At 41.2% G+C, this 68,961-nt stretch overlaps 9 protein-coding genes across 9 annotated transcripts in view; 5 read left to right on the forward strand and 4 right to left on the reverse strand.

The window, feature by feature from the left end:
* The window catches only part of LOC104443135, a 1,992-nt gene extending 1,859 nt beyond the window's left edge, over positions 1-133 (reverse strand). The window contains exon 1 of the mRNA XM_039310885.1: positions 1-133. This exon is cut by the window's left edge and continues 366 nt beyond it. Within this exon, the coding sequence (XP_039166819.1) occupies positions 1-133 (133 nt within the window).
* Positions 134-18,475: 18,342 nt separating this feature from the next.
* LOC104441791 (E3 ubiquitin-protein ligase At1g12760) lies at positions 18,476-23,015 on the reverse strand. The gene is made up of 5 exons (XM_010055022.3): positions 22,203-23,015; positions 21,463-21,585; positions 21,246-21,378; positions 19,248-19,415; positions 18,476-19,042 (listed from the first exon to the last, which is right to left on the reverse strand). Exons 1-5 carry the CDS (start codon positions 22,592-22,594, stop codon positions 18,869-18,871), a joined length of 990 nt encoding a protein of 329 aa, XP_010053324.2. The 5' UTR covers positions 22,595-23,015; the 3' UTR covers positions 18,476-18,868.
* A 779-nt stretch (positions 23,016-23,794) lies between these two features.
* Positions 23,795-28,223, forward strand: LOC104441792 (replication factor C subunit 2). The gene is made up of 7 exons (XM_010055023.3): positions 23,795-24,021; positions 24,567-24,673; positions 24,768-24,869; positions 25,109-25,304; positions 27,309-27,437; positions 27,526-27,720; positions 27,798-28,223. The coding sequence occupies exons 1-7, from the start codon at positions 23,854-23,856 to the stop codon at positions 27,906-27,908; spliced, it is 1,008 nt and encodes a 335-aa protein (XP_010053325.1). The 5' UTR covers positions 23,795-23,853; the 3' UTR covers positions 27,909-28,223.
* Positions 28,224-29,722: 1,499 nt separating this feature from the next.
* On the forward strand, positions 29,723-31,623 carry LOC104441793 (60S ribosomal protein L24). The gene is made up of 5 exons (XM_010055024.3): positions 29,723-29,875; positions 30,607-30,682; positions 30,768-30,869; positions 30,999-31,147; positions 31,242-31,623. The coding sequence occupies exons 1-5, from the start codon at positions 29,865-29,867 to the stop codon at positions 31,396-31,398; spliced, it is 495 nt and encodes a 164-aa protein (XP_010053326.1). The 5' UTR covers positions 29,723-29,864; the 3' UTR covers positions 31,399-31,623.
* A 6,425-nt stretch (positions 31,624-38,048) lies between these two features.
* Positions 38,049-40,718, forward strand: LOC104441794 (RHOMBOID-like protein 2). Its single transcript, XM_010055025.3, has 5 exons — positions 38,049-38,599; positions 39,415-39,578; positions 39,731-39,894; positions 39,987-40,240; positions 40,393-40,718. Exons 1-5 carry the CDS (start codon positions 38,298-38,300, stop codon positions 40,502-40,504), a joined length of 996 nt encoding a protein of 331 aa, XP_010053327.1. The 5' UTR covers positions 38,049-38,297; the 3' UTR covers positions 40,505-40,718.
* A 1,408-nt stretch (positions 40,719-42,126) lies between these two features.
* LOC104441796 (protein HAPLESS 2) lies at positions 42,127-51,288 on the forward strand. Its single transcript, XM_010055028.3, has 18 exons — positions 42,127-42,496; positions 42,775-42,918; positions 43,357-43,445; positions 43,821-43,860; positions 44,336-44,393; positions 44,480-44,540; positions 45,154-45,232; positions 45,657-45,791; positions 46,611-46,805; positions 47,192-47,272; positions 47,343-47,443; positions 47,922-48,039; positions 48,852-48,884; positions 48,961-49,054; positions 49,151-49,239; positions 49,415-49,530; positions 50,200-50,300; positions 50,387-51,288. The coding sequence occupies exons 1-18, from the start codon at positions 42,293-42,295 to the stop codon at positions 50,899-50,901; spliced, it is 2,253 nt and encodes a 750-aa protein (XP_010053330.2). The 5' UTR covers positions 42,127-42,292; the 3' UTR covers positions 50,902-51,288.
* LOC104441795 (cytochrome P450 87A3) lies at positions 51,274-53,916 on the reverse strand. The gene is made up of 9 exons (XM_010055027.3): positions 53,534-53,916; positions 53,102-53,423; positions 52,863-53,012; positions 52,453-52,704; positions 52,266-52,355; positions 52,100-52,178; positions 51,905-52,011; positions 51,633-51,760; positions 51,274-51,552 (listed from the first exon to the last, which is right to left on the reverse strand). Exons 1-9 carry the CDS (start codon positions 53,848-53,850, stop codon positions 51,441-51,443), a joined length of 1,557 nt encoding a protein of 518 aa, XP_010053329.2. The 5' UTR covers positions 53,851-53,916; the 3' UTR covers positions 51,274-51,440.
* Positions 53,917-63,536: 9,620 nt separating this feature from the next.
* Positions 63,537-66,998, forward strand: LOC104441797 (scarecrow-like protein 28). The gene has a single exon (XM_010055029.3). It carries the CDS (start codon positions 64,599-64,601, stop codon positions 66,615-66,617), a length of 2,019 nt encoding a protein of 672 aa, XP_010053331.1. The 5' UTR covers positions 63,537-64,598; the 3' UTR covers positions 66,618-66,998.
* Positions 66,999-67,108: 110 nt separating this feature from the next.
* Positions 67,109-68,961, reverse strand: part of LOC104441798 (probable (S)-N-methylcoclaurine 3'-hydroxylase isozyme 2) — a 2,439-nt gene continuing 586 nt past the window's right edge. Inside the window, exons 1-2 of the mRNA XM_010055030.3 lie at positions 68,498-68,961; positions 67,109-67,884 (exon numbers count right to left, since the gene is read on the reverse strand). The exon at positions 68,498-68,961 is cut by the window's right edge and continues 586 nt beyond it. Coding sequence (XP_010053332.2) covers positions 67,279-67,884; positions 68,498-68,961 — 1,070 coding nt within the window. The 3' untranslated portion in view covers positions 67,109-67,278. The remainder of the gene's footprint in view (positions 67,885-68,497) is intronic.

Raw genomic sequence — 68,961 nt, forward strand, 5'->3', positions numbered from 1 at the left:
ATCCCGTTTCGTCATATTTTCTTGTGAACTTAGGTTCTTGGAAGTTTTCAGGGAAGTTCGTCTTGGTGTATGGAGACAACCTATCAGCTCCTTTCAGCTCGTAACCTTGCAAGGCACACAGTCGCTCTTCCATCTTTGCCAAGCGTTTTTCACTCTCCACTTAGACGGGGCGTTGGGTTTTCCTTCGGAGGGGGATCCAAATTGACAATGATTGGCGTGACAGAAGGAGCCTCCCCAACAATTTCTTTCCCAGGGGGATCAGCAACGTGTATGCCTTCCGTCGACACCAGAGTGGATGTCCCAATGACAGCCACAGTGGGGGGCTCCTTGAGCTTTTGGCTTATTTCAAGCATCATTGTAGTGAGTTGGACCAACTGGTCCTCCATCTTGGCCATGCGTACGTTGGTGTTCTCGTTCTCCATTCTGACTTTTGCACGAGTGCGAATTGGGGATCTTCGCTTGGCCGTGTCGACGATTGGTAAAAGATAATCAATCGGCTAGTACCTGAATAAGGATAGATAAGCATGTGTAAGCATGGAGTAATGATTAGGCGGTCGGTCCATGACAAAGATCTAATCGCTCCAATTTGCCCGTTTCATTGAAAACAAGGTTGCTACATAACACAGGAAAAGACATGAGGGAGAGCCCTTAAACAACGAAGCTAATCATGACTCTTATCTCCCGATAACGCGACTCGAGACAAATTCTTTAACATTGTAACATATGTGAGCATTGACCCATTACATATCGCACTTGACTCAATCTAACTAATGAGGACAGCTCCCGCTTGTGACCGCTCCATTAACTCAAGTCAACTTCGAGGCACGCTTCTCGGTTTCTTCTAGCTTCCTTTTGAGGCACTTGATTTCGGCTCGGTGGGTGGTCTTTAATGGCACGTCGGGAATCTTCGGGCGTAGGCTCTCTGGGATTTTATGCTTAAGGATGTATTCCATTGAGGCATAGTAGGTCTTCTATTGTCCTTCCAACTCCTCTTCGGGCCATATCAGCTTCCGGGGATGGCACATATCCATCAGGGAAGTCTATCCTGAGCGGGTCTTCTTGAATCGTCGGTGGAAGTTGTTGAACTTCTTGGAACTGGCGAGCGACTCGGGTTGGGTAATACTCAGTGACTCCGGTAATTCCCAACAAATGAACAGGTCCAGTAAGCCCACACACGAACCGCGCTTCTCGAACTCGGAGCCATGTGGCGTGCCATTGGAAATCTTCGGGTCCAGGGTTGGTCATGAAAGCTAACCACTCGAAATAATGATAATCGGAGGCAAACGTCTTCCTATCTTTAAACTTCAGGATAGGGTGGCTAGAGTCAGAGATGTCGTTCACAGTCATTAAGCTACCAAACCCTTTAACGTGAGAGAAAAACCAAATTTGCAAGAGTTCAGGAGGAGCATGGAAAATTTTGTTTTTGTTTTCTTTGAAACGAGTAAGGGAAAGAAAAGTTTCAGTCAGGATGGCATTAACAAAACCCTTTCCCATACATGCCTCACAAACTACCCATGCCACGGAAGGGTTAATAGCGTTCCTACAATGTGGGAATAACACAAACCCAAAGAAGACTAGCAGGAAGATCCTATTCTTTTGAAAAGATTGGGCATTTTGAAAAAGCTCATTTAGGAATGAAAACGGGCAGGTCTTGCGATTAGCTTTCAAAACTTTCCTCACATCATCCTCCTTAACTCTAAGGAAATCAGATAAGGTCGATGCATGCTCAGTCCCTACAGGTGGGCCAATTAACTCCGACACCAAAGGCTTTCCCATGGCAACACTGTATTCTTCCAAGGTTGGAGTGAGCTCGTGGTCACTGAACATGAATGTGCAAGTCTCGGGACACCAGACATGCGCCAACGCTCGTACAACACCATAATGAATTTCTATTTCTAAAAGGGGAAGTAATCGTCCGACGTAGGATCGAACCCAATCATGGCCAGTCGGGTCTAGTCTATCCCACCATGTGCGAAGCTCGGCTTTCGGGGTAGCAATGATGTGAAGCTCGGGTATCCCCATCGTATACTAGTCACAGTTACGATCAACCTAATTTGACATGAACCGACCAAAAAAGGAAAGCGAATAAGTAAATTACGAATGAGAAAATTCGAAAATCTTACCTTACTCATTGAGTAGCAAAGCCAATGACATAGACATACGCATGGACGGTGGTTCAATTTCTACTCTAAATGGCTCAAAATGGAGCCATGGGATCACCGGACTGAACCAGCAAGGTCGCGGCTAGGTTGGGTTACCCATGACTCCGGCTTCGTCAAAGAACCGACCCATGTCGCGCGGTTGCAGACTGGGGTGGGTACCTTCGACGTGAAGAAAGAAATTTCGAGGTTAAGGCGGGCGACTCGTACTACGCGATTGTAGTCGGAGTGGTATCCATCTTAACACCATCCTATGTGATCCTATGCGGCCCAGGTCCAGCGGCAGGTTGTGTGTGCTATGGTGTAGTGCAATGCAAGAAACTCATGCATGACAATTTAAAAACAATCATCACTTCAAACATAAATAAACCATTCACTCTTACACCCCCTACAAAACAAAGGTTAGAAATCACCGCCCCTTATAACTCCCATAAGCATTCAACATTCAACATGTTATGGATGCATATGATATCCTCGCTGCCAAACAAAAATATTTTCGAACAAGATTAATTTTGGCCTAAGTCCTCTAAGGTTTAAAACCAAGTCCCCAGTGGAGTCGCCAAGCTGTCGCGACCTACTCTCGGGGGGAGGGAACAGGTTTAGGGATATTGCCTAAAGGACGGGCCTAAGGCCCATGATTAGGCGTGAGCTCTCCTAAGCCCATACCCCGCGTGACATTTGGATATTTCCTATGAATTTTGCGCAAAAGGAGTCGCCACTAGCCTATTGGGGTTGGCTAGAGACCAAGTGAGGCATGGGAGTGTATCTCACTTCCTACGCTACCAGAGAATCTAGGGTCGGGGACTTGATTACACTAATTGGTCAATTAATGCTCTTCCGGTACCTAATCTTGTTCATTTTAACAAAATGATTTTTTATCAAGCAGTTTGAATTGATTTTACTCATCCACAAATATATTAAAGTGATCATACGAGTGTAATCTAAACATGTACTATTAAACATACCATATGACTACACACATACCATTAAACACATCCACCAATAATCATAGCTAACAATGTTCTAATCACCATAAGTCTACACACATACCATTGAACATAACAAGATATACAATCTAAACATGCGATGTAATCAAAATAAATGCATAATTACACTTAAAACGACAACACCTAACATTTCCTAACCAAACTCTATCATTTTTGAATTTTTGAAATTTTTGAAATTTTGAATTTTTTTGAATTTAAATTTTTTTAATTCTCTCAAAAAAATTTCGATTTTTTTTAAAAATTTTTTAAAATTTTTTAATTTTTTTTTTAAATGGGCTAACCGGGTCGGGTCCGTCTTCAACCGGACCCGAGTTCGGCCCACTAAAAACCACATGAATCTAAAAAAAAAAAAAAAAAAAGCAGAAATGAAGGCAATTTTCGGCCCAAAGCCCATCTCGAATTTTTACTTCAGCCCACCTAAGGGTCCATTTTTAATATCTATTTTCAGCCCAATCTATTCAGCCCATGAAACGAAAACCAGCCCAAAGAGAAGCTCATTTCCTATTTTTTAGTTTCAGCCATTTTGTGTTTTCTTTTCTCTCTTTTTATTTTTTTTTTTTTTTTCTTCTGCCCCCTTTTCCTTAGGGCATCTTCTTCGGGCCTTCTTCTTCCCCAGCTGCAGCTCGCCGAAGCTTCTGCAGCTCCTCCGCCGGTCCGACGCCGACAACGCCGCGAGAGTTGACTGCCCTATATGAAGTCGCCGGGCCACCGCCTAGCGTCTGTGGTTCTGTTCGACCCACGCCGAGCACCGCCGGCCGCTAGTCAGCCAGCGTTCCGAGAGGCGTTGGGTAGACCTCGGCAAGGCGCGCGCTCCATCTCAACCAAATAGTGCGAAAGAATCTACCGAAAAGCTAGGAAAATGACAGGAGCGATTCGTGACGACAATATAACCCGGAGCAACGCAAAAATAAACCAAAAACCGAACCGGTCGAGGGCTAGATTCGACACTTTCAGTGAGGCATTTTGTCGAACAGCTACTGGGCGCTACCAAATTCGAAGGATTTCAGCTCAACCGAGCGTCTAATACGCTTTAAGAGTTCGAAAATAATGTATAAAGAAGACAGGGGCAAAGCGCAAAAGCGACATGGACCGGAGCTCACGCAAATCGGTCGGCCGCGAGCTCCGGTCCGGCGTTTTCCAAAAACGAGACCAAGGGGGCTTGGGAGACCTACCTTTTCTGGTGGCGGGCTACGGCGGACGACGGCGGGTGGATGGACCTCCTGCAACAACAAGCTACTCCCTCAAGCTCTCTGGTTCGGTCTATCCTCTTTGAACTCCCTTTTCGCCTCTCTGTGTGTTGCGGTCTACTGAGCTCCGGTGGGGTTAGAGGCGAGGGGCGACTTCGGCAACGATCAATGGCAGTGGTCGATCGTTCAGAGGATCCTCTCTTCCTCACACCAGTCCTCTTCTCCGGTTTCTTCCTGTGTTTTTCTCTTGGTGTTTTTTGTTTTGCCTTTCTTGTTCCGGATCCTCCCTCCATGTCGATTTTGTTCTCCGGTTTTTATGCCCGGCCAGCAAGCGCGCATGGCTCCTGCAACTGCCAGCTTGCCGGCCGGACTGCACCCCCCGACCCGCGGTTCACGCCGCTCGCCTGCCACCGATCCTCTGCCGCCCCTGTTTTTGCTACCCTCCCACTGCTCTGTCTCCTGCAAGTCTTCGAGCGAAGACCAACAGAAGAAAAGAAAAAAAGGGTTGGGCCGGTCAGAAGAGCAAGGGGATTAGGCCAGGCCCAGCGCGCAAGGGAAGAAAAGAGAGAGAGAGGCGGGTCGGGCCATGGTCGAATCCGCCCAACCCGACCATTTTTTATATTTTGTTTCAAATTTTTTTAAACTCTTTTTTTTATTAATAATAACCCTTTTTGTGACTAATTCCTAACCTTTAACACTACTCTAAATTAATTAATTTGGGTAAAAAAATTAGGTGTCAACAGAATTCACCAAGTACTTGATTTCCCATTTCTTCCTATGTTTCCTTTGATCAATTATCTTCGGAACATGGAGGTTGCATCACTTGCATATTGAAGAGCAAGAACCATCCAACTATAATGAGGCATGCACTAATCTGTGATGGCAGAAAGCTATGGAAGCAAAACTCCAAGCTTTAGTGGATAACCAGACATGGGAAATTGTTTCATTACCACCTCATCGCAAGGCAATTGGCTGCAAATGGGTATACAAGATTAAGTATCGAGCAGATGGATCAATTGAAAGATGCAAAGCCCGATTAATGGCCAAGGGTTTCACACAGCAGGAAGGCTTTGACTATCACGAAACCTTCTCCCATGTGGCCAAAGATGTTACAGCTCGTTCATTTCTTTCAATAGCGGCATTTCAGGACCGGCCCTTGCATCAGATGGATGTTCACAATGCCTTTTTGCATGGAGATTTAGATGAAGAAATTTATATGGACATACCACCGGGTTAACGAAGATAGGGGGAGAATAGGGTATGTCATCTTCGCAAATCTCTATATGGCCTTAAACAAGCCTCCAAACAGTGGTATGCCAAGTTTGCAAACTCTCTGATAGCTGCCGGATTTCATCGGTCTAGATATGACTATGCTATTTTTACTTGGACCAAAGGTACGTCGTCTATCTACTTGATGATACATGTAGACGATATACTTATTATGGGCAATGATGATGTAGCTATCAAAAGCTTCAAGGAATAATTGCACTCTACCTTTCATATAAAGGATTTGGGTCCACCCAAGTATTTTCTTGGAATTGAGATTGGATGATTAGACCAAGGGATCTCTCTCAGCCAAAGAAAATTTGCTGTGGAAATCATATCAGAAGCGGGTTTATCCAAATGTAAATTAGCTGCTATTCCAATTAGCAAAATGTCAAATTAACTATAGTAGATTATGATGCTGGAGTATCTCAAGAAGATGATCCCATACTCAGAGATCCGTTAGATTATTAGAAGCTCGTTGGGAAGCTCATATATCTGACTATGACTAGACCAGATATAAGTTATGTAATACAGACGCTCAGTCAATTCATGCATAAGCCAAAGCAGTCTCATATGAATGCAGCATTGAAAATAGTGAAATATTTGAAGAAGTGTCATGGACTTGGGATTCTCCTTTCCACGAAATGTGACATGAGTATGACCGCATATTGTGATGCAGATTATGCGACCTGTCCGATGAGCAAAAGGTCCATTACCAGTTTCTATATTAAATTGGGGGATTCTTTACTTTCATGGAATACAAAGAAGCAACCAACCATCTCATTGTCTTCAACAGAAGCAGAATATCGAGCCATGGCAAAGACCACATGTGAAATAGTATGGTTGTGAGGCTTACTTCAAGACATTGGGGTACAAATTAGAGGACTTACCAAATTATTCAACGACAATGATGCAGCTCTAAAACTTGCATCAAACCCTATTGTTCATGAAAGAACAAAGCATATATAAGTGGATTGTCATTTCACTTGAGAGAAAATCCAGCAATGAGTGATTAAGATACAAGGAATTGAGACAGAAGAACAACTAGCGGATATCTTCACCAAACCCTTATGTTAGAGACAGCATGCGTATCTTTTGAGCAAGCTAAGTGTCTTGGATATCTACAAGCCACCAGCTTGATGGGGAGTGTTGGAAGATACACAATATCTTCTAGATATTATTCAGGATCAATTAATATCAAATATGATTCATAGATTATTTAGTTGCCTTTTCTTGTACATGTTTTGTCCTATAATATCATCCTTGTACATTGGGACAAATATACAATGAAATACACAAAATAATCCACACTCTTCTCTGTGTTCTCTCCTTGCCTTCGTCTTCTTTCATTAGTGAATAGTATCAAATGACTTATTTAACTTTGTTATTAAAAGTTGAGAGGTTAGATTGGACAAATTGAAATTTTAAGAATTACATTGAACACTCGAACGAACTAATATCAAATGATAACATTACATATTAAGTCAAACTTTAGGGGTTATAAGTGACAACTTTTTAGATTTCAGAGATAGTGTCGTGTAAGTTACCAAGCACGCGTGCAGTGACACGTCAAATCCCCGATCAAATTATTGGGATTCAAGTTAAAATTAATGTTTTCCTACGAGATAAAGAAGAGTTGGACCAAAATCAGGACGCAGGCTAAAGTCCAAATCGAATGGTTGGACTAGAGGTAGACGGGTCATCGCATCCTCGGGAAGACCATAGCTATTTCAAAATTATGTAATTAAAACATACTGAGTAAGTTCTCTGTAATTAAAACATACTGATTGGAGATACACACACATATCACGCGAAGTGGACATTTGATTATTCATTTACTTTCCGTCGGGTGTCCTCCAGTCCAAAGTTACACGTCACACCACCGCCAGACGCTACTCCCCAAAACCCCCAGCCCCGACCCCCACCCCATCTGCCCTCCCTCCCATCTACCTTTCAAGAAATCATTATCCCCCACCCACCGCAGACACCGCTCCAGTTGGAACCTTGAATGCTCCGGCCTCCAACTTTTCTAATAATAATGTTGGCAAGCTAAAGCTCTGAAAATGATTTCGCATTAAATGAACCAAGTCCTGATTCAAGTGGTTTTCTGGTAGCAGCTGACTTGAATTCATTGCTACCAAGAGGCTGCACTTCGCCCATTTTTAATTTTCTAGAAGAAGTTTCAAACTTAATTTTGTTATTTTTGCCCCTATTTGTTTTACCAGCGTCAATCTTAGGATCGAGGCTTGCAAGAGTAAAGGTCCTTGGTTACTTTCAACATGACGGAGCAATTGTCCACTCCCATGAAAGCAAGCAGCCCTAGAAAGAGAGGAAAGCTTTTGGCAGGGCGAGGACAGTAGCAGCAGCCGTGTCGATGATAACATCGGCATCTTCAACAAAACCATCCCTCTGATAATTATATGAACTTTGGAAAACCAACCTCAAGAAGCGTGTAAAACTCAATCCCTGCTTAACTTCCCTCAAGCACTAGAGGCTGACATGGGAACACCTTAATCTTTAAAGATGAAAAAGGAGATACAGAACCAATACATCTTTGAATCCTCGGGACAATTATTGTTGACGAACTTTTAGGACAAACTAACTTTTGGGTCTTCGCAAGAACGTTTAGAGAACTGCAATAAAACAAAAAGAACAGTTTAGAATGTCTGCTGACAATAGGGTCACACCGATGCTAGCGTTAGTGTCAACGTGAGAACAGCGCAACTCTCTTACCGAAGGTTGGATTCTGAATTTCACGACAAAAAGATGATCATAGACCCCCTGATTCACATCTTGACCAACACGTAACTGGGCCAAGGAGAAAAAAACTAAGACATGTATATCATTGGACACATGGTGGCTGATCCAAACTTCTAAATCTAAAAGAAGCATGCTGTACAAACGGACACGCCTTAGCGTCGTGCTTTAAGAGATTGGCGTCCCACCGCCAGTAAAAAGCACACGATACCTGTACTAATCACGCCTTAGAACCCAAACCTTCGTTCGCTGTCTATGAGACATTTCCTCGAACCCCATGAGGGCGTGACAGTTCCGCAGCAGTTAACGAACCTAAGAATTTAGCCCACCTAACTTGCAAACCAAACAAGTAGCCCCGCGATGTTTCGACTCCCCAGAATTCTAACCCGCCAGCGGAAAACGAAACCAAACGAAAACAGTTCCATACAAGAGAACGAAGACACAACACAGAATGAATTGAGCTCCAGCGCGGGCATTCACGTGTGTTAGGAACGAACCTGCGGTGGTGGGTGCCATTCGCTTTCGTAGATGCAGACTACAATGGAGGAGAAGATATGCGGTGCGGGTCGTGCTGCAGCGGGTGCAGACGCTGGGCCTGGACGTCGGTCCGACCTAATCTCATGGAATTGCGACTGCCTAGAGCCCAAAAAGAACAGGATAGAAATACATAAAAAAACTATAGCGACCCCTTTTGAATTTGGCATTTGCAATTTAACTCGGTTTTTTTTATCTTTTATATGTTAGAATTTGGATAATTGTATTCCTAAATTTGTTTATAAACATGCATAATGACTACTTGATTTGCTTCAAAAATATATTTATTAAGTATGCACGCATCACTCATCTCAATTTTTTATTTTCTGTTTCGGATTCTACGACTACCGATGAATAGGACAATGGAGTTTTCAATGAGGGGTTTTTGGTGGCGGAACTTTGGTTAAAGTTGAAATAGTTATACAATATGTTTAATTTAGGGATTTTGATATTAATTTATAGTATACTGCATGTGACAAAACAGTAAGTTAGTCATAGGATTGGAGTCCTATAGTCCACAAATATATGCATTTGTTGTTGATGTGGGTAAAGCTACGTGTCGTTGTCGCTTGTTTATAGGATTGGGATGTGATGGATTCTACATACCTTCATTCTATATCACCAATCGGCTTGAGAAGCAATTAAAAACAGGCAGGTGGAATTAGGTCTATGGGTTTGCTTGTTCGAGGGGGTTGCTTTTAATGATGAAAAAAGTTTCTAATCGAAAGACTTTATAAAAAAAAACAGGTAGGTGGAATTAAGTTTGCTTGTTGAAATTTAAAAAAAGATGTCTATCCTTGTCATGTCCATAAAAAAATTCTCTTTCTCTGTCTTTTTCATGAAGAGCGTACTAACCTAGTACCTTTATATCGTGTCACCGTTCCAGTAGCTGTGATTCTTTAAACTCTGTACGGCTCTCGTGAGAGGCCCATCATCCGAAGGCTAGAACGATGTGGACAACGGTAGTCTTGGCCACAATTCTGGAGGGGTGACCAATTTACAATTATAGGTTATTAATGGCAACCGTAGAAGCATCGACCAATGCGTTGGCACTTGCGGTCGAGGATGATCGGTAGGCTATTATAGTGCCTCAGGGTTCACCCACTTAAGATGGGCTATCTCATCATAGAAAAAAGAAAGGAGTAAAATAATTATAAGAGTGTATATTTGTTTGAGGAAGAGTTGTATGATAATGGACAATACTTTTCTAGAAATCATTTCTCCAAAACACGTCTTCTCCTTTTCGGGCTGAGGAATTCGTTTTCCTAATTTTAAGTATGCATATTTTCAGTGACCGTAAATGGTATTTCGTTAAGAAAACTAATTAAAGTTCTTTTACTCAAATAAACACACCAAACATCAATTTTACAGTAAAGAAAGTTAAGAATATTATGAAAAATTGAATCGGAGATTTTTTTTTTTTATTTTGATGTATGTTGAAAAAAATACATAAGTCTATTTATAAGTTTTATTAGATAACTATCTAAGATAATATATCAATTAATATATGTACAATTTTGAAAGATACGGGAATCAACAAAATTATCAAAAAATCTCTAATATAGAAAATTATCTTAGAGAAATCCCCAGCTACCTCTAACATCTGCTTAAACTCAAAGTGATCAAGACAATTTGAGTTTGAAATTAAGTCGAACAAAACAGTGACACGGAAACTTATTTATCCAAAAATTAGCATGGCTTGGCAATAAGGCAACTGGTGGCGGCGTGTGAGGCGGCGTTCAGGGAGAAACTTTAGGCTACAACTCATCTAAGGGCGGTGAGTTTGATAGTGATGTCAACTTGTTAGAACGACTTGTGAAAAATTAAGAATCAAAGGGGAACAACAAATGGCTAATACAACTTGCGAAATAGCACGAGTGACACGGCCAATATGACTAATGTCATAAGCATCAAGTGGCCTATACCTGGCTTAGGAGAATAATTACCGACGGCTTGTGCAACTAGCATCAAAAGAAAAGCCATCTCTATGAGAAATGACCAAGCCAGGCTTGGAAAATAACCAAGTCCTAGGTGGCAGCTTTCGCACAGATAGCAGACCGTATGAATCACAATATTTGTAAGCGATGAACGGTTGCTACAACTTCCGTGTACGCGGTTTTCTGTCATCTTCTCGTTCCTTCGCAGATGGAAGTTGCCGCGATCTTCTGGATGATAACATGCGATGGAGCAGGCGTTGACGGGGTAAAGTCACTTCGACTCAGCACGTTGACTCCCCTTGACCATCGTCGCCCAATCACCACTTTCCCTCACTGTGATGAGCCACTCACATTCCTCCACCGAAAAAGACGACAGCGCCATCGGTCCTCTCCTCAAGCTACCGCAAGGCCCCACGCCCTTAGTCTTTCGAGCTGTCCATCGTGATTGTCGTGCGTCGGAAGCACTTTCTACACGGAAAGAGGCCGACATGTTCCGCAATAGAAAAGATGATGGAGCGAAGCACAATTGGGGGGAAATGGTCCAAACTATATTTGGACTTATCGTTCGACAGCTAATTCAATCACAAACCTTTCAAATTGACCAGTTTAATCATAAATCTTGTGATGATTTGTCATTATAGTCCTGACCAATTTTAACCCAGAAATTATTGACATAGATATCAGTTTTTCGATGTGATGCGATTAAAGTTGATTGGACCGCCACATCAGTGATTTTTAATAAAAATTGACTAGAAGACTAAATTAGCAAATTGTTAAAATGTTTAAGACCCATTGATTTAATTGAAATATTTGAGACTAAATTGATTACCATACAATATGTTTAAGGCTTTTTGGATTATTATTCCTCGAAACTAGTGATTGGCTCGGGTATTTATATGGAAGATACCCTCGGTGGAATCTTTTGATTTAATTAGCGTTTTGAGTTTTGTATGCGAACGCAGTGACGAAATTGAAAAGCTCGAGATTCTTTAACGAAAAGGACATGTGAGGACATGTGGTTGTTTCCCACCATGTGCACTAAGTGCAAATAGATCTGGGAATCGAGAGTGTTTGCTTGGAACATTCCCATCTGCATGTGGTGGATAATATAAAACTTATCGACGAGGCAGATCGAAGCAGGACAAAGAAAAAAAAGTTAAAAAATCGACTTTGCAATCCTATCATGAAAAGAAGAATTCCACTGATATTTGGTTGAGTTTCCACGGTCCCTTGGCCATTCGACGCACGGAAAGGTCGGTTCGCTTGGAAGCCGAAAGCAAGCTCCAGCTCCAGCAACTCCTCAAGGACGATGTACCAAGGTTCTGTTCTAATGCCTCACTGACCTTTTCATCCCCGAAAGAGTTCCGCTCTTGGTGTGGCGAGATTTGACTGTCGATAAGCAAGGCAGATAATTATTAAAGAATGATAATTTTTTAAGTCGAGAAGCCGAAAATAATTAACATTGAACTCGACAATCCACTTTTGGCATATCTTTGTGAAAAAGCTTAGTCTTATAATTATAGGAATAAGAATCTGATACAACTCTTGAGTCTCTAGTTTTACTATTTGTTTGCATAAAAAAAAGTCCAATTTTGATTATTATCGACACGTGATGAACTCAACTAGCGAGAGTAGAGTTTGATTATTTATGAATAGAATTATTGACAACTTGAAGAATTGACAATATGATGAATCGGCAACTAAAAAGAATCGATAAAAAGTGGAGTCGACAATCTCATAAGTAATTATCCAAGAAGTAATCGTCAACCCAGTGAAATAAATCAATAGTTAAGATAGTGGAGTTGAAGAAATAGTCAATGTAATAGAGTCAATTTAACCGTCCATATAACTATTTGTAATCTCTGTTTATAACCTCCCTTTGTAATTTTTGTTTGGAACTTCCCTTCGTAACTTTTGTTGATAACTGTAAGCTTTAGCCACATCGTACTCTTTAGATGCCTTCTCACCCAAATCTAATAGATTCACCATCCTTTACTCTTTTACTTTCCAACACTGTGTTTTCACTTTCCAGACTCACGTCATCAAGTAAATTCCGGTACATTTTTGAGCCATCATTTCTAAATTTATACCATCGATTAAATTCCGACATGACATCTTTACATTCTCAAGTTTTGTCATCGATTAAATTCTAGTGGGATTTATATATGTCTGGTTTGTTGTAACAATTACACTTTCGAAACTTGTTAATTAAATTCCAGAATATTTGCAATTATATAATTTTATCTGAAGTAAAGCTATTGATTCCTTCATCTGCTTAGATACTTCTTATTTGGAGTTAGTGCAAAACCCATTTCGTTTAATAAAAACTAAAATGATTTCCAGTGAAAGAAATTTCGTCGTGGAAAAAATTCTAGCGGAACACTATTATAAAAATCAAGTGTTAAAATTTACTTAAAGGGAACGATCTTAATTGTTTCAAAGACCAAAAAAGTAAAAAGGCAATAAGAAGATAACATATCTTTCGTGTCGATTTAGAAAAGGGATTTAAATGAAAATATTTTATATAATTTAGGCAACGGTGCAAACACCCTGTTTAAGAAAAAAACTTTTTTATTTGAAAATTTATTTTTAGTGAATAATACCAAATGACTTATTTAACTTTGTTATTAAAAGTTGAGAGATTAGATTGAACAACTTAAAAATTTAGGGATTCTATTGAACACTTCTGAGTAATTCAATGATCACATCGAATGAATTAAAAGCCAAATGATGACATTGCATATTAGGCCAAATTTTAGGACCATAAGTAACAACTTTTCAGACTTCAGAGACATCGTCGATCATGACAGCTATAAGTTGCCAAGTACACATGCAATGATATGTGGGGTATATTTGGTAATCATTCTATTTTTACAAATAATTTTTTTTTTATAAATGATTTTTCCCGATTCTATTCATTGAACGAGTTTTTTTGAGCATTTGAAAGTGTTTAGTAACTATCCAAAAATTTTATTTGCATGATAGAAATATGTTTTATAAAATCGCAAATTCATTTGTGAATTAGAATTTTTTAATTTCTTTTGATTTTAAAATATTTTTATTATATTTTTCATTTTCATTTTCCATCCCTCTTCTTCCTTATTGCTGGTCGCTAGCCATGACAATGTCTGGCGATCGACTGGCGAGGTTTGATGGCCTTGCCAGAGCCTTCAAGTCTCACAGTGAGGCTTGCTAAGGCTTGACCTCACCAGAGCCTCGCCCAGTCTTTGGTGAGGCTCAGCCTCGCCCAACCAACGTGAGGTCGGACCTTGTCTAGCCAGTGGCTAGGGGTTGACAAGGAGGACGAAGAAGAGAGAAGGAAAGAAAGGGAAAATAAGAAGAGAAAAGAAGAAGAAGGAAATTTGGTTTGATTCTAGAATTTGTTCATAAGAACAAGAAGTAACTTTTTTCTAAATCTATTTCTAGGAAAAAAAAAGGATTTTATTTTCGGGAACAAAAAATTTATCAAACAAATTTATATTCTTTTTTTTTTTTGTCTTAAAGAAAGGAGGAGTAGAATCATGCATTGTTTAGAGTGTTACCAAAAAGGCTCATAGAATCTCCAATGAAATTATTGGGATTTAATTTAAAAATAATGTTTTTCTACAATAAGAGTTGGACTAGAATCGGGATGCAGGGTTAAAATTGGAAATCAAATGCCTGGACTAGAGGAACTGAAGTCATCGCATCTGCCGACTAAGTAAGTTCTTTGCAATTTTCCGATGTTCAATCTTCTAAATTATAGATTGGAAACATATGCTATGTTCACACACACGCACATATGTATATATATTTTAGTAGATATGGATGTAGATAATAACGCCATTTACCTCAGGCCAAGTGGACAATTTGACTATTCATTTACTTTCGGCCGGGGCGTGCTACGGTCCAAAGTGACCGCGTCACACCACTCCCGAAAAGAACCCCCACCGCCCCGACTAACCCATATGCTCCCCCTCCGAGCTACCTTTCAAGAAAATCATTTTTATCCCCCACCCCCACCCACGTTCGTCGCCGCTCTCGATGGTGCCGAAAATCCCTCCTCCTCCTCCTCCTCCGCCGCCCACCGATCCCTCCTCCTCCTCCTCCTCCTCCTCGAACGGCGCCCAAGGTCCCGCCTCCTCTGGATCGAGATCCGCCTCCACATGACGAGCGACCGGACGCGGGCTGGCCCAGTCTCCGTCGAGATCACCGTCATATCCGCCCAAGGCCTCAGGAACCCCACCCTCAACGCCCTCTTCTCCCGGCGCCTCAAGCCCTACGCCACCCTCGCCGTCGCCGCCGCCGCCGCCGCCGCCGCCGCCGCCGCGCCCCGCCCGGCCCACGCCACCGGCGTCGACCGCCGGGGGGCACCAACCCGACGTGGAACCAGAAGTTCCGCCTCCCCGTGGACCCCGGCTTCTTCGCCGACCTCCGCTCCTCCGTGTACCTCGACGTCCGCGCCCGGCGGCTCGTCGGCGGCGAGGCCTTGCTGGGGTGGTGCCTGATCCCGGCCGGGGACATCATCTCGCCGGAGGCGGCGGCGGCGGCGGGATCCGTTGTGTTCCTGAGCTACCGGCTGAGGGACAGGGACGGGACGAGGGGCCACGGCACGGTGAACGTCTCGGTCAGGGTCGTGGTCGAGCAAGGGCGGGCGGGCTGCGGGGACGCGTGGGCGGGCTCCGGGGACGCGTGGCGGACGGTCATTGGCTTGCCGGTTGCGTCCCTTCGTGGATGACCGGAGACCCCGGAAGTGTGAGTGGGCCCCCCACCAGCCTGATCAACGGTCAGGATGGGGTCAGTGATTTGATTTTTTTTTTCCCTCTCCTTTTTCTGTGAAGACGATGATTTGGTTTTGCTCGTGATGGAGAGTTGTCCTTTCGTCATTCTTTTTGGTTTTATATTACTTTTGTAGAGAATTTACCTTGCGATAGGAATTGCCACGAAAGAACTTCCTTGTACTAGTAATTCGTGCTTTATAAATTTGTATTAGAAAATGACGTACAAATTTTCAAGTACAAAAATTGTGATTTAAGGTTGACACAACATTAATCATTAATAGCATAATAAGATATTTAACTTGATATTTTGAAGCATTGTATTCCTTGTTATTTACTGTATCTCAAGTACATACATATAGGGCCCTTTAATTTTGGATGAACTGTATTGTCCAAAAAAAAAAAAAAAAAAAAAAAAAAAAATTTTGGATGAACTGTGAATTAATCTAAAAATAATATTTTTTTGGATTTTATCATTTTAAATCTATATATGACCTATTTACTAAATATAATTAACTCATATAATGACTCCGTCCATCATATGTGGATAAAAAATGGGTCTATGGCGCATTTTGATAAGTGTAAAGCTAGATTTAGTTTGGTTTTTGGGGAAATTCTTTGGGAACATGTAAAGGTCTTTAAGTTAAAAATGATTTTTTTTCTTTTTTTTTTCGAAATGAAATTATTGGTAAATTTTGCTTTAAGAGTACATTGGAAAACGATTTTATTTTAATGCTTCAAAAAATCACATTTTGGCATTTTGATTTTTTAAGAAAAACTCAAACCGGTGAAGAACTCAATGGGAGGCGGGCAGCCAACAAGGCCAAATGCAGCTACCAACAATCTAGACTTGAGATCAGTAGGGTCCTGCGAACTTAGGCAACCATTGCTTAGCTTGTGCTATGCAGCTTGGTCACACGAACCTAGGCATTGTCACTTGGTTCCCAAGTGGTCATTGCGTGATATGTGCGACCTAGGCGATGGCCATTTGAATTCACATGACCCAAGCTGTGTTGTCTAGGGGTGCACACAACCCCTCGTGACGGTCACCTTGGGTCGCGGAACCTCAAGCCGCATCACCTAGGTCCAATAGTTGCCTTAGGTTCGGTGACGTCAGGAGAGGTTGTCAATGCCAAATTTGTCACGAGAGTCGATGCCAAATTTGACTTGCTTGCAACCAAATTTGGCCTTGCCAGGGCTCCCTTGCCAACAACGTCGTCATGTGAGTTAATGACATTCTTGGAACTATGAAAATTTAGTGAGGATAAAGTTCGAAGAAAAAAATGTATTTATATTCCATAAAAGATTAACGTAATTTTGAATTCGTCTTGAGCTGAAGGCCTTTGAAAATATAATTACATCATCCCAAAGCTCTCTAAAGAATATGCCCAATGATATTTGTCTTTTGCCTAAGGGACTTTGGAGTGCAAAAGAGCAGTTCCCAAATTGAGCCTAAACATGTGTAATTTATGTATTTAACGTACTTGTATACTAATAGGATGTAGCATCTTAAGATTGATGTAGCAATTTTTTTTATTTTATTACAAAGATGTTACAATTACAATAAAGAAATAATGAAGAGATAGGAGGTAATGAGACAGAGGTATATAATAGATAGCAAAATGAGTGGAGAATGTATGAAAAATTACCTGAAAGATCAATCCTCCGTAAATAAGAGTTCCATATGTTAACCTTAACGGCAACCTTTAAGGAAGATGTGTTATTATATATTTATGTAAGATAGGCTTTTATGGAAAAGTTCTGCATCAACATTTGATTATTTTACATCCTTCACCAGTGTAATATATTTATTGTTAAATGAGTGACATGTGTACTTTGAGATATTTGTGAAACCGAATTAATCTACATGTAAACTACCTAAGAAAAATCCACATTTTAAACTAATAATTTGTTTGTACTTTCATAAAGTATTTTTATTATATCAAAATTTTATACGTTACTGTAAAAGGTAACACTGATTGTCTTTGGTAAATACTGGCTCTTTGTGAGGGGAAGATGCCCCAACTTTAAGATGTTTGAGTATTCCTAGAGTTCATAGCATGCCCTGAATTAAAGAAAAAAACAAAGTATGATTAGCAACATCACATTAAAAAAAAAATACAATACAAATTAATATCCGGACGGGTAAATTCTAGACCAAGATTTTGAAAAACATCATGTTAGAGCTGCTTCCTGATGCTTGAATTTGGAAACTAAACTGGGTCTCTCAGAAGCAACCTAAAATTGAACCGACAGGTTTCAGGAGCCGCCAAGTTGTTGGCGACTACCAGCTCCACCTTTTTGCAACTTTAAATTAATTTCAACCGATATTGATCATTGATTTAGGAAAATTTTGTCATGTCGACATCCTGTAACATTGTTGACTAAGTGTGGTTGTGGCCCAAGCTGTATTTATTCCTCAAGGAAAAATGAACATCCAGGTTGGAATTTTCTAAGTATCTACTAAGTGTAATGGACTAAATATGGAATCAAGAGAATATTGAATTTCTTGAAGAAGACTTTATACTTTTTGAGCCGTAAGCTTAATACATGACATTTATTTCTATTAACCAGAATTTTTCTTATTTGAAGAAATAGAGAGTATGCGAGAGCAAATGCAGTAGCTCGGCGCCTATTTAGTTTATTCAATTTTCCGAGTCTAACACCCAAAATAGGGCTGGAATTCACTATGTAATCCTGAGATGTTACCCGTATTTACGGAAGATAATCTTGGACTTGGAGTACCAGCCCAGAATATCCGTATGCACAGGCATAACTAGATGAAAAGCAATCTATTGAATGCGTCAAAGATATGCTATGGTCACTGTCATAACAAATTAAATCAACGCATCATCTTGTCGGCCCGACAAAGAAAGGTAACCAACCCCTCATTTTTCACGTTTCAAGTGGTCTCCAGACTTTTACGCTTTAATTCGGAAACTTGTCCAATTGGAAGTACACATCCTCCCGAAAGGATTTACAACAAGCATCTGATATTTTAAACGTACCATCATCGAAAATGGCGAAGGTCGACGGCTTCTTGAACCATAAGACACGGTAAAAATCCAGACATTAACATGTACAAAGAAGGAGAGGTTGGAAAATATACTAGGACAGACAGACCGCACGGGACGTTGCTATTACTACAACCACGACGATGGAAAAGACAGTCCACAACTTGTGTCCTTCAACATGCTCCAAGACTCGAATTCTCTTGAACTAGAAGTTCAGGAATATGTAGTTTGCGCCAGGCACTCGGGCCTTCTACACTTCCTCCGAACCATTGTTGGTACTCTTCAAGATGTTATACTTGCAGAGTGGGCACGTAGCATTTATGTATAGCCATTTATCTACACAGGTGCAATGAAAATGATGACGGCATGGAAGTTCCCTCAGATCGACCCCGTCATCGTAAGCCGAAAGGCAAATGCAACATTCCTACAGTTAGCAAAGACACCAATTTCAAATGTGCAGGAACACAATGGTGTTTCAGTGGGTTCTACGTTGACCGAGGGAAAGTTTCTAACATATTGATATCTAATACTTTTATACCAATACTGATAGAAATTGCATCAGTTAATTTTGAAAAAATAAAGGGAAAAAAGAGATTCAGAGGAACTCAGGAGAAAATTAGACTGCTTACTGCATCATCTTGCGATAGGTAATGTCCAGTGGGCGACTCTTTGGTGCCACATTCGGTCATCATGCCTCCAAGAGGTCCCTCCACATCAGAGATATGTTTCTCGCTGTCACCAATTTTCCGGAATTTGAACTTGGGCAGTTGCTCAATATCTTCTTTAGATGCTCCTTCCTGTATTGACAAGAAGTAGGAATATCAGCGCAAACATAATCCAAACTGCCTGCCAAAACCAAAACGCCAAAGATCTCTAAAGTACTAAAACATACACATGAAATCATCTACACAGTTCCTCATATGCATGAAATATGCATGGTTTCAACATCATGAATTGCATTCATCAATTAATAGGACACATAGGAAGAATACAAATAAAGATTCAATGCCACTCATCATGCTCGGCTAGACAACGGAAGTCAATAACTTAGCCGGAATGGAGGATGGTAACGTGAGGATACTGGTTTTTCTAAGTCTGTTCGAGTATACACAAGGAAGATCCTGCTTCTCTAAGCTTATCTCTTTGCGCTTCTACCTGATCTATGCTACTCAACAAATTACCTGTATTGTTAGCAAATAATAGCTTTTATATCAGCTTGTACAGAGTTCCTGATAGCTCTCCTATGGAGTAGACTTTTTCTCTAGTAAAATTTATTAACAAGCAACAAAGGGATCTGTAGAACTCATCTAAAAAAGAGTACACTTCAAAGTTTGAATCATAAAAAACCACCAAAGAAGTACAAGCCTCAGAAAAACGTTAGGCAGAAGTATATTTTTATATCACCAAAATGACTCGATCACAACATGAACCAGTGACATAAGACCGTGATTTCATCACACTGTAAAAGGGATCATAATCAAAACAGGCAGCATCCTGTTAAAGGGAGATAATTATTCGGCATAATCCTAAGGTGATGATAAGTCTGTAACATGATCCACACAAATACCTTGTGTCTCCTCATTCACCACTCCTCAACAACAACCTACCTGAAGTTTTTCCAGGAATTAATTAAACATATTGACATCATACTAAACACACATGACATATAAGGTACTGCAACTAACTACAGAATGACAATCCCCACCTAAATCCACAGAACTGAAAATTCAAAGAAGGAAACAAATTTTTCCCTTCTAAAGACCACAATAGTCCAATACTGGTGTATTAAGAATTATAGCTTGGGCGCACATGTTTACGTTCAGCCTGAATATGCATAGAAAAATGTATAAAAGCGAACAATATCTGCTGGATTAGCTCGACATTGAAAATAGACTCAACTAGCTTATCATTGAATATCTAACCAACTAGCTCAGCATTAATTCTCCAGGGGAAAAAGCATCAATTATTTCCTGTAAACTACCTGCTCATCGTCAGCATCTAACTTATGATGTTTCTCATAGTTTTTCCATGAATTTGTTGATTATTGTAGCACCTTCCATGACATAGTTGCATCTAAATCGACAGCATCAAATGACAAGAACAACCCAATCCTCGTAAAGAGACATTTACCATGTCAATGATTATCACATCCTAAAAAGAACATTGCATCCTTCAATTACAACCCAAATGAAAAGAATAATTAGCGAAGGCAAGCCAAACTTTTTGAAACACAAGGCGTAAAGACTGAAGACACTCTGTAGGGCCTCTGCACCTCCAAAAGCTAGTTTCAGGTAGACAGCATGTGGGTACACGCCTTGCAGCAAATTTTCAAAAGAGGATAGAAACAACTGTGAAAGTCAGCTATATATGTCAGCCAACCAACCAATTCTGCAAGCAGTACCTTTTTTCCTTTTGGCCTTTAAGAAGATGGTAGATTATCACAGCATCACAAACTCTAATTACTCGTAAGTGGCAAATAATACTAGTTCCTGTTAGAGTTCCAACATTAAATTGCTAATACAAAATGCCCAGCATGGTTGGGCATGTGACCTAGAAAGACGAGACATAGTGAAAAATCAAAAGGTCAAGAAATGAAATTCTTATCCCTAGCGAGAATTGAGACGTACCTGGTCTGTCACAGCATAAAGAAGTGCAATAATACAGGGGAGGCAGCAACACACAGCTATGCCAATGACACATGCCAGGGCAACACAGAAGACTACAAAGAACACGTCGAACCCTAAAAAGATGATGCAAAGCCTGTGCATAACAAGATAGAAGAAAGTTAAATTTTCTCACTAGAGCTGTCGTTTGAATCACAGCAACAAAAGAGTCAAGACGAACCAATATAGCTGAGGAGCATCATGTGCTAAAGTTTGGCCACCCGCTGAAACCCAGTAGAAACCAATGATCCACCAAATGAAGGAAAACATAGTGTTCGCTGATTCCAAATGCTTCGCTACACTACTGAAATTACATGAAAGGATGAGGAGTGTCAACAAAGCCCTGCAATATCACACTAAAATAAAATGTACAAAGTGATCAACCAAGGGCACTTAGCAAGCAGAACATCTCGCACTATCTCCCTGAAAGCAACCAACTATGATCACATTCACCCATACGTTCGGACTTTATCCATAAGAGAGTAAATCAACCACTGGTCATTATATCATTGCACAGCAATGCAGTACCATAATCGGAACTAGATAGCAGCCTGATACGCATAAGAAAACTATGTTTCGGTAGCAAAGGCATGATTTTTGCCTATAGTTCAACTTCAATCTTTTTTTTTCATGTGCTAATATGCAGATTTGAAATTATGCTAATAACCCCCTATAATATTGATGATAGTCCAACTTCAAAACACCCAAGAAGGAAATCTAGCTCCATACTGCTCTACACTGCCCATCATTCGTTTCATTTCACGTACACTCTGTCAGCAAAAACATTGACATCAAACTAGCTGGCTAATAAAGAACAAAACCAGGAACAATTCTCAAAAATGAAAATCAAAACACATAAATCAAGCTCAAAAAACCCAACTGAACATTGACACCAAAAAAAAAAAAAAATCCACCAACTACCTTCTTCCCTCCTCGCTAAACTGAGCCAACGACACGTACTCCCTCGACGAATCCCCTCGAGATCCCCCGGAATTCTCCTCCTCGAGGGAGCTATCGGATCGCGGCGACTGCTGGCGCAACCGCCACCGCCGCTGCCTCCTCCTGTACTCGTCCACCACGCAAGCCACGTGCAGAACACACTGCAAACCGTACCCCACGATCCAAACCCTCAGCGGCATCGTGGGGTTCTCGCCCCGGCTGACGATCAGGACCCCCACGGCCACCGCGACGAACGCGAAGTTCCAGAGCACGTCGAGCACCACCACGGGCTTCGAGTAGGCCCAGTCGCTCTGCCGCTCCTCGAGCTGCTCCGCCGCGGTCTCCCGGACCAGCATCGACGGCTCGCGCATCATCCGCCGGCTGCTGGCGCGGCGCAGGAACCGCGCCGCCTCGCGCAGGCCCTGGCCGCCGCCGGCGCCTGCCCCCCACGGCGGCCCCCCCCGGGGCGGCGCCCGGGGCTCGAGTTCGAGGGGTCGTCGCGGGAGCTGCCGGAGCGGGCCAGGAGCGGGGTGACGTCGACAGTAACGTCGTCGGACGATCGGGCCAGCGATTGGGCGGCGTTGCCGTTGGCGGTCGATGCCATCTTCTCCTCCTTCCTTCGTCTCGCAAGCTACGGAATCGGGGCGGCGTCTTCTCTCGGTTCTGGCGGGTACCCACTAAGCCATGGGAGGAGGAGAAGCGGAAAGTTGCGATCTTGGGCGGTGTAATCCTCCGAGGGATGAAGAGCGAGGAGAGAGATTGGATCACGGAATGGAGATTTGTCTCCGTGCCTCCCCTCTCTCCCTCTCTCTCCATCGTTCTCTCTCTTCTGTCCGTTCGCGGGGGGTGACGTGTACGATGATGGAGAGGACAGCGTGGACGTCGACCGTCGACTGTGATGAACGCTCGGTGGCCCGAGAATAACCGCTCTGTACATGTCGCCCCTTGCGTCATTCCCTTTTTTTTTTTTTTTTTTTTTTTTTTCAATTCTTCTTTTTTGGGGACTCCTTTTGTTGGTGGGACAAAAATAATTTTCTCGAAACCGAGCAGTTTTTGTCGTCCGTAGGGCATGATTCGCAGCGTCCTCCGTTTCGTACCGTTCTCTTTTTCCCACGGATCTTTGAATAAGTTCTATGTATGGCACTCTCTTTTTTCTTTTGGGTCAAAATATGTACACCACTCGAACTGACGTGGAGTATGAATTCTTTTTCGAGCGTGCTGCTTTATGATGTGCCACGATAACGGATAGTTTAATAAGCACGATTTATTCGGAAGTAGAAATGAAATATTCTCGTCAACCAGAAATCATGACATCTAAAAGGCTGTCCATATGTTTTGGCGAATTTTTTTAATGAAATTCCACTTGGGGGTAAAATGGGCTAATCCAAAATTGAATTTTGGGCCGGCTTGATTCGGAACGGGATAGGAAATTCGGGGAGGTTCGGTTGGATTCGAGCTGAACCTTCTCGGGGGTCAAAACGTAATTTAACAGGAATTAGAGGGGCCAACAGCAAATAACCAGAAGGAGAAGGACCTCCCGGCTTTTTGGTCTTTCTAAAGTTCTGCCGCGCCGGGTGTCCATTTTCCCTCCAAGTCTCAGAGCGAGAGAGAGAGAGAGAGAACGGCGGCGGAGATGGCTTCCTCCTCCTCCTCGTCCGGCGCCGGAGCGGGGCACTTCGACATGCCGTGGGTGGAGAAGTACCGGCCGAGCAAGGTCGCCGACATCGTGGGCAACGAGGACGCCGTCTCCAGGCTGCAGGTCATCGCTCGCGACGGCAACATGCCCAACCTCATCCTGTCCGTACGTCCCTCGCCTCCTCGCTTCTCTTCCGTTTCCCGCTCGAGTTTGCACTTGTTGCTTTTAGCTCGGATCTTTTCCTGCTGCGCGCGGCCCTAATTTCTCTCACTTTTCATGGTCTGTGGGCTGAGAACTGAGATGGGTAAATGCGGTGCTGTAGGTGCTTGTGAAAATTCCCGATGAAATCTGCCTTCTTGACCTCCTTTTAGTCTTCTTCGGATATCCTAGAATTGCCTTTCTGACTTGAAGTTCTGGGTCGGGTATTCGGCAAATGCACCTAGCGATTGGCAGTAGGTTGTTTAGTTAATAAAGGCGTCTTCTTTCAGTCGAGTGCTTTCTCCATGCCTGCTTAGGTCAGACAATAGGGCGTCGATTATCTGTTGGTTTGCAGAAGCTGGATTTTTCACTTCGGTTTTCCCTGCAATACCCTTGTGAAACGACATGGAAAGCTGTGATTTTTCGGTTGTGAAGTACTTGCGCATTGTGCTCTTCTTGCTCGTGAAGAATGCTCGTGATATACTTCTGACTGCATCTCCATGTACTTTCAGGGTCCTCCTGGGACTGGTAAAACTACGAGTATACTGGCTCTTGCGCATGAACTACTTGGACCGAACTATAAAGAGGCGGTGTTGGAGCTGAATGCATCTGATGATAGGCAAGGATTTGTACTTCAAGCCTGTAACATTTCGATCTGCTGCATCTGCTGCATCTGCCTGAAGTAATCTTCTCGTGACTTATTATTTATTCAGGGGAATAGACACTGTAAGGAACAAAATTAAGATGTTTGCCCAAAAGAAAGTAACTCTTCCTCCTGGGAGGCATAAGATAGTGATATTGGATGAAGCTGACAGGTATGACGTCTCACCTCATTGATAGCCATACCTTATTTAGCTGATTATTAGACTGATCATTCGATGACTGTAGAAGTTTTTCTTTTATCCTATACTATGATCGTTTTCTTTTGTCTTATCATACTTCTTGGTTCTTTGTCTTGTTGCACTTATGAAGTTATAATTCTTATACATCTTGCATTTTTGGGTTGGTTATTGGGGGCACTTTTGCTTTGTGGCCAATTTCTTTTCAAAATCAGCATGACTTCTGGAGCACAACAGGCTTTGAGGCGGACAATGGAAATATATTCAAACACCACTCGCTTTGCTCTTGCATGCAATACATCTGCGAAGATCATTGAGCCTATTCAGAGTAGGTGTGCTCTTGTTCGCTTTTCGCGATTATCTGACCAAGAAATACTTGGGCGTCTTTTGGTGGTGATTGAAGCAGAAAAGGTAAATGTATTTCTTATGGATACTTGTCTCAATCCTACATCTATAGATATGCTAAACTGATCAGTGCAGTGGAAGTTCAATATTATTAGTCTCTTAGTTCTTGGACTTGCCATAGTTTAGCCAAAGTGATTTTTCTTTTGATTACAGAAATGAAACCATCAAATACTTGCTTTTAACTTAAGATTAAATCTGAAAGTCTACTTTCCAAGCCAGGTAAACTGATAGATCTTTGTGGTTGGACATTCAAAACTCTACTGAGGTTTACTAGTTCCAATGCAACCTTTAAAGATGTTATCCTTTGAAGCTGGACAACGTGTTGAAGTGGAGGCTTTTTGTGGCTTAATCTGGACATTGAGATGCATATTGCATGTAGTCTAATCTCTTCGAGAACTTCTTCTATTTCGAATTTAAGGTGAATGCTCCCTACTTCAGGTTTAAAAGTGATTCCATGATCACAAGTTGCTTGAAGTCTCACTGAGAAAAGTCAACTGCACTTACTTTGTGGTTAGAAGCATGTGGACTGAGAATATTTGCAAACATATTAAACAGCTTCCTTCCAAGCTTTTACTACGGATAAAGGTATCAGAAGTCCTAAAATTTATTGTAAAAGTGCAATCAAGCTGTAAAAATTTCAAATAATGTAATCAAGTCCTGAAAATTTGCTAGAAAGTGCAATCAAGTATTTTGCTAACTATCTAATTTAAGTGATGGAAAATGCCAACTTGGCATTTTAAATATTTTCAAGGATGTTTGATGCTGCTGTGGTGTCAAATAGGCGTCACATCCATAAAAAAATGATGAGCACAAAAAAAAAAAAAGCAATATTAAAAGGAGCCAAAAATTAGAAGACAAAAAATAGAACTTGAAGAGAGAGATGCATGCAGTGGTGGGGTGTTTGAAAGGGTGGTCAACTTCGCCGTGAACCCTGGTGTCATGCAGGGGCAGCAAGTGCTGGTGGTGTGACCACTTGCCACCACCAAGTGGGGGTCTGCCAGTGGTCACATTCACGCTGCAGGGGCTTTGTGATGGAAAAACAACCTCCACCATGACCTCAAGCATGGCAGCTTCACAGTGAAGAAGACGAGCTCATCATCAATCTCCACAGATTGCTCGACCCCCTCCATCAATTTCAAATCGTTTCTTGATTTTCCTTTTGTTTTTCCTTGGAAAATCCTTACTTCAATTTTTTTTTTATCATTTCTGTTTCTTGCCATTTGCGCCAAGCTTTGAATTCTTCTTTAAACAAATATTATTTCTCAAGACTGAACATTCCCATCAACTTCGATCATTTTCATCATCTTTCGCAAGTACAACAGTGAGAACTACTAGGACATCAAGAAGCTTGAGCACAAGAGAGTGCCTCTCGAGGAAGACAACCACTGCACAAGCGCAGTGGCACCATCATTGATGAGTACATAAGCCACCGTGTGAACCCTTGCACACAACAGTGCAGGGCCTTTCAGTGCTTGCCCAGATTTGGGCAGGGGCAAGCAGGCATGGCGAGGACAGTGACCATCGCCCTTGCCCTCGCCCTCGCCCTCGCCCGTGGTCGGGCAAGGGTCACCTATGCTCGTCGAGTTCCCAGTGAGAGTAGACAGCCCTCGCTGGCAAAGGCAGAGCGGTGGGACCGCTCTTCACATCCCTCCACCCTAACTTGCCACCCCCATCGAAGACCCCCTCCCCTCTCTCGAAGAACGCAGCCATCGGTCTTTAGTTTTCTTTTTGTATTTAAGTGTTCTTTCTACTCCTATTTTTTGGGCTTTTTTTAGGTGTGGCGGATAAGTCGATGCCATTTGGTCCGAAAAATATCTAAGAAAGTCACGGGAACATTGTTTGTTTGTCAAATGGACAGACCTGACTGATTGGATGGATTGTTAAGTTGGTCCTGTTGTGATTCCTCTTGCTTCAACGGTTACTTTGTTTGGTTATAATTCCATCATCTTTTGTTTTTTAGCTGCTATTTTGGTGAATATATAATTTAATTGCAATGGTACTAAATGAAAGGTAGCCTATGTCCCCGAAGGCCTTGAGGCTATCATTTTCACTGCTGATGGTGACATGAGGCAGGCGCTTAATAACTTGCAAGCAACATACAGTGGGTTCCGGTTTGTCAACCAGGAAAACGTTTTCAAGGTTATAATATAACTCAAGAATTATGATATTTGTGACATCAGCCCCTGTCGAGAATTCATAAATAATTCATCATGCACTTGTTTTTCAGGTTTGTGATCAGCCACATCCATTGCATGTCAAGAATATCGTTCGCAATGTCCTAGATGGGAAGTTTGATGATGCTTGTGCTGGTCTGAAGCAACTTTATGATCTGGGCTATTCCCCTACAGACATAATTACTACGCTTTTTCGTATCATAAAGAATTATGACATGGCTGAGTATCTGAAGCTGGAGTTCATGAAGGTCTCTCTTGTGCAGTTTAGTATTCCATCTATGCATGAAGATTCTTGGTTTCTTATACTATGCACTTTTGGATGCAGGAAACTGGCTTTGCGCATATGAGAATCTGTGATGGTGTTGGTTCATATCTTCAGTTATGCGGTCTTTTGGCTAAGCTAGCTGTGGTCCGTCAGACTGCTAAAGCAGCTTGAGGATGTGGAGCTGCAACATCTCTGTAGCCGGGCTTGTCCTTCGCGACTCCTGTGAATGTAAGGATGCGTTTGATTTCATTATTAGGTGCCTGCAGATGAGGATTTGAAAGAGTGGTGTTAATTTACCTCCCCCGACTTAATGAGTTTTGAAACCCAGTGCATCTCTTGGTGATGCATAAGGTCCCCACTTAGTTGAAAGCATGGAGTAGGATTTTCTTCTGGAGACTTGTGGAACGGTTCTTGTACAAATGGCATCATCTCTTTGTTTTTCCCCAATTTGAAGTTTTTTGCAATTAGGGTTTTGATTCCCTTACAGATCATTGCCATCCCTAAACTCATGGTGCGCACCTTGCACCATTTGGTCCTGGTTGAATTACGGGATGGTGTCTCTATTGACGGATTAGTACTTGACCTATAGCTACAAGGATTATCTTCGTACATTGCAGAATCAGTACTCAAGTAGAAGTTACCAAATATGTGGAACGGGAATACATGAGCAACCTCTAATACGGTAGAGTGAACTCAATTGTGGACCAGACTTGATTTGCAGTCCTTCAAACGGATGAAGTATTTCAATTCTCTCTAAGCTTTCATCTATGGAAAGTTCTGATTAATGTCATCGTTCAGTGTTCAGGGCATGAATAAGTGATACTGCATCCATTTCTATCAAGACGCATTGTCAATGGCTAATTTGAATTCGATCTCTTAAAGCTCATATTTCGGTCGCGAAAGCATTGGTAGGTTCTAATATATCAAGCAAATCATGCAATCCTGTTTCGATCACAGTCCCTTGGCAGACTGCGATAATCGTCGATTCTAGTTCATGTGGACAGTTGGACCCCGTTCCTTCCTGCTTAAGCTTAACCCAACCATCTCGTGGCTTGCTCGAGCGGTTGGTACATGGTATTCTCTGTAACAGGCCTTTCATATGCCTCGGACGAGGTTTAGACTAACGCTTGGATTGGATTAGTTTGGATGTAGTGATTAGAAGGGAGAAGAAAAGAAGGAATGCATAATGATTAAATACCATGTTATGTACCTAAAAAGAGATGCAATAATAGGGCATGAGGTAAATACATCAGTTTATTAATACACAAAGTCCTCCTAATCCTTCCATATTTAGAGTGATTTGGAGAGATTTCAAATGTGCATAAATTTGACCGGGCTAGTTCCTCCTAGTATCTTTCTTTCCATCCAAACATGAATGTCTTTGGCATAGTGCAAATTGATAGGCTATGGCATCAAGTGGATAGTCTAATTGGTAAATGATTAATATCCTATGTAATTAACTTCGATTTTATAGTTTATGATTTAGTGTGCCAAAGTGCATTGAAATTGAACCCATGAACTAATAATAAATAAACTTGAATCGAACCTGTAAATGAATTATTTAAAATGGAATTTTGTTAATTTCCAGATTCTTTTCCACAATACGTCATCTATATGCAATTTAGAGACATATAACGTAGGGGTATATCCTATAAAGTTTATCGGAAAATTAAAGTATTCCTACCTCGCTTCCAAAACATATCAAATCTCTGTCGCTCCTACTAGGAGCAAAATTGACACTTTGACGATTTCAAAAGATGATATCACATCTGTTTAACTTAAATTCACCTTGCTATCTTTGTTATTAGAAATTTCATCTATACCTAAAATAATAAAAATGCAAGTAACTGAACACGTCTAATTAATCGACCCATCGAAAAAATGTCCAATTCAAGTTCGGATTGAATTCAAGACGAGTGGGTGGGCCGAATCACGTCTTGGGGAGGTCGCCCAAACGGGCCCAATTCGCCGGGATCATCGAGCGACGGCGTCGTTTCATCGGGAACGAACCTCGAGTCTCCTGCTTGGGGGATTGCATTTAAAGCTGGCGCATTGGGAATTAGGGTTTCTCCATTTTCAGAGGACGCGCCGAGACCCCAAGCTCCAGCCAGCCTCCCTCCGCTCGCCATGGTCCTCAAGTACGTCCGCCTCCCTCTCTCTCTCTCGCTCGCTCGCTGCAATGCGTATCATCGTGTGATTTTCCCGCCGGCGTCGTTGCTTGATGCCGGGGCGTTTCGTTTCGGGTCGGAGGTCGCGCGCAGATTGTAAAGCTCGCGCCTTTGGCGCCGCAATCTGTTTTTTTTTTTTTTTTTTTTTTGGGTTTTGGAGTGTCTCGTTCGTGGGAGTTTGGAGAGATCTCTGAATTGCAGAATCTGCGAAGGATTTGAGCAAACTCGAGGCTTGAGCTTGCGATTGTTTTGCTATTACAATGACAGCAAGAACACGATGGGGTCGGGGTTTGCCGAATGAATAAGATGTATCCGAAGTGCCGGGGGCCAGGAGTTGGAACGAATTTTTCGGACCTGATTGGTTTTGGATCTTCAGCTGTAGATGTTGTACAAAGTTGGCAGTTCAATGTTTGTGTGGCTTTATTACATGGATGGATATTGCATTCCTGGCTGTTGTTGAAGTGTATGAGTTGGGACCGTGGCAGCGATGGGTGTTAGTCTTGTGTGATGATGATTCTTGAGTGTTTGATCTGTAGTTTAGTATTGACCCTTGTATGTGTAATCAGAAGTGGGTGTTCCATCTCTTGATACTTGCTGCTACAATATTGGTAGCTTGTTAATGCATTTCTTTGCGATTGCGAGATTCGTTGTTCCTGATACAGTTTCTTTCCCCTTATTATTTATTTATTTTTATATTCTAGGACTGAACTCTGCCGCTTTAGCGGTGCCAAGATTTACCCTGGCAGGGGAATCAGATTCATCCGCTCGGATTCCCAGGTGAGGTTTTGAATGGCTCTCTGTGTGATGGGCTTGTTGGTTGTCGTGTCTTACGCGAGTTGTCTCCTTGGCTTTGCATGCGTAGGTTTTCCTGTTTGCCAATTCTAAATGCAAGAGGTACTTCCACAACCGCCTGAAGCCTTCGAAGCTTACATGGACAGCCATGTACAGGAAGCAACACAAGAAGGTGAAGAATTGGCCAGAAGGCTTTTTAGCGCAGCTGTTTTGCTTAACCTGAATGGTTTGCCGTATATGGTTCTTGGGGTTGTCACAATTTGAGTCACAATTTGACTCTTTCTATTAATCGCATTTGCAGGATATCGCTGCAGAGGCTGTGAAGAAGAAGCGCCGTGCCGCCAAGAAGCCTTACTCGAGGTCTATTGTTGGTGCCACCTTGGAAGTTATTCAGAAGAAAAGGACTGAGAAGCCGGAAGTCCGTGATGCTGCACGTGAGGCTGCTCTCAGGTATGAGCTCTTGTCCTGTCACAGTCTCCGTTGAGGTTTTCGCTGTCTTTGCTCTCTAACACCCTGCTTTGCATGATGATTCCCTGGATCGCAGGGAAATTAAGGAGAGGATCAAGAAGACAAAGGATGAGAAGAAGGCGAAGAAAGCCGAGACAGTGGCCAAGACACAAAAGGCCCAATCCAAGGGGAGCATGCCTAAAGGTGCTGCACCAAAGGGCCCCAAGCTTGGAGGTGGTGGTGGAAAACGATAAATTCGTTTGCCCTGCTTTCTTGTAATCCAGTACCATCCGGCGTCTACAGTTTAGATAATTTGTTTCAATTTCTGTTTGGATCAACTCACATATTTTACTGAGGATCTTTTGTCAGATTCAGTTTGATTTTGTTTAATGCATATCAGTTCGGAGTTTGTTGATCACGCTGTGCGCTTTTACAATTCCACATCCTATAAGCAGTTGGCAATTCGGTTCCGGTTCTGATGACTACATGGGATCTTTTACATAAGTTTCTCCTTAATTTCTTTTGAGAACTAGAGCTGTCTTTGTGCAGAAGATTGTTTTGCCCGTTGTATGTGAATCGGGTTTTTTGTGTGACGATGAATGAGCAGTGCCATCACTTTGCTAATCGTGTCGTGAGGGAAGTATGTACCTTTTGTGAATACTTCTCTCAAAATTTTACTTGAGTTCTTGCAAAGTAGTATATGTTGGAAAAGGCCTAGCTGTTTTATGATGGCTGCGGTTATTTCTTGTTCCTTTTTTCCCCTTCAAATTTGGTCTGTGAATCAATTATCTTGCATTTAAAAGATTAAGGCCACTTTCGAAATTTGGACTTCTCAAGGAATGGTACGTGTTCTTGGATATGTATTGGCAACTTTACTAGAAGAAAGCAATCTGCATTTGCACTTTGGAAATGGGAAATGGTTGATTTGTTGTTTGTTCGAGTCTTATCAATCCTTACCAACTGTGAAATGGCGAGTCAGGCTCGGGGCGAAAGTTACATAGCCGGACGGACAGATGATTGTCTTGAATCAAGCGCAAGCCTTCGACATCTTCGAACTAATCGAGGGCGGAGCAACTTGTTTAGTTCCTAGTTTCAGCTTATGTCAGTTGGTCCTTCCTAGCACCATTTCCAGACCCAATTAGGCGCGTTTTAGCTGGCCAAAAGAGCCAATTGATTTTGTGCATTCATGCGTTTCGGCTTTAGAAAGTGCCTCTAAGTTAGCACAGTCGGGATTTTCGATTCAGGAATCAGAAGGTCACGCATTTGAATTTCATTAATTATGTGCAAATTGCTTTGGGGTGCAGACCAAAAGCATAGATATGTAAAACGGTCCACTTCATGGGCTTCCAGTTACTCAAGTCTCCACGCTCGTGAATTAGAATTACAAAAAGAAAACGTCTCTTATGTGTAGAAGCATAAGATTGCGAAAAGACAGCAAATATGACATCCTTCTTTGTGGTGTACGCGCCTGTGTGCTCGTAATAGAGAGAGAGAGAGAGAGAGAGGTAACCTTCTTATAGATCATTGAAGTGAATGATGACGAGGCATTTGGTGGTTGTTCTCATTACATTTTTTTTTTTTTTATTTGGGTGAAGAAAAAAAAATGAGTTATTTTGAAAAATGAGTGTGTCCGTTTCGTAAAAATGTTCTCATTACATTTATGGTATGTTTGTTTCGTAAAAATGAGTTATTTTGAAAAAAAAAATTCCCTAAATAATTGTTTGAATCACTTTTAAAAATAGGATAACGGAAAATATTTTCATCATCCACAAAATATATTTAGACATAAATTGTTGTCAATAATAATAACATTTTTCATTGATTAATAATTTCAAATTATCTAAGCAATTTTTTTTTTTTTAAAGAAGATATCCAAATCATTAAATTTTCGTAAAACAAACGATACCTTAATTTTTGGGCTAATTTCATGCTAGTAAACAAGCTTCAAATGGGGCTGGCAAAGCCTTTTGAGTGGACGTGATGCGATTTTTCCCTATGTTTGCTGGTCAATAGGAGATGGGAGTTGAATCAGGGAAGATAGGTGGTTACCTATAGGCAGATTAACGGGACCTCCTCAACAAGAAGAGCCCACTTTAGTGGCTGATCTTATTGATCACTCCACTAGCACATGGAAGTACTCTCTACTCCATAGATTTTTTGACTCCCAGGTGGTTCACTAGATTGCATCTATTCCGGTACGACCCAGATTTTCCCATGGATAAACTTATTTGAATTGTTACTACTAATGGTGACTACACAGTTAAATCAGCATATCACAATATCAAACATTCAGCAGAGCTTAAACTCAATAGCGCACCCTCATCCTCACATCAACATCCATCTTTACTTTGGCACAAATTGTGGAAAATGCACACTGCTCCTAAGGTACGACACTTCTTGTGGTTACTATGTCAAAATAGTTTAGCAACAAGAGCTAATCTGCATCATAGACATATAATTGACAATCCAAAATGCCCTATTTGTGATCAAGACACCCCGGAAACCTTGGAACACTTGTTCCTATTCTATCCCTGGGTTTTGTGTGTTTGGAGTAATCCCCAGATCAACCTCCCCATTCAAACTCAACATATAAGGAATATCACAGCCTGGATTATAGAGCATGCCGGTGATCAGAAACCCTTACTTGGTCTGCCAGTGATCGCCATAGTCCTTTGGCACATCTGGAAGGCTTGAAATGCATTTATTTTTGGATGAAAACATCCTGATCCGCATCGTGTGGCTGAAGAAGGAATGCTTCAATCTCGTGTGGATTCTATTGTTGCTTGTTCTTCCACCTGCAAAGCTGCTTTGTTTCAGCATCACAGAACTATATGGAGACCCCTAGATCCGGGGTTTTAAAGGTCAATATTGATGGATCTTATCAACTGGGAATCAGGGAAGGGACTATGGCTTGTGTGTGTCGTGATTCGCAGGGACAACTTACCGGTGGCTTCTCAGATAGCTTTGCTGCCTTCTCGGCTCTACAGGCGAAGATCCACGCTTGCTTGCTTGCTCTCCGTCATTTGACTGATCAAGACCTCTCTCATGCTGCGCTGACCCTTGAATCGAATTGCCAGACCCTCATCGAGACACTGAAGGGTCAGCGCTCGTCGCCATAGCCAGAACGAAGCCTCTTCTCCGAAACTGCCTTCCTGCTTTCATTTTTTCCCAACCTTTCCCTAACTTTCTGTCGTCGTGAGGCGAATGTTGCTGCTGACTGGGCTGCGAAGGCCCATAGGGTTAATTCCAAGCAAAGTAATTGGGCTGTTTTTCCCCCTCCCCCTCTATTAGATCTTATTTATGCTGATGCGATAGCTGCTACTTGTAATCGGTTTGGTCCATATATATAATTATTTCTGTTTGACAAAAAAAAAAAAAAAAACAAGCTTCGAATGACACGAACTGTCCTAATATCGGTGGTCGGTGGCTAGTGCAGCGTAGATAGAGCTTAAGAAACAGAGAAAAAAGGAAGAAGTAAACAAATCAAAGACCATCTCTCTAAAATTAATCCATCTCCAGTCCATCATCTGTGCATAAATGTGCTCCCTGTCATAGTATATGCTTAAAAAAAGGTGTTCTTTGCTTTGTAGGTGGTGCCGCAAGACTATAATTCTTCCCCGAAGGATACTACTAAGAGTCGAGCGAGAAAGTCGCTCATGATTCTTGCGATGTATAAAACCTCCACTTCTATATGGCCCAATCTTAATATGTGAACAGCCCGCTAGGATCGCACTGGTTCTTTTGTTCACATCTCGAAAATTAATTCATCTCCAGTCTATCATCTATGCATAAATGTGCTCTTTCTGTCATAGTATATGCTTAAAAAAGGTGTTCTTTGCTTTTTGGGTGGCGCCGCAAGACTATAATTCTTCCCAATTGAAGGATACTACTGAGAGTCGAGCGAGAAAGTCGCTCATGATTCTTGCGATGTACAAAACCTCCACTATAGAAGCAATCCAATTATACTACGTGAACAACCCGCTAGGATCGCATTGGTTCTTTTGTTCACATCTCGAAAGCTAGAGAATTAAAATAAAAGAGGAGGGCGAATGTCGAGCTCGAACCGAGATCTCGAGAGAGGAACCGAACGTAGCACTGATGGTGCTGGAGCCGGCGAAGTGAAAATGCGTGCTGATCATACACTGGAGGAGTCCGCTTCGGGTGGCGAGTGGACCCCGTGGTTGGTCCCCGTCTTCGTCCTCGCCAATTCCGCCGCCTTCGCCGCCACCGTGTGTTTCAACCTTTGCCTCGGTGGGAGGTCGTGGTCATGGGACTATGGCGGTTGCGAGGCGAAATGATGGTGGAGGATCTCCCCTTCAATGTGAGTTCTGATCTATTGATTCCTTCCCTTTCCTTTTCTCCTAGAAAATTGATGATTGAAATTCTAAAGCCACCTCGCTTTGCATCCCTTTTCCGGGGCTCCTGTCTGTGAGATTGGATAAGATGGGGGCTGCGGAGTGGTGCAAGTTTGTGTACCAGAAACAAGGTTGGAGAATGATCACTTCTTATGTGGTTGCATGCCCACCTCGTTCACGTATTCGCGAACAACTTGACCTTGGTCGTGTTCGGTCTCGGCCTCGAACAGCGATTCGGTTTCACTTTTCTTTTGCTTCTCTACTAGTGATTTGACGCGGTTGCATGCCATCTTTCATTATTGAAAGTTATGCTTCTGAGCTATTTCATGCCGTATTATATTGACTGGATTGGATCGGAATTTCATCTTATTGGGTTGGCGCCCCGGAGGTGCGAGCGGAAACGATCTACCTGTTATCCGGATTCAGCGGAAGCATTCTGTCTCTACTTTTTATTCAGGAAGGAATGGCAGTCGGTACTTCCAGTGCCATTTTTGGAGTCGTTGGCGCGAGGATATCCAAGCTTATCGTTAACTCGACCCTCCATGCCGACAAGGTCGACGAACCCGACATCACCTTCTGCTAAATTTCCGTTCTTGTGCTAACATGAGACTCTGGCTTGCTTCTGTGTTATGATTTTGTACTGCGTAATTTAACGTTGAAGCGCTTGTTTTATTACTGTGTTACCCTGATTTTTCAGGGTGCTTCTCTGTTTATGCTGATCGGCGTGACAGCAATGACTTTAGGACTTGCACTATTCCTTTCACTCGTAGATAGTTTCGGCCCCATCGGAGGGCTATTGACCGGCTTCCTTCCGGGCTTCGTCCTCCTCGCCCGTCCCCAGCAAGGGTGGGCGAAACGCCAAGACAGCAGCAATGATGCACGTGCTGATAAGCCTAAGTACAGCTAGGGCTTCTAGGTCTAGTTCTACTGATCATCGGGTAAGTCGAAACTTCTAACGATTACGTGGGAATGTTATGTGGTAAAGTGATTTCATAAGTTCGATTTTCTTTTTCGTGTTTTTAGGGAATTTTGTTTCGGATTCACAATTGAATTGGAGATGCAGTATAAATTGTTGGAATATAATATGCGAAAATGACGGGATCTTACAATCTACGTCAACGCGAAATCACTAAAGAAAATAAACGAGAAAAAATGAGGATATTTGAAATTTACGTAGTTCGGTCCGAGATTTCGACATATACACCTTAAAGAAAGAAGAAATAATTCACTATAATTGAAGAATTAGACTTTATAATTACTCACACGTTCGAACGTGTCTCATACCTAAATTTAATTCAAAATTCAAAGTGTTTATGTACAGCGTGTACGTGTGGCTCCTCTCTTTTATCTGCTTTCGTAGGGTTTTTCTTTAAACCGCTTCACGCACGCTGAAGAAGAAAAACGTGTGCCCAAAAGGTCAAATAATTGACCTGGCCCCACTAGCTCTCCTTTCTTTTCGGCTCCACGTACAGACTTCTGTAATTTCCATCAGCGAGAAAGGAAACTCCGACTGCGACGAACAAAAAAAAAAAAAAAATGTGTGTGTGGGCCCAAAGTCAAACATTTCACTTTGGACCCCAGCATAACTAACTTTATTCGGCCTTCTCTCCAACAAAAAAGAAAAATTTTCTGTTTTTATTTTTTATTTTTTATTTTTTATTTTTTTTATTTCCTCTTTTGTAAATTTAAAGAGTCTGAATCGCATTTTGCAAACGCTCAATTTCAAAACATAATTTAACAGTATAAATGAGAGCCTGTGTACGATCACTGCAGATGATGTCGTTTCCTAATTTACGTGCCTACTACAAAACACTAATGTGAGAGTAAGATGGAACTTGCCGACGATCGGGTTCTCTTTATCGTTGTCATCTCGCGCCATTCGATAGTAAAATAAGTCGAGCTAGTCATGAAGAGAATGCGGAAAAGACATGCTTGAAGTCGAGAATCCATATGTTAATCCGTCGACCCATAAATACAAAGATGCAAACTCCCTGTAACCCCATACTGTACTGAGAAGCTGTCGCTTGGTTGATACTACGAGCTCTCTCGTTTATAAACAAATGAACTAGATATGGACTTTTTCATTCTCTATCTGTAAGAAAAATTGGTGGAGGAAGGAGTCGTTCCTACATCTCCCACTTCAGCTAGCAATGCAATAAACAATTGCAGGCATGCTTTGGTGGCAGAAGCTTTCTTCATGACGATGGTCACTAGATCATTTCCAAGAATTAATAAATTAGGCCAGGAAGAAACAGTCCTACCCCACCGTATCTTGGATGGTTTCAAAGTCTGCGGTGGAAATACTTTGATATACTATTTCTTTTCTTTTCTCCCCGGAAAAAAATTGTAATATACCAACGAGAGCTGGATTGAGATCCCCTGCATTTAGTTTTCTCCGCAAACGGGAATTTCTATATATATAGCGTCTTGAGGGTCGGGTCTGGATTCTACAGGCCGTAGACGGCAACATTGTATATCGATGAGTCGGGCCTATCCAATGTTTTTTTTTTTAACTAGGTAGATACATCCCAATCACTTGTATAGATTTCCAAGTAATTTCGAATATTAAAGCAACGAAGGAGGTGCTAGATTTCCTCGTAAGTTCCAGTTCTTGTGTTCATGCACTTTGCTTGCACACCGCGTAAACGCGGTCAACTCTAAAGCTCATCCCGCGATTATATATAGCACGACGACACCGCCTTGGCCTATACCTGATCCAATCTCTCTCTCTCTCTCTCTCCCTCCCTGCCTTCTCACGTTCATTCACGTACTCAACCATAAGTGTTCCTTTGAGCGCCATGCCGAGCTCAGACCAAGATCTCGAGCAAGGAACCGAAAAGAAGGGACCCCAGAAAGCCGACAGCGATCGCTATGCTGCGGCGGCGACGGCAACGTACATGGAAGAGGACAGCGAGTGGACCGTGTGGTTGATCCCCATGTTCATCTTCACCAACGTCGTGGTCTTCGTCGCCATCATGTACGTCAACGACTGCCCCGAGAAGAGCTCACGCGTCTACGGCAGCTGCGTCGCCAAGTTCCTCGGCAGGGTCTCGTTCCAGCCTCTCAAGGAGAATCCTCTCTTCGGTCCATCTTCTTCTACGTAAGCACACAAATTATTTCTATATCTGAGTTTCTTCTTTCATCTTACTGTTCCGACTTTCTCTAATATAATGTTGAACCAAGACATTTTAATGTTGCTTGGAGCTGGTCCCTTGGGATTTCTGAAACTTCCATGGCGGTTTCTATGTGCGTGTAATGAAGCCGTTTGGTGATGTTCTAGGAATTGAAATGGTCGTATGACTCATAACCGTTGACTCCTTATTAAAATGCAATTATTGGAGCTTCATATCAAACAGAACGTCACTCCCCCGGCTTGCAATGGAAAACATAAATGTCAAATCTTGATGAAATACTTGTCTAATGTATTGTACCTAATTAGGTTGGCTCAGTCATGAGCGCAACTATCTGTTTCAAAACTTCCAATCCAGAGAATGGATCAGGTTATATATTAATTACCTCAGGGGTTTTCTGGCAGGAGAACTCTTGTAACTATTTCTGCAAAAGAATACCATGAACGCGGCAAACCATGAATGAGTAGCTGTGTAGTTATTTGGCAAGCATTAGATAATTCAAGGGAGTTATTGTGTCGACTTAGTCTAACAGTAGAACTCTGCTTTGAATGTCACTCAAAAGCACAAGTTTCATAACAATATCTGCAACACGATTGGCTCAATTCACCACGTAGTCCATCATTCACCAAGTCGATGCAGTTCCTTTTCGTGATTCAAGAATTTGCTGGGGCAGAAGATTTGTTGCATTTTATGTATGACTAGTTACTCATTATTTGTGATGCATTTGTGATTTTCTTCGGTGAATTTTGGTTCTAAAGCAACCTTTGTTGCTACTTGTGTGCAGATTAGACAAGATGGGGGCCCTGGACTGGAACAAGATAGTGCACCAAAAACAAGGTTCGAGACTGATCACTTGTATGTGGTTGCACGCCGGTGTCGTTCATCTGCTCACCAACATGTTTTGCTTGGCCTTCGTCGGCTTCCGCCTTGAGCAGCAATTCGGCTTTGGTAAGATCCGAAGAAATTGAAATTTCTCGACTTGCACGGGTTTTATAGTCTTGTTTTTTTAGGACTTGAAAAAGGATGATATGTCTTCATATTCTCATGCTAAATTTTTGACATTAACATTTCGTGCGGCTATGCCATGATGATTTGGGCAGTGCGAGTGGCAACGATCTACCTATTGTCTGGATTCGGCGGAAGCATTCTCTCTTCGCTTTTCATTCAGAACCAAATATCAGTTGGCGCTTCCGGCGCTCTCTTTGGCCTTGTAGGAGCGATGGTTTCCGAGCTCATCACTAACTGGACCATCTACACCAACAAGGTCTATAAAATCACCAATGATTATATTCAGAATTGATCATTGAACTGTGAATCCTTTAAATCTCAATGCTCTTCGGTGCTTGATTTTTGCAGGCTGCAGCTCTGTTCATGCTGATCATCATAATAGCACTCAATTTAGCACTTGGAGTCCTTCCACACGTAGACAACTTTGCCCACATCGGCGGGCTAGCGACAGGCTTCCTTCTCGGCTTCATCCTCCTCATTCGCCCCCAGTTTGGGTGGGTGGATCGGCACGACCTTGGAGCTGAGGCTCGTGCCAAGAAGTCAAAGTACAAGGCTTACCAATATGTGCTGTGGCTTCTTGCCCTTGTTCTATTGATCACCGGGTGAGTCGACATTAATAATAATAGTGTGGTGTTTTATCAAACTTTGGACAAAAATGCCTTGTGTTACTTTCGACGTCGGAAACGAAATCACTAACTCTCTCTCTCTCTCTCTCTGTTTTTTTTTTTTTTGGGTTTTGGTAATTTCGTTGCAGATTCATAGCCGGGCTGGTGATGCTGTTTAAAGGAGAGCCCGCGAGTGCTCATTGCAGTTGGTGCCATTACCTGAGCTGCGTGCCAACATCAAAATGGCACTGCGGGAACTGATGAAATCTGCAGATGAACTCCCCATTCCTTGTCATCGATCTCACATATTCACCATTTGTTTTTCTTCTTCCCATGAATGTTCACCATATGTGGATTCGATTTGATTAGGATGCAAAATGTCATGTAAATGCTCAGATACAGAACTTGTGTACACAATAAGGTTTCTTGGAAAACAACGAACTATACCATCATTTTGATGTTACTAACCCTCCTTTCTCCGCCCTTCAAGCTTAATCTTGGCCGTGGAAATAGCTATATCACTGTGTTGAAATCATTGCAAAATATAAACGTTCAAGCCGGGCAAAAATTTCTTGCAGGCATTGGGAAGAGAGAGAGAGAGAGAGAGAGAGAGAGAGAATTATCCAAGGTTCATCTACAAACGTTAACCAATGGCACGGTCCTATCTTCACAGTAATCGCTGCTGTCATAATTGCAAAAGCCCCTTAATCTAACATGAGAAACAATTCATGAGGATTTGACAGGGCTTTAGCTTCCAACGGAGGATGTCATTTGTGAGAACTCGTGGTTCCGTGAATCTGCAGTAGCATTTGACCACTCTCCACTGACATCAAAATTCCGGTTTTTGTGACACATGGGGCAAGACATCTTTCCTGCACAGTGGCAAGGAAGTGGAGACTCTCGGGGTACACCTTGACCTGGCCCAGTTGCAAGAGGACGATAAAGTTGATTTGGATAGGGAGCTTGAATCGAAAATTAAACAGCAGATCGCTTTAGTTTGAGAGCCTGAAGGAATGTATCGGCATCAATGATCCAGAATGAATTGGCTCAATCATGGTGACAAGAGCACAAAACTCTTCTGTTCCAGTGGTCCTAGAGATTGGGAGGGGGGTGGTTGACCAGATTCCTTTGCTCTGTCACTGGAGATGAACATTTGCTTTGGTTGCTGATGATTCTGCAGAAGAAATCAAGGCCGCAGTAAGATCGGTTGCTGATGATTGCTGGGAGAACATCCTATCCTATCAAAAATACTACGATGTGTCTCGTGATCGGTCTGGGCGGTTCGGTCCGATTCTCATATTGAACTAGAGCCGGTGCTCACGTCTACTTCCAGGCCCATCCATCAAGGACAGCAGGCTAACAGCCTAGTTTACTCAACCGGTTTTGAGTTTTCTAACTTTTTTCTCTTTCCACCTTGCTGCATTGAAAATAAAAACGGGATAATTACACAAATGGTTCATAAACCTTCGCTCAATGCGCAACGTAATTTATGAAAATTCAATTTCTTTAATGTCACCCTTGAATTTTAAGCCAATTCGCAATGTCATCTTTGAATTTTTTATTTATTTAATGTGATATCTGAACTTTTGATAAATATTTGATTTAATCCTTCAATTATATGAAAACGTCTGTTATTATTTTTCCATTGATCCAAATTCAAAGTTAATATTCAACGTTTTCCATATAGTCATGTGACTGAATTGAATAAATATAAAAAATTTAGGGATCACATTGAAAAAAATAAAAAATTCAAGGACCGCAATTACATATTAAACTAAAATTCAAAGAATATATCGACCACATTGCAAAGCCCATAAAAGTTCGGACACCGGTCACTGTGATTTCTCCGATAAAAACGAAAACCTTTTACTCCCGCCAAAAAAACCGCCGTCCTACACCACGCGCCCCGAGCGGTTTCCATTTCGTTCCCGAAGCGGAAGAATCCACCGGCTTTCCTCTCCTTCGCTCATCGTCGCCATCGAACCCCCTCCGTCGACTCCGCAACGCCGACGATCGACCGGACCTCCGCGCTCTCCGGTCCGGAGAATAATGGCGATCAGGCTCGCCGGCGCGGCGGCGCTGCTCCTGCTCGTGCTCCTCCTCCACTGCCTGCGCGGGCCGACGGCGGTGGTGTCCGCGGTCGAGATCCTCTCCAAATCGAAGCTCGACCGGTGCCAGAAGTCCTCCGCCTCCGGCGACAACCTCAACTGCACCAAGAAGATCGTGCTCGACCTGGCCGTCCCCAGTGGTTCCGTAAGTCGTCGTCGCGTGTTGCGAAATGCTTGCCCGAACGGTTGCAGGAATCGATTTTTCCTTTCATTTTTCTGCTTCCTCAATTTCCGCTTGCGCAAGTTCGCGTCGTGCCGCGCTTGATGGAAACGGTTGCGTTCCTTTTTTGTAATTGAAGGAGAGTTTCTGAAATTAATTGGAATCGGGGCATGAGATTGTGTGAACGTGTAATGCTATTTTATTATGTGCAAAATTGAAATTTGGCTGCATTGCTTAATCGATTTGCTCCGGGGGGATTTCAGAGTGGAGGGGACGCCTCACTCGTCGCGGAAATAGTAGAGGTCGAAGAGAACTCAACGAGCAAGATGCAAACTTTGCGGATTCCCCCTGTGCTGACGATCAACAAGTCTGCCGCATATGCTCTCTACGAGCTTACATACATAAGAGTATGGAACCTCTCTGATCGTTGTGCTGTATGTAGCGAGATTTTTCCTTCTCAGATATCTTTCTAACTTCTTTTAGTCCCCTGACTTTATGGTGTTCTGCATTATTGATCATGGTATCTTGGTATATTGTAATATCATTATGAATGTTTATGCCTACAGCAGACAATAGAGGTTAGGGTTTTCCCTAGTGTTTTTACTTGAAGTTGTGTTTATTGTCCTTAAGGAGCAATTGACAAGCAGACGTGCTTTTAATGCCTTTCATGCGTGAAATTCTTGGTGAGACAAGTTTGCTACAGGATATGTGCCTTTGCTTTATCATACTTCCTTTTGGCTGGACACTCATAAATTTTTCCATTATTCTTCTCGTTCATATCATCTTTTCATGTGTAGTGAAGGTTGTGTTCATGTATTAAATGGACTATGTATGACATTTTTCAGGATGTTCCATACAAGCCACAAGAATATTTTGTGAAGACACGCAAATGTGAGCCAGATGCCGATTCAAAAGTTGTCAAAATATGTGAGAGGCAAGAGCTCTCTCTCTCTCTCTGTGACTCTTCAGCTTCTGACACCATGATCAAGTTTTTAGATTGCATTGGACAAGGTCAATGGTCTCCTTCTGCTGCTTCTCATAGTGTTTTCTTTTTCTTGTTGGCCACAAAATACTTGGTTAAAGCAAATGTGGTAAGAAATCATTTGCAGGGTTTTAGCAACACTTATGATTTTGAATTGTCGTTACCCAAACATTGAGAAAGTTTTACATGCTTGCGTACATCTAAGGCTGTCATGGTCTAGCACTTTATTTAGCAACCTGCACCATGGTGTATCTTACTTTTCATAGGAATACAACTTTGTCGTGCATAATGGTTCTCAGTATATTCATTCAATAGTCTATGCCTCAGGTTGCGGGATGCCGATGGTCATATTATTGAGCATACTCAGGTGTCTTGTCCACCGCCTTTCTTCATTTATCTCTTTGAGTCATTTTAATATTCTTTCTTCTTTTTTAATTATTGGGCTTCCTTATATGTTTTACCAGATAATCCCATATCCTCCTCCAGTTTTAGCTTGATCGCTTAAGATTGTGCACTCACACATGGAAATTTGTTTGGAACAACCAATACGAACAGCACAAATGCTTGTGGATGTTGGATTTATCCATGCTTAATCTCACTCCTGACTTGTTCACTTTAAAATTAGTACTGGAACTCTAGAAATCTCTTAGCACAGGATTCTATTTTGTGTTGACTTTTGGTATATTTTAGTTTGTTTTCAGAAGACAGTTATAAATATTATCTTGTGTGAAATGCCAGTTAAGAAGTATGGATTATGTTTATTGATATGTCCCTCTTTATTTATATTGTGCATCTTTATTCTCAATTGTTGGCGTGTCTTATGTAATTGTCGTTTATCTCAGCCAATCTGTTGCCCTTGTGGGCCCCAGCGGCGTGTCCCATCATCATGCGGAAACATCTGTAATTGCTGTTACATAGCTTTTCATTTTCTGATGCATCTTTATATTCTAACACTTCATCTTCTCTTTTGTTGATTCAACAATCAGTTGACAAAATGCTTAAAGGAAAGGCTAATACTGCTCATTGCCTCAGATTTCCAGGTGAATGGTATGGCTGCATGTGCCTTTCCCCAAGAGAAAAATTATTGAACACTCCTTTCCTAGTGCAAACGCTCCCTATAACCAAATGTTGATACCTGGATCCATCTTTAGTGTGTGTGATGCTGAATTGACGAGCTCTGTTTTGTTGAACTTCCGAGAATTACATTGTAGTGGATCGTGGAGAAAACTGCTAGTGATTGTGATCATTTTCTATATCTATACTATCTTCCAAGGAAAAATTAAAATTGGTGTCCATTCTTGAATTGTCTAGAACAATTCCTCCCTTTTTCTCTCACAACTGCATTCTCTTTTGTTTGGACAGAGGAAACGGATGGGGAAAGAAATAATTTAATTGCTTTCATCTCTTTCCAATTTAATATAAGTAGTTCTTAGTGCAGGTTTTGTAATGCACATACAATATGCCTATAGAGTTGATTAGTGGTAAGAACTGACATTGCAAAGTTCACTGAAATTAACATAAATAGACAGACGAAGTTGCTTCTGTTACTTCCAATTATATGGGCAATATGCTAGTTGTACTTCTGTGGATTTCTTTGTTATCCTCTCTTATTCAGTCTATCATTACTCACATTATAACTAGAAACTGTTTTCTGGTGAAGGTTCCATGTTTTTGGCATTGGACAACGATCACTAGGATTCAGTGTCCGGATTGAAGTGAAAACAGGAACAAAAATTTCGGTATGATTTTGCTTCATATTGTTTTCAGCTTTTTGTCTCAAGGAAATGTTAGCTGATATAAAACAATTTACTATTCAACTTTTTGTTTTGCTAAATTCTTCCTTGTTCCCTTAAAAATTTGTAATTTATAACATCAGAATCTCACTTAGTTTCATGTTTGAATGCGGGATTACTAGCATTATATGCATGTCGTGGAACTGTTTGGAGTAATTGGCTAGGGCAATGAAGCCCTGTAATTTCTTGTTTCTAGCCACAGCTAATTTATTTGTTGCTTTCAGTCCATAATATCCATTTCTTTCTAAGTTTAGATCTTCTGATGATCAATACCCTCGGTTGGTTTGTCAAAGTTTGAATCTCTTTGAGAGTCCACTTAAGATGGATTTGCTGAAAATTCTTCCCACTGTTTTCTTTCTCTGGCCCACAGGAGGTGGTTTTAGGTCCAGAAAACAGAAGTGCTATATCTGGCGATAACTTTTTAAGGGTGAACCTTATTGGAGATTTTGCTGGGTACACAAATATTCCGTCATTTGAGGACTTTTACCTCGTCATTCCAAGGCAGGTATGTCTCACATTTATTTGATTCTTCTAGTGTTGATAGACTTGGAGTTTTTCTACTCAAAAAAAATAAAAGTGCAGATTCTCTATCCTTTTCACTCAGTGTATATTGGAACCATAATGACTTCTTGCATGATGTTCAATAAATTGATATTATCTAATATGCATGATTGTGAATGCATTGAGAAGGACCACACTGTTTCTTGTTGTCATCTATGTTTATTTTAGTCACATTTCAATTTCCCAGATAATACATCATATTGCTTTAATTAATCTTTTCATCAGTACTACTTTTTGCATGTAAATTGGAACTTCATTTAGATGATTTTAGAAGAGGCAAGGTGGGTATCTACCCCTCATCGTTGTTTATACGGTAAGCTGGTCAATTTTTTTCTTCAGCCCAACGTGTTTACATCTCATTTTAATGTGTGCATAACTTAGATGGATCTGTCTTTGATTATAAATAGACTGAGACAAAGACATGCATAGAAATGGAATTGCTTCAAGTATACAGATGGATAGTAATATCAAATCATTTGTCGTGTTGGAATAAACAGCAATTTGTTGGTCAATATTTATATCCAAGGTTTTTGAAGTATTCAATTGGGAAGTTCAGAATACATCTGATCTTCAAACGTGAAATGGAAAAGAAAAAATAAAAATAACAAGATCAACATTGGGTAACATCTTAGGCTCGACCTATCTTTCTTTTAGAGCATGCACATACACTTCTGTACGGCAGTGTAAGTCAGTAGCCAAATTGTAAATCGCCCCATTAATCAGCCTGTTATTTATCCTGAGACATTTTCTTGTTGTCTTAAAGAGTGGACCTGGTCAACCGCAGAATTTAGGGACGAATTTTTCTATGTGGATGCTGCTTGAGAGGGTCAGATTTACCTTGGATGGCATTGAATGCAACAAGATCGGCGTCAGTTATGAGGCTTTCAATGGGCAACCAAATTTTTGCGCCTCACCTTTTGGAAGTTGCTTGCATAATCAACTGTGGAATTTCTGGGATGTTAGTCAATTCTACCCTTTCAGCTATAGTCTCAGAATTTATTTAATTTAGAGCTTTTGACACACGATACTATATTGCAGGCAACGTTTGAATTGCTGCACCTGCATCCTTATAGGGATATCTAGATATTATTGTGTTATCTTCTATAATCAAATGTGAATTTGGTAGATTTGCATAAGCATAATAGTTCTTTCGCCCTTCTACAAATTGTGTTCTATATCTGTCTTGTCAATTTGTTCACATCTTCTGCTTAATCATAATTACTACTCACTACTTGGAACATCACCTCTCACAAAGAAGTTGACAGATATTGAGTGGTGTGTTATCCTGTGGCATGATTTGAAGCAGCTCTTTTTTCTTTGCTTTTTTTTTTCCTTTAATGAAAGGCTGACCAGAATAGAGTTGGGAGAAATCAGTTGCCGCTGTATGGTGTTGAAGGAAGATTTGAAAGGATAAATCAGCATCCAGTAAGGTTTTATTGAAGAATTCGGATATGTTCTTTAATTTCTGTTGTTGACAACCTTCATTTGGATGCAGAATGCAGGGAGTCATTCTTTCTCCATAGGAGTCACTGAAGTTCTTAACACAAACCTTTTGATAGAATTAAGAGCTGATGACATTGAATATGTATATCAGAGGTTGACCTTATTTCTGCTGTTATATTTTTTTCACTTGCTTTGGTGAACCTAAGTATTGCCTGGTGACAGTCACTTGCATAGATTTAATTAGCATCTTATCGTGTTGGTTCATAGCTTTTTGAAAAAACTATATATGTTCAATCTAGCTTGGCATTTTAAGGTTCTTTATATGACCCAATGGCTATTATGTACAAGTTTTAGTTTTTCAAAGTTGAGATTGCAGTTACTGATTCTGCAGATCCTCTGTTGGGATTTCTCAGTATAGTTAGGATAGTTAGAATACGGGAAAGCCATTGTCCTTGTCATTTTTTAACATTTCCTGTCATGTTTATCCAGTATCCTATAAAATGTGTACTTTTCCAATCTACTACTTGAGACAATAGAGTTGAAATTAAGTAAAGCCAAATAATTTTCAGCCATTTATGTTACTTAAGTAATTATTACGTGATTAACTGATTCGTACCTTTCCTGTCTGTAGGAGCCCTGGAAAAATCTTAAGTGTCACTGTTCCGACATTTGAAGCTTTGACTCAATTTGGAGTCGCTACAATCACAACAAAGAATACTGGTGAACTTGAAGCCTCATACAGCTTAACGGTACCCTCAAAGATCAGAAATTTTAGTGTATATATACATCATTTTGTCATTAGTGATCACACTTCAGTGTATACCTCAAGTTCTGCCAGGCACTTGACTGGTTCTTTTTATTTGTTATGTTATTCATGTGCCTACAATTTTCATGGGTTACATAACACTGGAATTATGAAGCTTTTGTGTGGCAATAGCCAGCATTTTGCTAATGGAAGGACTCGTGGTGTGATTTCTACAGAATTTGAAGCATTTTCTTTTGTCGATGCTATGGTTCAGCTTGATGCGTTATGGACAACAATTCTTGGGTGCATTGTTGTTGTTCTCTTATTAATATTAGTCTGTTCCCCCTTCATGCATGTAGCTGTAGCATAGAGGCTACTAGACTAGATATTCCTCTTTCCAGATATAGTTATAATATATGTTCTCTTCTTCGAAATAATCATGATTAACTAATTGGGAGTTGTGGAAAGGAGTCACTTTTCGGTGGTAGGATATATAACACCTTAGTTTGTCTATGTAATGAACCACTGCAATGTGGAAGAAAGGGATAGTCTTTATTCTTCATCTATCAAATTCTTGTCCCACCTTTTAGTGAGTAAAAGTTGAGGAGTTTTCAGTGATAATTGTCAAATAAATTATTCTAGAAAGAAACAACTTGCATAGAATGGAATGCGATAACTCAATTACTCTTCATAGCTTATGATCTCAGACTGAATTTGGATAGTGCATCCTAGTTTAAATATCCATACTGCATATACAATTGGCTGTTATAGGAAACTACTTAATTCTCCTCTTTGACAAACTATTTCCTCCGGCAGTTTGATTGCAACAGTGGTGTCACCCTCACAGAGGTAATTTTCTTTTAACTGATGTATTTTGAATATTTAGCTTGACAATGATGTAAAAGACTTTATTTTGATGACACAGGAACAATTTTTCATTATGAAGCCAAGTGAAATTTTGACTAGATCGTTTAAATTGTACCCGACAACAGATCAGGCAGCAAAATATATATGTGCAGGTATCAGTTACCGTGCTCAATGCTTAGTAGGGAAACTCAAATAGAGTAACTAATGGGGATTTGATAGTATAGCTTCCTGTATGTTTTTTACTGCAGCTATTCTTAAGGATTCTGATTTCAGTGAGGTTGATCGAGCAGAATGCCAATTTAGTACTACAGCTACTGTCCTTGACAATGGATCACAGGTGATGTTTAGTTCAAAGTCATGCTTTTTAAGTCACATAAAATCACTGATGAATGGCATCCTCGAAAGGATTGTTTGGATAAAAAGTTCTGTTATTGGAAATAGAGGACTCAATGATACTAGCTGTAAAATTCACTTCTGTTATTAAGAGTCTTGAATCAATGACTTCTTTGCAGATTACACCTTTTCAACAACCAAAGACAGGTATGAGTGGGTTTTTTGATTCCATCAAGGGCTTTTGGAGCAAATTATGGGCAGGTGTAATCGATTTCATCACGGGAAAAAGTTGCAGGTTAATTTAACATTGTAGCATCTGTCAGGCGTGAAATATGTATTGTGTACACATTCATCGCATATCTTCAGTTCAGTCAATCAATGATTTATTTGACACTTCTTTTGGGCTTGAAGAAAATGTCTGTCCTCTCTTCTGGCATGTTTTTGTTATGTCAAGATGTTCATAGAATCAATTTGGTGTAAAATCTTACAATTTTTTCTTCTGGAGGATGATAGAAATGTCATTGGAACAAGGAGGGGAGAGAACAATAGTATTAGGTTTGACACAGAGAATACATTCAGTGTAGAGAAACATTTGTAGAATACAATTAATGCGTCCGGTGTGTTTTATGTTCGTGATAGTATAACATGGAGTGGAATTGAATTTGCTGCTTCTTGTGTTTTAAAACTTTCATGAAAAATGGATAAAAACACAGCCCTTGGGAATAGAGTATGTGAGCGAAAAGATGTGAAGGATAAAAGTAGCTAAATATAATTATAAGAAATCATACAAGGCGAAGTGCATGATTGCACGTTGTTATCTTGAGCAATTCTGCTGTTTATGTTCAGTAAATCTGTTATTACTACATACCATGCAGTCTCGCCTTTTGACTGGGACTCTACTTTGCATGTAAGCCTGCTTTAGAATGGTTATATATGTACTACTGATGTATGGCCTTGTCAACAGGAGGGAATGCTCAGGTTTTTTCGACTTCAGATGCCACATACAGTATATATGCATGAGCTGGGTCTTGATGTTTGGTCTACTTTTAGCGACGATTCCAACAGGTGAATCCACTTTTAATCTTGATTGGTAAGGTTGATTGCCATTATAAGATAATAGTGCAATGAAATAACCACATGTGGTATTACAGTTCTCGTGTTGCTTTGGCTGCTGCATCAGAAAGGACTCTTTGACCCCCTTTATGATTGGTGGGAAGATCTTTTTCAAGATGACAGTCAGATTGTCCCAGGTGCTCGAAGACATGGAATTGATGCTAAATATCCCCATATGCACCATAGGAAGCACTATAGCAAGGGGATGATGTACCGCAAGCATAGTCTTTCCCACAAACGAAGTGTCCATCACCGTCATGAACACAGGCATCCAGATAGGGAGCCTGAGTATTATTATTATCTTCACCATGTTCACAAGGATAATGTCAAGCCTGGTCATGGAAAGAATTCAGGTTTTGCACAGGAGATTGCTTTGGATAGTTTAGAGGATGACAGAATTGGACACAGAAAGCGTAGAAAAGAAAGAGGGTCTTCTGGCAGAACCTCTGAACTGAGACAGCATGCTGACAACCGGCAACATGAACACAAGAGATACAGCCATGGTCTACAGGATCAGACATGGTTGAGCCCACATCCCAAGAGAAGAGAGTGATCAGTCAAATATGTAAGCATTGACTCCGGGGTGTTTTCAAGCTCTCTTAGAGAGATGGCTATTTTTGACTGATTCACTTTCTAAAGTGGAATATGTGTTGTACTAGACAGACCAGAGGAATAGAATCTTCTGAGGAATTCTTTGATGTAAAATGGACATGGAAGGTTCCGCAAAGATGTAATGTAGACATATACTGTTTATGCACTGTTCTTGTGTTTTTGCGGTCGGTTGGTTACATTTTGTAACTCTTCCAACTTTTCAATTCCATTCAAGTTTTCACCCTTATTGGACATGCTGAGACAAGTAAAGGCAAAATTCTGTACTTTTTCTTGGGCAAAATTGTTGCTTGCTTTTGATTCTGGAAAGATTTTCCATTGGCTTCATGCATCTTGAAGTATATTGTTGACAACTGTTCCCTTCTCTAGCTTGTCAACAGCCATTTTGATTGCTAGGCATCAAGCTGCAATACTTTTGCTTGCTGCTGAAACAAGACCATTGTTCTGGTTGCTGTTGTTCAGGTTTGGCTATCTAGATGTACATTAGTTTTCCCTTTTTGCGAGCGACTCTTTCTCCCAGATTCGAATATGAAAGCCATCTGGAAATTGTAAACCCGGTGTGCGGACAGTATTGCCTCCTTTAATTGCTTGCCACCTAAAAATTTCATTAACAACATGGTTACTCTCACCATATGGGAGGCTCATTTTTCACTCTTGGACACTTGACTGTATTACCTGTATCTTGTCACTAGGCAATGGAGAAAAACCGCCATCTGAACCTTTGTGAAGTCAGTCCCAACACAGAATCTCATACCCCCACCAAAAGCCATAAATTGTTTAGATGCAACGTGTACATCCATCCCCTGTATGTATTGATTCTTAGTTAAAATTGGAAAATGATGAAGATTGCAAGAGATTTATTTTCTGCTGTTCTTTTTCTCTTTTTTGCTTGTATGGATTCATTATCTGTTTGCAGGTGAAGAAGAACAGAGAATTATGTGACCAACCTCCCATCTCCATGGATTAAATGTCAGAGGATCTTCATATTTTGCTGGATTTAAGTGTACGGCTGGTGGACAAACCATAACAGCCCAACCTTCTGGTATGGTGTAGCCTGTCACCAAATAAAGGAACTTGTCAACATAGATTGTTCTTTCTTGTCTTACATAAACTTGTGTTAGATGAGTATCATTTCAACGTACCTTTGAATTGAATTTGTCTCAGTGCTTTCCGGAAGATTCCTGGAACTATATTTGCGAGCCTGACTGTTTCATTTATCACCTGCAAGTGGACTTTAGCAGTAAGAAAGCTGTCTTATGCATGTATCATCTGTGTAGAACTTGAAGGTAAATAAAAGTTCTTGCTCGCCTGAAATGTAAATGTCATTGATTTGTACTCCTTCCAGGTCAGTGCAGAATCAGCATCTTCCCTTTTCCTTATGATGGCCTCGTGTTCTTCCTGAGATATATCTGAGTGTTTAGAGTATGTTGGCGAAACAAATTGTTTGGCTTGTTTCTGATACGAAGTACCCAAATCGTAGTCCGATTTTACTAACCGTCAATCTCTTCAGTGCCGTGGGGTTCTCTAAAAGAAACTTCATGGCTAATGTCAGAGCAAGGGAAGTAGTCTCAAAGCTGGCAAATAGTAACACAAACATTAAATCCAATGCGATTGCCTCTGTAAGAATTGTTCCCTCCTTTTGAAGTTCTTCAAGCACATAATCAAAAAAATCATTTTGTTGTTTCCTGGGCATCATCCTCCTTTCTTGTAGCAAGTTCTTCAGCATCCTCATTGCCCTTTTCCTTCCCTTTAGAATTAGGAAAAGGTTGGACCAAAATTGTTGTTAATCTTAGTTTGGTAAAGCATGTTATGGAAAGTAATTCTGTCATTGCCAAGAGGCCAAGAGTGCAAACAGAACAATAGCTTGTTATAATTGACGGGTAGCTTTCTGCTGGTTTTACCTACCTGTAAGCAGTTGTGATAGGCGGTACCAGGAATGTCCAATGGAAAGGAAATCAATCCTCGTATGAATGAGACAAAGCTTTCCCTGAGATTTTCTGAAGAGCTCTCTGAATCGTAGCTTATTAACTTCTTTGCTGTCAGATGGAATATCATCTGCAATGGTGTCAATTTTATCAGTTACACATATATTATCTTGCAGCGAACGATGATTGAATAAAAAGAATGGTTGCTCTGAAATTTACACTTGCTGTTTCTTCTTTTACTTCAATCATGTGCTGACATGACCACTGCTGTAATCTTCCGTATGCAGTCTTCTCAACTTCCGGGAGCATCTTTTGGAGGCTTGCAGGGCCAAAGAGACTCAGCACCATATTTTTGAGGTATTTGTACATGAAACCATGGAGCGAACCCACATTTTGTCGGCCGAAAACCTCTGTGAAGGTGTCTGGGTACCAGCTCTGGAACAGGTTTCCCTCTTGTTGGAAAATAAAGTAATTGAAATCCGGATCCGTCGATACTATGACTGGCCGTCCCACCAAACTTGTCCTGAATATTGGTCCATAACTGAAAAACAACAAAACAAAATCGAGATAAAAGCATTTAGCATTAGAGAAGGATGAGTAGAAGGATGGACAACTTCAATATAAGTAAATGGCTTGTTATCGAAGTCTTACTTCTTCATTCTCTCTTTGATGAATGGAGAGATATCATGAGAAGTGTTTGGAGCGAAGAATTGGAGGGTCTCGCCGAGGAGTGGCAAGCCCATCGAGCCCGGCGGAAGTTTTCCATTGCATCTAGGATTCCTCCACCGATAAATCCAGCACACGATGCCAATGACAACCAGAGCTCCAAGACAGTCGAACCACATTTCCTTGAAGAGTATTGGGTAGAATCTATAGAATGTACGATGCTGATGTTGGTGTAGCAGAAATGGAATGGTCAGTCTGCGAGGTTGGCAAAGAAAAGAACAAGCGCGCAACATGTGTGCCATTAACCATGAGGAGATCTTCTTATATAGGCATTGCCAGAACCCACAACTAGCAAGGAAACCAATTATTAAAACTGTGACCTTAATTTTTTTATGACATCAAGCTGTACCAGTAGTTGTAAATGTCTACATCTCTGATACTATTCTGTTCAAGTGACCACTAATTTTTCATTCGTCAACGGCTGGTATATGTATATAATAATGTTCATTCTTCAAGGAACTTGGTATGGCTAGGAAGCTTTCGGGATGCTTCCCTCTCTCTCTCTCTCTCTCTCTCTCTCTCTCTCTCTCTGGGTGGAGTTTCTTTATTTAATTTTTTTTCTTCTTTGAGTTTTTGGGTTCATGGTAAACATTAAGTGAAGCCAAAAAGGGAAGAAGCACGAGGGCATGATGTCTTGCTAGATTTGCGAGGATGAAGCTTGGAGCACCTGAAGTGGGATATATAAATATAAAAGAATCTATGATGATCTGATATCAATCTTCTATAGCACTAAGAAGTAACTTCAGTGGATTTCACCAACTCCCTCAAATCCATTCGGGTATCTTTGTTAAGTCCTCGCATAGCTGTATACGTGTGATCCGAAAAGAAAAAAGAATTTGGAGGTGACCACTCCCTGCAACATTCAAATGTGACATAAGCACTAATGGCTGGCAATATTCCAATATACTTAAGACATCTTGTCTCGACCTAATCTTTTGAGAATCATAATTTCATAACTTCAATGGATTTCACCATCAGTGAAGTTTTGAGTTATTCTTTTGTTATTGACCCAAACGTAACATTACAACTCACAATGCAAGATTGTCATCCTAATCATTTGAGAAGCTCGGAATTGGGTTCGATATAGACGCGTGGCCTGTAGCCAAGCTTGCACTTCCAATTGCAATTTCAAGGGTTGTAAATTTTTGAAAAAAAAAAAAAAACTGCTGTCTGTACTGTACTGCAAGATGCGTGGGCATCTTTTGAAGCGTAGAGTAGTTTCCAAAAAAACAGTGTAAACCCTAAATTTACGCATAGAGCCGTGCTCCATTGCAAACCCCATTGAGCCACGGACTTGACCAGACATGGCAATGAGTACTCCAATCTCTAGGTAGGCTCGCTGTGTTCCATGACCCACCATTTTCCCCATTGTTATCTGCAATGTTTTTTTCTTTTTCTTTTTTCTTTTTTTGATGCAAAAATCTCTCGTAGTAAATCCTGGACAAAAGTTTCGCCATGCGAAGACCCCATCAAGAAAAGAAAAGGAAAAAGGAAGAGAGTTTTCAGGCTCACGAAGCTTAAAAGGAAGAAAACACGAAGGTGGGGTTCCCAAAACTTCGTCCCAAATCACGGGTCTTGCAAATCCTTTTGACTGTCCTACGCAAGTTTACTGGACACGAGACTCACGAGCTCAGTTTAATCTAGGAAAGCAAGTGAACCGAGCATGGTTCGAGAAACTTTCTCGATCGTGATCCGTATTCGAGTTCATTGAAATAAAAAGTCATTGTATCCTTTTCACTACATCATGTGTTCAGACCTCCTAGAGCACCCGACTAATCTCATCGCATCACTACAGCCCTCTCCATTCCCCTCATTCATTGAATATAGCCCCATCTGATCTTTCTAATTCCCTTAGATAAATTTATTCTTGCTGATGCAGTTCTTACTCCGTGTCATTAGCTGTCGAATGTAACAACAACGAGACAAACGAACAGCTTTACGTACAACCTTACATTGCACTATTATAAATTCCCTAATTCAGCCGTTTATGATCATCACAGCCACTGGTTTTTTCCTGGACGGTGCATCATAACACCTCAAAAGTGTATATTTTCGGTGATTATTCTTTTCCCAATTGGGATATCTTGCCTGCTGCATAAAGTGGGGAGATACATCGCTGATAATAACTTTTATTTTCATGAACGGATAGCTGAACTGCTCGGCAAAGGCTAGGAAATTGGGTCCTCTGAGTGCATTCATAGCAAAGCACAGCTCGATGCCCAATATTTTTTTAAAAATGGTTTTATTTTATTAATATGTTTGCCTTTTCTAACGCTTGGATGAATACAACGGTTGCTAGGTGGTCAATTCGCTTTTCTCTAGACCCTGAAAATATGATGGTTTGAATGGGAAAAGGAACTACTGTCTCCGGTCCTACATGTCTTCGTTGCTCACCGCCACAATTATTGTGCAGCACACGTGCAACAGAGGATTGCTGATGTGTGTCGCCTAATGGGTACGAGGGTTTTTCGAGGGGACACGACAATCGATTCCAAACGCATTAGCATTTCTCGAATAATATCGAATTGGAGTTTCGGGAATGCGAGATGATTAGGGATACGGTGGTTCGACTTGGTAAGTTTTAACTGTTCTGGAGGCGATCAACTCCTTTTTGAAGATATACTTACATACTTTTCTTACGACGAGGGATGATACAAGCTATCGGCAATGCTCTTAAGATACAATAAGCAGGTGATTGATGTAAACGGTAGATATAATTCACCTTTTGCCAGTATTTAGGGCATCCATCATATCATATGTTATGTTTGCTTAATGGCAAACAATTCATGTAGTCCTACATTTAATAATTGGTATGCACTCCAAGGGAACCGTGAGCGTTTTCCTAGGGAATGCACGATCGATTCGTAATCACTTGCTAGCAAAATCTCAAACCTTCCTTTATCACGTGGAATTGCTCTTATTGTGGAGGACATAAAACTAAGCTTTTGGGGGCAAAAAGTTTTCCTTCTTTTGACGACCTTTTTGACCTACGTTATCGAGATGAGATTGGCTTTCATGGCTACGCAAGTGGCTAAAGGCTAATTCAATTGCACAAGCATGGTTGTTGGACATCGCTGTGGACCGTGTAGCATACGGCTAATCATACTTGGATTTTCTTAATTGTGGATTAGTGTGCTTTAGTGGCCTTGTGTGATGATTATATATGCTTATGAACCATCATAGCAGATGTCTCCAATTCCTTTTTTACCACCAAGCATGATAGCTTGACGTAGTGGTAAGATGGCCGTAGTCTTCCATGAGATCATAAGTTCGAGTCATGTTATGAGTAAACCTCTATCCTCCATGTGCTTTGGGCATTTTACTATACCTCATGAAGAGACACTTTCTGAGTTCTAACCCACTCCTAATGCTACGGTGATAGGTTGATCGACCCTTGATCCTTTGGATTTCAAATAGACTGATTACAACTATAGTTAAAATCTAATAGTCGCTAACTAGCACGAAACTCTTATGGTAATATCTAGAGGTTAGCTGTGTTGGTCACTCCTTTCCACTCTTTCATTACTTAACACAGAAAAAGTAAGATTTGGCTTAGGGTACGGCGAGATTGGGAGTGAGATGACAAATGTTACACGATAACTTGAATAAGACAAGATGCACAACATACATCCCGATTGGTCCTCGAGCGAGTGGAGTACAATAGAGATGAGTAGGGATCCTATTAGGCGCACTTGAGAGAAAAGTTATTAGTGAGATCAGGATCTTTTATTAGATGCTTAGTCATGGACTAACATGGTAGTCTCACAGCTGAAGAAGAGATTTGTTCTGTACACGCTTTGCGAGTCCCCACAAAGTTTATGTTTTATAATACATCGCACATTTGAAAGACGAATCACTCTAGGAAGACGGGAAAAACAGATCAAACTATAAGATCAATCTATAAGATCAATTAACAGTCACAGATACTGTCAAAACAGGAAGTAATCTTCAGCATCTTGCATGTAAACTCTCGAGAAGTACTCATGCAAAAGAGCAGCTCAAATGATCTAGGATCGTTTCATAAGAGAAAAGGACATGAGTATATCAGAAGCGGAGCAGGAGTTCGGCAGCATTAGAGAGCCCTAGATTAAAATAATTTACAGGCAGTTAATGAAGTGATAATAAATAATCCAAATATACAGAAAGGTCACAATTGAGACTAGTAGCAAACTTAGGTCACAAGTAATTTTTTGACCAAATAATAGCCGGAACCATGTTCTGCTCTTGCTGTGATTACACGTACCTGGACCCCTATCAATTTAATTTTTCAAACATATAGTAAACTTAGGCTTGTTAAGTAATAAATACGAAGGAATTAGAAAAATAATAATAATTGCACCCATCCCTAAGAGAGCTCTCCCATTCCCGATCGACTGGAGATAAACATTACTTTAATAAGCAAACGTGCACTCTATTAACTTACATGTGGTCATGCTTAATTCGATTGTTGTGAGAAGTTCCCCTCTCTAATGACTTCCCTTTTTTCTAAATTTTTTTTGGTTGAATCTTGAAGCGTTTCATTATAATCTTTGAATTTGGTTTTAAGGAAAGATACAGATATAATGATTTGATGAACACATCTTGTTACCGCGGAAGCTTACTCAATTGTGTTCCCATCTTTTATTTGGCGGCCACGTTGTCGCATTGAAATGCATCATGTGGAAGATCGAGGGACGCACCTTTGAGCATAAATAAAATGTCCAATAAAATGGCAAATTTATAACTAAACTCAACGCATGGAAGTCAGCTTTTGAAATCGTATCGGCTGACGTTTTTAGATTCCTGGATCTCTATACTCGAGCCCTTGAATTATTTAAAAAGGCGTAATATTTCTATTACTTTTCATGCGAAGGAGATGGTTCTTATGATTCCATGAGCCTATTAATGCTATGCGCTTCAAGGGATTAAGGTTTTATTCATGAAAACCAAACGCGTATGTGATTAACCCTACAAACTCAAGCTTTTTAAGTTAAGCCTTTTTCCAATGTAAGAGCGGAATTTCAACTTATTGTGTTGCCTTCTTCATCTAATTTGCATGTCAAACCTAAAACAAACGTCAGAATTATCTCACACTATTGTTTTTATGAGATTGAAGCTGGATGTAGACTCCGCTTGTTTTACCAAAAAATGAAAAATTCGAAAAAAAAAAATCCTAAAAATTATCACTTGTATTATTTAAAATAATTAGTCGATTAATAATGTTTTTATCATCAAATAACAATTTGTGTTTAAGCCTTTTTATGGTGATAAAGACATTTCTCATCATTCAATTTTATAAGCAATAAAAATGATCATTTTCAAAAAAACTTTTTTCAAGTTAATCATTTTTCCGTGAAATAAACGTAACTTTAATATGCATCGTATTGATCTCATCCAATTATATATTGTCTTATAGACTGGTTTATAAAGTACTATAATTCATGACTAATATGTCTGTAACGATAGAATGTTCAAAGTGTTTCATCTAGAGAAATCTTTTGTTCATTGCTAAGGCTTTGGCTAACGTAAAAGTTGACTATTGGCAAGTGTATGTGTCTTTGTATATACAGTCTAAAGTCACTATTTTATGTTGTTGAAAATGCGACAAATAGAATCATAAACATCTCGAGAAGATAAAACAAGGGGTCAGATTTAATGAAGTATCTCTTTCCCATCTAACGTACAATTATTATGAGCGCTTGGCCCTCGCAGTTTCAGCAGTTTCAGCTCGTGTGCATCCCAAGATTAACACAACTTCCCATCAGATGACTTCCATATTGACAGCTTTTGACTATGACTAAACAATTTAGCTCGTCAATCGAAGCAAGGTCTACAGATGTCATTGATGACCCAGTTAAGGACAATACAATATCGTTAAAAAAAAAAGGGACAATACAATAAGTTCGTGGGAAAAGGATCTTTAATGATCTGTTCCTTAATGGGTTGATGACCAATCTAAATTTAAAAATAGGGCTAGCCTATTTTGGACCTAATCAATCGGCCATGAATCGATATATTCCCAATTCTATCCAGAAATTAAAGATCTACTTCTTCTTTGTTAGTAAAAATAAAATGATATATCAAGCATACCAATTTAATCTTGAAATACAAGAACTTCCCTTATTGTAGTTGCTTTATGGATAGATATTCATATTGGAGTCCATGATTAGAAAGTCAGTTCACCAAAGAGAGGAAAATTATCGAAAATATTCTAAACCTATTACACTTTTACCAATTCAATTTTGAATATTTCAATTTTGCCAATTAAGTCATAAACATTTCACATTTTGTGAATTAAATCCGTCCAACCAATATTTGCTGGAAATCTCCAATGTGGATGCCGGCCATCTTATATAGCACAACCGGTTTTGATGTGAATAAATTTTAATATTTTTTTTCCCTTTCTTCTTCCTTTTTTCAATGGCCGGACAAGTTGGCCTTGCTTGGGCAAGGACGAGAGCCGGCCATGGCTCAATTTTTCAGAAGGCTCGATGACAAGTTGCTTATGCAAAGTTGATTGGAGGAGGAGTTAAAGATCTGGAGGCTTGGCCATTGCTGTTGAGCTCACCGAGGCATCAACGGCCACAGCTCAGCAAGTGCGGAGGAGGAGGGTTGAGCTCACAAGAGGGGACTCCGACGGCAGCAACATGGCATTGCCGTTCGGTGGAGGTTGCAATTGAGAGTGGATGGGTCTCGTCTTAGGCTAGGATAGCCTTACCCAGGCCAGATCTGGCAAAGGTCGACCTCTAATATTCGGGTGAACAGCCTAATTCTTTTTTATATGATTTTTTACACGTCATGCACGGCACTGGCGTCTCAGGAAAAATAATAAACATGCTAAGACTGTTTTGTAAGTTAATTCAGAGACTAACGAATGGCGATATGTAAGACATTTAAAAAGCAAGTCATGTTAACTCCCAGTGAAAATACATCAAGTCATTTTTCTCGACCCATTTCCAACATCAATTTCGGTGCAGTCAGCCTTACTTTTCGCATAGATACGATCTATAAAGCAGAGAAAAGTAAAAGAAGGAAGCTAGACCTTGATCACAAAGGTGACTAACTAAGATATTCAAACAGTTTAATGGATTTGCCTGCTAGCTAGTTTCATATGGATGGCATTTCATTGCCCTAAGAAAGTGTTTCTATGTTGTTGTGATTGCTCTAATTGCTCTCACTAAGGCATGTTAAAGTATCGCAAAAACTAGGAAATGAAGAAAATCTCGATCTCTCTCCCTCTTCCTTTGACGAGATTGTTGGTCTTTTGCTCGCAAAATCACTGTGCAGAAGAGAAAATCCCTTACGTGATTGCATGTCAGTTGCATGCTATGCGTCCATTATTAGGGTTGGAATAACATCAATTTTCTGGGTAGACTTCGAGTCGTCCGTCAATGAGTTTCTGCCACGCCATTTCTCGTTGAAGCAACCTTAAACATGTCCTTTCTTTTCTTCTTTTTTTCTTATCAACGCTACAGTATTAGTTGGGAAAAAAACAGAGACAAAATATAAGATAAAAGAACACCATTGATGAAGATTATGAAAGGCCCAATAAGACAACCTAGCTTAAGACCCTAATCCTTTCGAAATGTTATTTGATTTTCTGCTCTAGCAAACAAAGTAATTCTTATTTAATTGAGTAGGCATGCGTTGGAACATGACCCTACTAGTTTGACTGTACATGCCATTTTATATTAGGTTAGTATGGACCATCTTGTCGCTTTGGATTTCCGTCGTTGAAAAAGAAACGGAGCTTTTGACTTTTGAGAGGGATTGAGTTTAATATGACTCTTTCTTTGATAAATTTTGGTTGTTAACATGAAAAATACTTGCGGTGAGTTTCCTTTTGGTTATTTGTTCCCAGCTAACTCGAAGTGTAATCAACGAATGAATCATCTTTTCAAGCTTGATCCATTATGTTCGACTCGGTAAAAGTACTTGACATACTTGACTTAGGTCAAGTATATCGAAAAACCATAACTATATGAGCTCAAGCCGAACTCTAAGTCAAACTTAAACTTCAAAGATTCAAAATGCAAACAGAGTAAATCAAGCTGATATGCTATCCATGTTTTGAAGTGAATGGACACGTTAGCATACATATGAAAATGTAGAAAAAGTCAAATACAAGAAATCGAGGTCTTCAGATAATTAAGGTTTTTCCATATGGGTGCCCCAGCTTTGCCTGGCTTAGCAAAAATACCTTTTGGCAATGCGTGTGGCCAACCTACACTTGGGCCGAGCCCTGTGATAGCAATTCCGGTCCATAGAGAAAAAGTTGTTAACTGGACAAGGCCGTGAAAATTTTGTGGGTACTCTTACACCCCGCATTATATTGGGCTTTCTCTAGGATGAAATACAACTTTTTTTTATTCTCCTTAAGCACCAAACTGATCCTCGCTATTGTCTCTTTCACATGCGTTCAAGGACGCACTAGACACAAGTCTATACTTCTTGGTGTGGCTTTGGAGAGTGCAATAATGTAATGATCCTAACACAAGTTTTGGATGAGAGGCTAACCCAAAAACCTAAACTGATAAATAAAGGGAGACCATATGTATATAAGAGCAAATTAACCCCATTGTTTGAAAAAAGACAAAATCATTGTCAAGTGATGTGTAATTTTAACGAGAAAAATGAATGCATTTGTGATTTGAGCAACTTGTCAAATTACTAGGATGAAATGAATATGTGAGCCCGTTAAGCAAAACCCAAAAAGCTTGCCTCTCATTTCCTTTGACATAAAAAGCTTTCTCTTGACTCACTTCCAACTTATACCATTCAAACAGAGGAGGTTTGTCTTTCAAATCTAAAATTAATGTTAGGAAAAATTGGTAAGGGTCAAAGTTAAGAGGTTATTCTAAGGAAGATAAAATTATGTCTTTCGAATTCCAATAGACAATTTTATTCGCGCTAATGAAATTAGGAGATCAATGCCTCTTCCAAGTCCCTTGGATCCGTCCATTCCTATAAGATCTTGATTTTATTAAATTGTGATTGTGAGATAGTGATGTTAAGTTATGAATGTCTCATCTAATCCTAGTCTTCTTTTCATCTCCATCCATGCCTCACTTAACATATTACTATAGCTCCAATGTCATCCGTGCCTTCCAGCTAAAGTTACTTATTAACGATAATAACAATACAAATCTCTTGTCCATGACCATGATTTAAACTCACAATCCCATTCTTATTAAATTTTTCTTTTGTACTTATAAAGCGTGGCTTCACTTTGGATTCACATGGTTCTATCCTCTTTATCTTCTCTTCTCCAATGCTAGTAGTTTAAAGAAAGATGTAGAAGGGCAAAAAAAAGTTAAAAATTTGGTGACCAGTGAAGAGTAAATTCACGGGACTCCATAGTCAAAAAGGCCCCACTAATCCTCCTTATATCGTCAAAGCAAAAGTTTTTTTTCCTAATGGTGGCTCACAAGGAGCCACGTGCCCCTTCATTTTCAATTATGCACTTAAAAAGCAAAAAGAGAGAAAAAATATTTGAAAAAAAAAAAAAAATCTATAATAATTGGGACGACGAAATTTCCGAACGTAAAAAGGCAAAAAGCCAGAAAAGTAAAAAAAGAAAAGATAAAAAAAAAAGATAAGAAAAAGCAGACAAGCACACACCCACAATTACGAGCTCAACGGTCGAGTGAACGTGACGTGGCATCGTCCTGCCCCGGCCAGGGGAGACAGGCACGTGCTCCCCACGTGCGCCCGTGACCCCCGGGAAACCACCCCACGTTCCGTACACCAACTCCTCCCCTCCCCCTCCAACGGTCACATTCCACCGACCACGCCCAACGGTCACTTGGACTCTCGCCCTCCGCCGTCGGATCCGGGATCCAACGGCCCAGGACGCGCGGTCCCTTGCTTTGCGGGGGCGTAAGGGGGGGAAAGGGGGACTTTTCCTCGAACGCCATGCTGCAATCCTCCTTTCTTCCTCTTCTTCATCCCCCCCGACCAGCAGGAGCAGAGCATTGCATCACCATCGCCATCATTATCCACTTTTTCAATGCCCCCTGGTAAATCAAATCAACACCAGACCCCATGAGTTGAAAAAATGCAATAATCACGGACGCACTCACACACACACACACACACACCCACACCCACACACCTGGCAGGCGGCAGCAGCAGCAGCAGCAGCAGCAGCAGCCATTAACAAACCACCGGCACCAGCACCACCCCCCCTCCTGGCACAGCAGCAACGCCAATGTCTCCCTCCCAGTAGTATATAAAAACGCGGGCCTCACACGGTTTGTGGTTCTTTTGGGTAGTGAGGGTCGAGGGAGGTGTACCTTGTTGTTGCTTGTGGAATGCTGTGTTCGGGCGTGTCTAGGGAGTGGTCGGTTTGGGGGGTTCCTGGGTTCCGTGTTTGATTGAGAGGGTGCCTGTGTTTTCGTTTTGCTGTGGCATGGACGTTGTCTTCTGTCCAAATGCTAAGATGGGTCAGGTGCTGATGAAGGTTTTCGGGTTCCTGTTCGAGAAAGTTTTCGTCTTTAGCTCGATTCGCGTGTGGGGATTCAACCTTGAGGGAGGATCACTGCTTCTGCCGATGAGCTCTTCTTGAAACCTGCGGAATCCGATGACATTTTTTTCGGGTAGGTTTTCTTGTTAGTTCCCGATTCTTTCATTCTTTCTTTTTTCTTGACTTTGGGGGTGGTGTGAATTCTTTGGTGAGTGCCATTGGCTTTTTGGGTTGTGGGCAAATTCTTTGGGTTGGTATAGGAGCACTCGATACTCATACACAGTTTTCTTTCACCTTGTTCACTCATCGGATTCCTATTTCTTCTGCTGTTTCACACACATTCACATAGTCACACAGACCTATACACCAGCAACGTTTATGTGAAAATCCATAGCTGACCAAAAAAGAAAAAAAAAGTAAAGAAAAGAAGCACCGTTCAGAGTCTTGTTAGAAACAGACAGAGATAGGAGTAGAAAGGGAAGAAAGAAGACAGGAGGGTGGATCGAAGCTGAAAATCACAGAAATATTGGAAGGTGATACAAGAGGATGTTGGCTGGGTGCTCAAGTTCTACCTTGTTGTCACCGAGGCATCGATTGAGGAGTGAACCATCTGCAGTTGCACAGTTCCAAGCTTGCCATTTCCAGTTGCCTTCAATGAGCACCCAGAGACTGGACTTGCCATGTAGTTTCTCCAGGAAAGAGAACTCAAGACCTCAGTCCCTCAGGCCAGTCTCACTCTCTGTGGAGAAAACATCCATTGAAGCAACCACCACCACTTGTTCTCTCAAGCAGCACATCAGGCTGCCTCCATTGGCAACCACTTCTCAGGGATCAATCGAAGGTAGGAGAGAGGTCAAGGGGGAGTTCTGGGAGAGAGGGAAGAGCTTGAAGAGGTTCGCAGATCGCAGTTCTGTCGATGAGTCCTATGTCAGCAGGGCTAAGAGGAAAAGGCATGGCAATTCGAATGAGAAACCTGATTATGTTGGGGAAGGGGGTGAGAACCTGAGCTTAGGCCAATTGAGCGGAGGCAGCTTCTGGTTCCAGCCAAGTTTCAGTGCCTCTCCAATCCCTTTCTCCATCACATGTTCCCAGGATGATGAGGAAAGAGTTTGTTTCGTTCCGAGCGAGGTTGTCTCCTCCCCTATGCCGCTGTCGAACAATCCTTGGGTGGAATCCATCGTGACCAAGATCACAGACCTAGGTGAGAAAGACGTCGAGATCAGCCACGGGCCGGTGAAAGAGGATTCGGGATCAAGCGCTTCATCAGACAGTCAGAGCTTGGCGCTTAGGCTTAACGAAAACATGTCGGAGCATGAAGCAGGGAATGGTTCAGGGAACCCATATCCACATGAAGGTTTTAGTTTGGAAGCCAGCGAGGAGAATCACCACGGAGAGCACCATGAATTTGAGCTCGTTAGCCTACTTACAGCATGCGTAGAGGCGATTGGGTCCAAGAATATTCCGGTGATTAACCACTTCATTGCTAAGTTGGGGGATCATGCCTCCCCGAGGGGATCCACTATAAGTCGTGTGATCGCTTACTATACTGAGGCTTTAGCGCTGCGAGTCACAAGGCTGTGGCCTCATGTTTTTCACATCACCACCCCTCGGGAAGTTGATCGGGTGGATGAGGACTCGGGGATGGCATTGCGGCTTTTGAACCAGGTTAGCCCTATCCCCAAGTTCATCCATTTCACATCGAATGAGATACTGTTAAGAGCGTTTGAAGGGAAAGACAGGGTTCACATCATAGATTTCGACATCAAGCAAGGACTTCAGTGGCCTAGTTTGTTTCAGAGTCTAGCCTCTCGGTCCAATCCTCCTAGCCATGTAAGGATTACCGGCATAGGTGAGTCTAAGCAGGAACTAGTTGAAACAGGGGACCGACTGGCGGTATTCGCTGGCTCGTTCAACCTTCCTTTTGAGTTTCACCCAGTTGTGGATCGGCTGGAAGACGTGAGGCTGTGGATGCTTCATGTAAAGGAGGGAGAGAGTGTCGCCGTGAACTGTGTTTGCCAATTGCACAAGACGCTTTATGATGGCAGTGGAGGAGCACTCAGGGACTTTCTCAGATTGATACGAAGCACGAACCCAGTTGTTCTCCTGATGGCAGAGCAAGAAGCCCATCATAATACAAGCAGCTTGGAAGTGAGGGTCATCAATTCGTTGAGATACTATTCGGCATTGTTTGACTCAATTCATTCGAGCCTTCCGCTAGAGAGCGCAGCCAGGGTTAAGATAGAGGAGTTGTTCGCCCGGGAAATCAGAAATATTGTCGCTTGTGAAGGAAGCGACAGATTGGAAAGGCACCAGAGTTTCGACGAGTGGAGGAAATTGATGGAGCAGGGAGCATTCCGTTGCTTGGAAACTACTGAAAGAGAGAGAATTCAAAGCCAGATGCTGTTGAAGATGTACGACGTTGATGAGGATTTTATTGTCAGTGAGCGCGGGCAAGATCAAGCAGCACTTACTCTGAGTTGGCAGGATCAGCCTCTTTATACAGTCTCAGCATGGGTACCTGCTGATGTTGCAGGCAGCTCTTCCTCCTTTTCTCAGCCGAATTGATATCCATGTCTTATCACCATGCAAACCATTAACTTCCATTCTTTCCGCACATAGATGACTGTGAAATTCTTTGTAGGTAGAGGAAGACTCGTCATTCTTTCATTCTTTTGCTGCAGATAAGATTTGTCTTCGGGATAGGAGCATTATATGAGTAGCTCAATACTGATCAAAGTTATTCGTTGTAGAAATTATGGGTTTACATTGTTAGTTGTTTGGTGTCATTTTGTGTTGATTATTTCGATTCTTTATGTACGATGAAATTCTTTTGCATTGTGTCAATCAATTTGCTCTGGTCAAGAGTCAAGAGTCTGTAATTTTCGAAGTACTGTTTTCAGTGGAATTATTCTTTTGTGCTTATCATCCATATTCATAAAATTTGTACACGTATTATCTTGTGAATCTGAGGTTAGTGTTATGATTGATCGTCTTGTCTGATCTCCTACCACTGCGATTTTGGGATGAGCTCACCTACGAAACTTCACCGATCAAGGTTATAGTTGCACATTAAAATGTCTCGACTACGAGTTCCTCTGAAATTTATATGGAGGACAAAGACAGCCTCCTTTTTACTTTCACATTTATATAGGAAAGGCAGGCGGATTATATCTTGGGAAGTGGAGATTTGGCATCACACATAGCCGAAACAACATTATGCTGATCCTCATTTTCTAACTTTAGGAATCAGGAATAGAGGCTGTGCTTTCTGCGAAGTTATGCCTAATTTTTCTGTCATATCTAACTTGCTAAGTTCGGCTCCATGAGGAAGTGTCCAATCAAAGAACTTAACCAGGGAAGCGAGAACTAAGGGAACTTGCTTAGCAGCCATCGGCAGTCCAGGGCATATTCTTCTTCCAGCGCCAAAAGGTAAAAACTCGAAGTGTTTGCCTTTGAAGTCCAAGGACGATTGAACGAACCGTTCTGGGTTGAACTCTAATGGATCTTTCCAAATCGTAGGGTCTCTCCCAATCGCCCATATGTTGACTAGTACTTGAGAGTTCTTAGGGATGAAGTAATTCATCAGACTGCATGTTCGAGGAGCACGGTGAGGCAGGAGCAATGGTGCTGGTGGGTGCAGCCTCAGTGTCTCTTTGACACAAGCTTCCATGTATTTAAGTTTGGATAGGTTGGATTCTTTTGGTTTGTCTTGGCTGATTTCTTTTGCGAGTTCTTCTCGAACTTTATCCATGGACTCTGGGTTTTGTATTAGCTCTGCCATTGCCCATTCAACTGTAGTGCTACTAGAGTCTGTTCCAGCAGTGAAAAGCTCCTGCAACGTAGAGCAGAATCAACTCAATCCACTGTACATGCTGAATAGACTCTAAAACTGGAAATGTAGTATTCCGACAATGAAACAAACATGCCAAAGATAATCCCATTTTCATTTGACAGACAAGCGAAGCTTCAAATGCCTATTCACAGCTAGTCCTTTGATCATCATTTTTCCAGTCAGAAATGATATCAGAAATTGATCTGTGATTCTTTAGTTATTTAGCAAAAAGTAGCTCGTCTCCTTTTTGGATCTTATACAGGTAGCTCCTTAAGTAATTTATAATATGACTGTTGGCGACTGGTGCAGAAGAACCTGTAGAAAGAGACTATCTACATTGTACTGCTAAGTGCTCAAAGGTATACTACAACGTTGAATGTTTATGAAGGGTTATAGAGTGTAACCTTATTCTTCTTATCACATCAAACACTCCATAAAATAACAAATTTTTAGTATGGCCCTTGAGTCTCAAGATTTTCCTATTCAGTACTTGTTAATTTCTTCGGTAATTTGGAACTAAACAACAGGATAAGAGGCTTCAGATATCTCAAAGTAGAAAACTGCAGCTCATATATACTTTTTTTGCCCTTTTAGGTCCCTATAAAGCTCTTACCATGTACAGTTGGTTGATTATTTCATCGGTGAAGTCGTTTTCAATGAGAACGTCCAAGAAGTCTGATTGTGCTGCTTCATCGCCCTCTTTTGCTTTCCGATGTCGCCGTTCTTCAATAATGGCTGTCCACATATCGTTCATCTTCACTGTCAGCTCCTTCGATTTCCTCTGTATACCCTGGAGATCCAATCCGCTTAAGATTGGATAAAGATCTGATATATTCGGCATAGCAGACACCTCCATCATCTGCCTGACAAGATTTTTCATCTCTCCATCCACCGTCCCATTCTTAAACTCGATAAAGTCTTTCGAGACAAGAATGTTGCTCAGCATGTTGAGTACAGTGGCAAAAACAACTTCTCCAATATCCACTACGTCACCCTCTTTCGAACTGATCAGTTCAACCATCTCCATGACCTTTTTCTCTCGAACATGTGTCTGAGACTCTATGGCGCTCCTCGAGA

Source organism: Eucalyptus grandis, chromosome 4, assembly GCF_016545825.1.
Source record: "Eucalyptus grandis isolate ANBG69807.140 chromosome 4, ASM1654582v1, whole genome shotgun sequence".
NCBI classification, from domain to species: domain Eukaryota; kingdom Viridiplantae; phylum Streptophyta; class Magnoliopsida; order Myrtales; family Myrtaceae; genus Eucalyptus; species Eucalyptus grandis.

Excerpts from the sequence above, each read along its gene's own strand:
- LOC104441797 (XM_010055029.3), top strand. The coding sequence starts at position 64,599 with ATGTTGGCTGGGTGCTCAAGTTCTACCTTGTTGTCACCGAGGCATCGA.
- LOC104441795 (XM_010055027.3), bottom strand. The coding sequence starts at position 53,850 with ATGGCACACATGTTGCGCGCTTGTTCTTTTCTTTGCCAACCTCGCAGA. Across the intron at positions 53,424-53,533 it reads ATCAAAGAGAGAATGAAGAA|TTATGGACCAATATTCAGGA; the intron begins GTAAGACTTCGA and ends GTTGTTTTTCAG. Across the intron at positions 51,553-51,632 it reads TGCCTAGTGACAAGATACAG|GTGGCAAGCAATTAAAGGAG; the intron begins GTAATACAGTCA and ends TGAAATTTTTAG.
- LOC104441792 (XM_010055023.3), top strand. The coding sequence starts at position 23,854 with ATGGCTTCCTCCTCCTCCTCGTCCGGCGCCGGAGCGGGGCACTTCGAC. Across the intron at positions 24,022-24,566 it reads TGCCCAACCTCATCCTGTCC|GGTCCTCCTGGGACTGGTAA; the intron begins GTACGTCCCTCG and ends ATGTACTTTCAG. Across the intron at positions 24,674-24,767 it reads CTGAATGCATCTGATGATAG|GGGAATAGACACTGTAAGGA; the intron begins GCAAGGATTTGT and ends TTATTTATTCAG.
- LOC104441793 (XM_010055024.3), top strand. Across the intron at positions 30,683-30,767 it reads TCATCCGCTCGGATTCCCAG|GTTTTCCTGTTTGCCAATTC; the intron begins GTGAGGTTTTGA and ends TTGCATGCGTAG. Across the intron at positions 31,148-31,241 it reads GCACGTGAGGCTGCTCTCAG|GGAAATTAAGGAGAGGATCA; the intron begins GTATGAGCTCTT and ends CCTGGATCGCAG.
- LOC104441796 (XM_010055028.3), top strand. The coding sequence starts at position 42,293 with ATGGCGATCAGGCTCGCCGGCGCGGCGGCGCTGCTCCTGCTCGTGCTC. Across the intron at positions 42,919-43,356 it reads ACGAGCTTACATACATAAGA|GATGTTCCATACAAGCCACA; the intron begins GTATGGAACCTC and ends GACATTTTTCAG. Across the intron at positions 43,861-44,335 it reads ATATTATTGAGCATACTCAG|CCAATCTGTTGCCCTTGTGG; the intron begins GTGTCTTGTCCA and ends CGTTTATCTCAG.
- LOC104441794 (XM_010055025.3), top strand. The coding sequence starts at position 38,298 with ATGCCGAGCTCAGACCAAGATCTCGAGCAAGGAACCGAAAAGAAGGGA. Across the intron at positions 38,600-39,414 it reads TTCGGTCCATCTTCTTCTAC|ATTAGACAAGATGGGGGCCC; the intron begins GTAAGCACACAA and ends ACTTGTGTGCAG. Across the intron at positions 40,241-40,392 it reads CTTGTTCTATTGATCACCGG|ATTCATAGCCGGGCTGGTGA; the intron begins GTGAGTCGACAT and ends ATTTCGTTGCAG.
- LOC104441791 (XM_010055022.3), bottom strand. The coding sequence starts at position 22,594 with ATGATGCGCGAGCCGTCGATGCTGGTCCGGGAGACCGCGGCGGAGCAG. Across the intron at positions 21,379-21,462 it reads GATGCTCCTCAGCTATATTG|GCTTTGCATCATCTTTTTAG; the intron begins GTTCGTCTTGAC and ends TGTTATGCACAG. Across the intron at positions 19,416-21,245 it reads TTTATGCTGTGACAGACCAG|GAAGGAGCATCTAAAGAAGA; the intron begins GTACGTCTCAAT and ends TTGTCAATACAG.